The 72,089-nt window shown below is 47.5% G+C and overlaps 1 protein-coding gene across 3 annotated transcripts; it reads right to left on the reverse strand.

Annotated features, from left to right (window-relative positions):
- Nucleotides 1-23,396: 23,396 nt before the first annotated feature.
- LOC100192834 (uncharacterized) lies at nucleotides 23,397-47,500 on the reverse strand. 3 transcript variants are annotated; one of them, XM_008673867.4, is made up of 3 exons: nucleotides 46,642-47,500; nucleotides 24,681-24,821; nucleotides 23,397-24,584 (listed from the first exon to the last, which is right to left on the reverse strand). In XM_008673867.4, the coding sequence occupies exons 1-3, from the start codon at nucleotides 47,441-47,443 to the stop codon at nucleotides 23,671-23,673; spliced, it is 1,857 nt and encodes a 618-aa protein (XP_008672089.1). In that variant the 5' UTR covers nucleotides 47,444-47,500; the 3' UTR covers nucleotides 23,397-23,670. The 3 variants fall into 3 exon arrangements, with proteins under 3 accessions (XP_008672089.1, NP_001345514.1, NP_001131497.2); NM_001138025.2 differs by lacking the exon at nucleotides 46,642-47,500 and adding an exon at nucleotides 27,440-27,800 and having other exon boundaries at nucleotides 23,447-24,584; NM_001358585.1 differs by lacking the exon at nucleotides 46,642-47,500 and having other exon boundaries at nucleotides 23,444-24,584; nucleotides 24,681-27,809.
- Between the last annotated feature and the right edge of the window lie 24,589 nt (nucleotides 47,501-72,089).

The raw sequence follows: 72,089 nt of genomic DNA on the forward strand, positions 1-72,089 counted from the left end.
CAATGCAGCTTCGGTCAAGTTCTCCGGGTTTCCTCGTTGAAATTGCTGTAAAGGAATTTTATAAACATCATCTATTTATACTCAATAATAACACATTTGCATCTTTAATGACATAAATACATACTTAACTATTACTAATAATACCTTGTCAGGGTTCGTGATGTATCGTCCGTTCACTCTCATGAACTCGCACGCATAGAATCCACATAGGACCGATCCTTGTGGTTGCTTGTGGCACTACATAACGGGAGATTGGTTATTTAGTTGCAACATTGTGTATGATATGTATTCATAAAATCACATACTTACCGGCCAGTGATGATGGATGTCTAGTGGCACTTGTTTTTTCGACAGGTCGTACTTTCCACCTCTCATCTTATAGAATCTATAAGCACTGTGATCTCAAATAGAATCACCATGTTATTCTCAAATTTTAATCGATAAAAGTATGCATGCATAGAAAAGGCTTACAGCTCTAAGATGCTGAGGAATGTTGCATATGTCGAAGGGTCGAAGTTCAAGGAGTCGAGCACCAGCACCTTTCCAACCTTAGGATAAATGAGGAAGCATATCCAGTGGTCCCTGTACGAATCAAATTTGTGATGCATGTGTATTGAAATTATTAATTTTATTTATGCAAAATCACACTTACTTAAAGTTGTACGGGGCCATTATGGCTTCCCTGTCTTGAAATTGAAGCATTGCATGTCCTATGTATGTGGCGTATCGAGCTTCAAAATCCTTCTTCATTTCCTTTATACGCTTCTCAACTTCTTCGTCCGTCTTTCCCCGTATTTCATCGTTGTCTTTCCCGATTCTAAAAGTGTGGCTTTCCTCGGATATAAGTATTGGGTTGAGATACCCAACCCTTTTACTGGCACTAGCATTGGGCTTGGTACCGTAAAGAATCTCCTGCTGATCATGTTGCATTCTGCAAGTCACACGTGCATGTCAGATATTGAAATTTTATACAGCTCACTAATAATAACACACATATGTGGAAGTATGAGCGACACTTACAATGCAAACATCGTTACAAGTTGCACGTCGAGTCTCTGAAGGTTCATCATTAACCACATGTCCTCGAATGTAACAACGGCCTTTTGGTTCGAACCAATAAAAGCATGGTCTGGTATATGCACACTGATGGTGTCGATGCCAACCGATGATGCCCGCATGTACCAGTCATGCAACCTTTTAACACCAGCCGGGACCTTTCTTAGTTTGTCAAGAGGTAGCAGAGGTCTGCCCGGCACATATTTTTTAGGCACGTTTTTGTAATCTGCCTTAGTTGGCTTCTTTATCTTTGCGGCCGTTGCCTCAGCCTTTTTTGCAGACTCCTCGTGCTCGGCCAAATCAACAGTTTGTGACGTGAGGCTCCGTCCAATCCCTTTCAAAAACCTAACTGTGCCAGCAGTAGTAGCTTTACTCTTCTTTTTCTGATACGGGGACACCAATTTTGGTATAGGAAGTTTAGATTTCTTTGATGGCCGTGGATCGTTTGATGGCTGTGGAGAAGGTGGATCCCTTGATGGTGGCGTAGACAGTGGGTCACCAAGAGGATGGGGAGGAGAAGGTGGTGGAGCCCTGAATGGTGATGCTTGTGGCGGAGACGGTGGGTCAGAAAAAGGATGACGTAAAAGCGTATCCTCTATTGTTACCCGATGGAGCAGTAGAATGTAGTTCACCATTATTGTCGAAGTACTTATCCATCTTTCGCATGCGGTACCTGTGTCCTTCCAATAAAAAGCGTTTGTGCCTCATGTAAACTATCTTCCTAGATGCAGCAAGGGATACGTAAGCAGTTCCATCAATGCATACTGTGCAACCAACCTTTCCCTTAAACTGGCCTGATAATGTGAAGAGAGCAGGGTAATCATTGATCGTAACAAAAAGAATTGCTCTCAGCGTGAATGAACCTTTACGATACTCATCCAACATTTGAACACCTGTTTCCCACAATATTTTCATATCCTCCATTAAGGGCTCCAAAAATACATCCATGTCAACTCCAGGTTGTGTAGGTCCAGAAATAAGGATGGTTAGCAAAATGTACTTCCGTTTCTGCATCAACCATGGAGGAAGGTTGTATATGGTGAGGATCACCGGCCATGTGCTATGCTTGCTGCTCCTCTCAGCAAATGGGTTCATTCCATCAGTACTCAGTGCGAACCTAACATTTCTCGGTTCATCGGCAAAGTCTCGGTGGTTGTCATTGAAATCTTGCCACTGCTTCCCATCGGCTGGATGTCGAAGCTTCCCATCGTTTTTGTGCTCATCAGAAGCATGCCAGCTCATAAGTCTGGCATCCTCAGGATTAGCGAACAAACACCTCAATCGATCGACGACGGGGAGGTACCACATCACCAAAGCAGGAATCTTTTTGAGCGCATAATAGTCTACTTCTTTTTCTTTGCTCGTGGATTTTGAAGTCTTTTTTTGGGCTTTCTTTCGCTTCTTCCCTTTAGACACGGATGCAACACACTCTTCGTCCTCTCGATAGTCTTTATTCGTCTTGTACCTACTTGCACCGCACTTTGGGCAGCTCTCCAAGTCTTTATAATCATCACCTCGATAAAGGATACAGTGATTTCTACACGCGTGGATCTTCTCCACACCCATAGTGAGCGGACTGATTAGTTTCTTTGCATAGTACGTGTTAGCAGGCACATTGTTCTCCTTTGGAAGCATGTCTGCGATAATACTCAAGAACGCATCGAAGCCAGCATCAGACACACCATATTTAGCTTTTAACATCAACAGCTTTAGCACAGACCGGAGCGTCGTGAACTCTTTGGTACAACCCTTAGACTCGTCGTACAAAGGCTCTTCTGCTGCCTTCTTCAGGGACTCCATACCTTTCATTAAGAACATCGATTGATCTGTATGACGACGCAACATTGCCTCTAGCAACTCTGCATCTTCCTCATCCATAACACTTGGCAGAACATGAGGTCTATCATGTTCATTTCCTCGAGCGTAACCATGATCAGTAACATTTTGCACTACATGTTCGCTCTGTGGAAGAGGTTGGTGTGTCTCGTGAACGAACTGAAATCTGTCGTCGATGTTCTCAGGGTTTCCAGTCGTATAAGGCGAAGAGCTACCCTCTCCATGCTTTGTCCAAATTGTGTAATCCTTCATAAATCCTCGGCATACCAGATGAGATATGATTTGTTCTGTGTCATTAAATACAGCAGCATTTTTGCAGTCCATGCATGGACAATATATGTGTTTTGTCTTTGTTCTCCAAGCATGGTTCGTAGCGACATCAATAAACTTATGGACCTCGGATATGTATGATGGATCTAGCCTTGATAAGTTATACATCCAGGATGTCCTCTCCATCACCACCTGTTGGGAAGGATGAATGGGTGAAACCCTATATCCAAAATGTGGCTAAATTTAAGGAAAATGAACAAAAATTGGCAAGAGGAACATAAAACTAAACTTTCCTAGCCATACTCTTCTCTTTAACACATGGTGAAGGCCTAGTTCCAAAATTGAGCAAAGATAAACAATAATTGGCAATTAAAACATAATTAAACCAACTTTCATAGCAACTAATAAAAACAATCTTAATTATCAAACCTATCTTCTTCTCTCTCCACACAACACATGAACCATTCATTAAACAACTTAATATGTCATGGATAAACTGATTTGAGAACTAAACATGAAAAAGGAGAGAGGATAGACAAAATCTAACCATATTAAACAACTTTATTTGAGGGAATAGAGCAAAAATGTGGCTAAAATGTGGCTAAAATTGAGAGAGGACACACTCTCTCTCCAATGGTGAAACCCTAGATCCAAAATGTGGCTAAAATTGAGCAAAAATGAATAAAAATTGACATTAACAACATAAACCAACCTTTCTTAGCAATCTTCTTCCAAAAAATGAAGATCAAAACCTCTCCCCATGTATTTTGTGAATTCTGGACCTCCAAAATCGCCTCCAATGGAAGTTGGCTGCGAGCATACAGTTCACTGTCGGGGGAAGAGGGGCATTTATAACAGACACTTCACTGGCGGTTGTCTTTAAAAACCGCTAGTGAAAATTGATTTCCACTGGCGGTTGTCTTTAAAAACCGCCAGTGGAAATAGGATGTTTCCACTGGCGGTTATCTTAAGATAACCGCCAGTGGAAATCAATTTTCACTGGCGGTTTGTGTAACACAACCGCCAGTGGAAACATCCTATTTCCACTGGCGGTTGTGTTAAGATAACCGCCAGTGGAAATAGGTTTCCACTGGCGGTTTTCAAAGTCGGGCCCACCTGTTTCTTTCACTGACGTTTGATAACGGAAACCGCCAGTGAAAAGTTGAACGTGCCGCAGGCTTTGAGCTTATTTGTACTAGTGGTCTTCCCACAGTATGGCGGGTCGTTCGGCGGCATTCTCGGCAGTTATGGCGGCTACACTGCGCCATCGTCGTATGTCTACGGGGGAGCTGCACCCTCGGCATCGACGTTCCAGGGGCCTCCATCGCATTATCAAGTGCCTACACCGGCACCCTGGAACCCCACTCATGGCGGTGCATGGAACCAGGACTCGCTGGTGCAGTCCTTCAACACTATGTCGCTCACCCCGCCTTCACCATCCGAATGGTATGCCGACTCGGGTGCCGGCTCTCACATGACCGTAGATACTGGTACACTCTCTTCCTTTTCATCCCCTTCAATCACTTACACCTTCATCTATCATTGTGGGCAATGGTGCACTCCTTCCTGTCACTGCTACCGGATCACACACTTTTTCTTTTCCGCAACGTAATCTAGTTCTTAATGATGTTTTAGTTTCCCCACATATAATTAAGAACATAATTTTCATTCGACGTTTTACCACTGATAATAACTGTTCAATTTAATTTGATCTGTTTGGCCTTTCTGTGAAGGATCTGCACACCAGGAACGTGATCGCCAGGTGCAATAGCTCTGGCGAATTATACCCATTCTTCCCACCTACCACCAACACCACCGCTTTCATCGCTGCACCTACCTCGCTTTGGCATAGTCGTCTCAGACATCTTGGGCATGAAGCTATGTCCAAACTCATCAGCTCCACTGTTATCTCCTGCAATAAAGATGATCTCCACCATATATGTCATGCGTCCCGCTCGGTTGGCACACACGGCTTCCGTTTGGGTCTTCTAGCTCTAGAGCTCTTAATAATTTTGATTTGATATATTGTGATCTTTGGACATCTCCTATTGTTAGTGTGTCTGGGTACAAATACTATTTTGTTATTTTGGATGATTGTTCCCATTACATTTGGACTTTTCCCCTCCGCAAAAAATCTGAGATGTTTTGTACTCTTTCTAATTTTTTTGTGTACACACTCAATTTAGCACCACCATAAAGAGCGTCCATTGCGATAATGGCCGTGAATTTGATAATTCTCCGTCCCGCACGTTCTTTCTCTCCCACGGTATTGCACTTCGCATGTCATGTCCATACACTTCCCAGCAAAATGGAAAGGCCGAACGCTCTCTCCGCACACTTAACAATATTTTGTGTTCTATTCTTTTCCAGGTGAGTCTTCCTCTAGTTTACTGGGTCGAGACCCTTCATACCGCCACCTACCTAGTTAACTGGCTCCCCACAAAAACCCTTGCCTTCTCGACGCCCTACACCCACCTCTATTCCACCCAACCTTCCTACGACCATCTCAAAGTTTTTGGGTGTGCTTTCCACTAGTACAAAAAGGCTCAAAGCCTGCGGCACCCATATATTTTTACAGGCGGATCCGGTTATCCACCGACTGTGCTATTTTTAGTGGCGGTTCCTTAAGAAAACCGCCACTAGAAATCGTATTTCTACTGGCGGTTCCTTAAGAAAACCGCCAGTAGAAATCCATGATTTGTAGTGGCGGTTTTCTTAAGGAACCGCCAGTAAAAATACGATTTCTAGTGGCGGTTCCTTAAGAAAACCGCCACTAGAAATCATTTTTATCCTTAATTTTTCGAGTTTTTCAAACGACCTCGTATGATAAAACCACCAAAATAAAAGTTGTAGATCTCTAAAAGTTATGAAACTTTGTAGTTGACAACTTTTTTATTTGAACTCATTTCGGTTCTCAAAAATTGAATCTAAGTATGTCAAATTTAAAATTCAAATTTTGCAAACTACCTCGGATGAAAAAAGTGTCAAAATAAAAGTTGTAGAACTTCAAAAGTTATTTATCTTTGTAGTTGACAACTTTTTTATTTGAATTCGTTTAGGGTCTCAAATAAGCAATTTACACTCAAATGGTTGTAATATGTGGAGAAAACAATTACAAACTAGACACAAGTCATGTCATAGAGGGAGTGGTAGTGGAGGGTACGCGTGAGGTCTACGGTTCGATTCCTAACAACCGCGTAGCGCGTGAATTTTGCGCGAAAAATGCCGTGACTTGCGACTTCGACGGAGACGGGCGGGCGGGTGGGCCTAATAAAAATAAATTTTTTTACTATTTTTAAAATCTGTTTTATGTTTTCTGGAAACGATTTGCACTGGCGGTTTTATTATGTCGACCGCCAGTGAAAATCGATTTTCACTGGCGGTTTTATTACGTCGACCGCCAGTGAAAATCGATTTTCACTGGCGGTCTTCAGTTACCCGCCTGTAAAAATGATGATTTCTACTGACCTCTAGCACTGGCGGTTACGAAAAACGTCACTGTAAATATGTTTAGGACCGTCAGTATAGAGCTTATCTGTACTAGTGTTCTACCCAAACATGTCTGCCACAGCACCTCACAAACTTGCACCCCGCTCCTATCTGTGTGTTCCTTGGCTACTCCTCCAAACATAAAGGCTATCGTTGTCTGGAACTTCAGTCAAACCGCATTCTTATTTCTCGTCATGTCATATTTGACGAATCCTCCTTCCCCTTCGCCAATATGTCCACCACGCCCATGGCATCCTCCGCCTTGGACTTCCTTCTTGATGAAGATGATCTCACTACTCCGATTCCTGGAGCTCCGTTTGTGCATGCAGGTACACCCGTCAGCCCGGCGCCAAACCGTGAGCTATCCCCTGTGTCGGGGCCCTCCCCTCCTACGTGGACGGGCACTGGACTAGCGACACCTGGCACCTCGCCTGGCCCAAGCGACGTTGTTGCCCCTGTGTCACCCGCATAGGCTGCTGACAGCAGCGTCCCGCCTACCTTGCCAACTGGGAGCACCGGTGCTGCTGCCCCCGTGCATCTCGCGCTGGCAGCTGCCAGCAGCTCCACTGCCACCGGCCGCACGGTGGCCACTCCATCAGTCTCCATCGCCCCCGTCGACAACGTGCATCCCATGCGCACACGCAGCAAGGCCGGCATCGCGCAGCCTGTGGATCGCCTAAATCTCCACACTGTGGCCACGTCGTCTCTGCCTCGCTCCGTCCGTGCTGACCTATCCAATCTACATTGGCGCACTGCTATGCAAGCTGAATTTGATGCATTGATCGCAAATAACACCTGGACTCTCGTGCCACGGCCTCCTGGTGTCAATATAGTCACTCGCAAGTGGATCTTTCATCACAAGCTGCACACAGATGGCTCTCTGGACTGCTACAAGGCTCGTTGGGTTCTAGGGCTTTCACTCAGCAACCTAGTATTGATTATGATGAGACGTTCAGTCCGGTGGTCAAGCCCGCGACAATCCGAGTGGTTCTCTCTCTGGCTATTTCTCAGGACTGGCCTATTCACTAACTAGATATGAAGAATGCATTCTTGCATGGTACTCTCACAGAGACAGTGTACTGCATTTAGCCCACAGGTTTTGTGGATTCCTCTCGTCCTGATTTTGTTTGTCGGCTCAATAAATCTCTATATGGTCTAAAGCAAGCTCCGCGTGCTTGGCATCAACGGTTTGCTTCTCACCTCATTTCGATTGGTTTTATTAAAGCAAAGTCAGACACTTCACTCTTCATATATCGTCGAGGCGCCGATAAAGCCCTGTTGTTACTCTATGTGGATGACATTGTTATCACTGCTTCCTCTGCTGGTCTTCTGAAGTAGATTATTGGGGCCCTTCAGCGTGAGTTTGCTATGACAGATATGGGTCAGCTTCACCATTTTCTGGGTCTTTCAGTGGTCCGCTCTGCTAGTGGGTTATTTCTTTCTCAGCGCCAGTACACGCAGGATATTTTGGAGCGGGCCGGGTTGAGTGAGTGCAAGCCATGCAGCACCCCTGTTGATCTACACCCCCAAATTATCTGCAGATGGACCTCCTGTCGCCGATGCCACACAGTATCGTAGCTTAGCTGGCGCCCTACAGTACTTGACATTTACCCGTCTAGACATTCTTATGCTGTTTAGCAAGTGTGCCTCTATATGCATGATCCCAGGGAGCCTCACCTCACGGCTCTCAAGCGTATTCTACGATATCTGCAAGGTACTCTTTCACTTGGTCTAACCATGCGCCGCTCATCACCTACAGACTTTGTCGTGTACACAGATGCTGACTAGGCTGGATGACCAGATACCCGTCGCTTCACGTTTGGCTATGTAGTGTTCCTAGGTGATAACCTTGTGTCCTGTTCCTCCAAGCGTCAGCACACAGTCTCACGGTCCAGCGCCGAGGCCAAATATCGAGCTGTGGCAAATGGTATTGCTGAAGCTACCTGGTTGCGATAACTATTGTCGGGGACCATCCTCTGAGGCCTCGGGGGCTACACCCGGCGGGTGCGCTCGCGCGCACCCACCGGAACAAAATGCAACCAAAAAAGGCTGGTCTCCTTGCAAAAAAGTGCAGCAAAAGCCTCCAAGCGAGTATTAACACTCCCTTCAAGGCTCGGGGGCTACTGTCGGGGACCATAATTAGGGGTACCCTCAAGACTCCTAAATCTCAGCTATTAACCCCATCAGCACAAAGCTGCAAAGGCCTGATGGGTGCGATTAAGTCAAGGATCGGTCCATTCGAGGGACGCGATCGCGCCTCGCCCGAGCCCAGCCTCGGGCAAGGGCAGCCGACCCCGGAGGATCTACGTCTCGCCCGAGGACCCCCTCCAGCAACGGACACACCTTCGGCTCGCCCGAGGCCCAGACTTCACCAAGAAGCAACCTTGGCCAAATCGCCATGCCAACCGAACAAATCGCAGGGGCATTTAATGCAAAGGTGGCCTGACACTTTTATCCTGACGCACGCCCTCCAGTCGACAGAGCCGAAGTGACTGTAGTCACTTCGCCGCTCCACTGACCGGTCTGACAAGAGGACAGCGCCACCTGCGCCGCTCCGACTGCTGAGCCACTCGACAGAGTGAGGCTGACAGCAGCCAAGTCCGGCCTCAGGCGTCATAGGAAACTCCGCTTCGCCCGACCCCAGGGCTCGGACTCGGACTCAGCCCCGGAAGACGACGAACTCCGCTCCGCCCGACCCCAGGGCTCGGACTCGGGCTCAGCCCCGGAAGACGACGAACTCCACCTCGCCCGACCCTAGGGCTCGGACTCGGGCTCAGCCTCGAAGGACGACGAACTCCGCTTCACCCGACCCCAGGGCTCGGACTCAGCCCTGGCCTCAGCCGACGGTCTCCGCCTTGTCCGACCCGGGGGCTCGGACTCGACCCCGACCTTGGAAGACAGACTCGACCTCGACCTCGGAGGAGCCTCCACCTCGCCCAACCTAGGGCACGGACCGACCACGTCGACAGGAGGCGCCATCATTACCCTACCCCGAGCTGACTCAGGCTACGGGGAACAAGACCGGCGTCCCATCTGGCTCGCTCCACTATACGAGTAATGATGGCGCCCCGCAAGCCCTGTGACGACGGCGGCTCTCAGCCCCCTTACGGAAGCAAGAGGACGTCAGCAAGGACTCGATAGCCCCGACAGCTGTCCTTCCGCCAGGCTCCAGCGCTCCTCCGACGGCCACGACATCACGCGAACTGGGTGCCAGAACCTCTCCGGCTGCCATGATGGCATGTACTTAGGGCGCTAGCTCTCCACCGCTAGACACGTTAGCACACTGCTACACCCCCATTGTACACCTGGATCCTCTCCTTACGCCTATAAAAGGGAGGTCCAGGGCCCTCTTACAGAGGGTTGGCCGCGCGGGGAAGGACGGGACGACGCTCGTGCAAGGCCGCTCGCTCCCTCCCGCGTGGACGCTTGTAACCCCCTACTGCAAGCGCACCCGACCTGGGCGCGGGGCTAACACGAAGGCCGCGGGTTCCACCTCCCACGCCTGTCTCCCTCCGGCTGCTTTCTCCCCCCTTCGCGTTCCGCCTCGCGCCAACCCATCTGGGCTGGGGCACGCGGCGACAATTCACTTGTCGGTCCAGGGACCCCCCGGGTTTTGAAACACAGACAGTTGGCGCGCCAGGTAGGGGGCTGCTGCGTGTTGACGAACAGCTTCCCGTCAAGCTCCAGATGGGCAGTCTCCAGCAACCTCTCCAACCCGGGACGGTGCTCCATTTCGGGAGTCTTGAGTTCATGTCCCTCGACGGCAGCTACAACATGATACTCCTTCCCCCGCCGCGCGACAGCGACAATGGCGGTCGACAGCCCGCCCGCCGGCGGGGAAATCGACGACGCCTTCCCCACGTGGTGGAAGGACGACATTCTTGCTTGTCCCGTCTCCTCCCCCGCCGACGGAGGAGGAGGCGGGGCAACCAAGGCCAAGCGGGAGGCGGCACCTCGTTGGCTGTCGAGCGAGTCGACGGCGCCGGCGCCCCAACGGAGAGCGCGTCGGGCATCGGCCTCGCGTCTGAGACGAAGACGAGCGCCGTCTCCCCGCAACACCCCAACCTCAAGCAAACGGACGACGCCAGCACGCTCGCGAAGGACTTGCTGGGCGTCACCCTCGTACCTGAGACGACGGTGCAGTCAGTCCCTGACGTGACTTCGTCACCACCCATCGATCAAAAGGTACCGACCGATTCCCATCTCGCGTCTTTTGGATTCGGCCTCGACCCGCCAAGCAACTCCGCTTCGGTGGACACTCTCATAGAGGCGAGTCCAAACCCTCTGGGGTATCGTGTGCGGTCACCCTGGGACCGACTGACGACCGTCTCGACCTACGGGCCCTCGGGGTCCGAGGAAGATGGCGAGCCCGACCTCTGTTGGGATTTCTCCGGACTTGGTAACCCCAGTGCCGTGCGGGACTTCATGACCGCATGCGACTACTGCCTTTCCGACTGTTTCGACGGTAGTCGCAGCCTCGGCGACGAGGACTGCGGTCCAAGTCGCGAATGTTTCCACGTCGATCTAGGGGGTCCCGGCGAAGGCAACCATCTCGGTATACCGGAGAACGGTGATCCCCCTAGGCCCGTGCCTCGCGTTGACATCCTTCGGGAGCTAGCTGTGGTCCCCGTTCCGGCGGGGGTCATGGCCCACAGCTCGAGCAAATCCGCGAGATGCAGGCCAGGCTCGACGAGGGAGCAGGAACGCTTGAGCCGATCCGCCGGAACATCGGGCAGGAATGGGCGGGTCAACCTCCGGCCGGAGAAGCACGTCATCTCCCCCAGGGCATCCAGCACCGCATAGCCGATGACGCCAGGGTAAGGCCACCACCGGTTTCCAGTGGAGTCGGCCAAAACCTGGCTGCAGCGGCAATACTTCTACGCGCGATGCCGGAGCCATCAACCACCGAGGGCGGCGTATCCAGGGAGAGCTCAAGAATCTCCTGGAGGACGCCGCGGTCCGACGGGCTGAAAGCTCCGCCTCCCGAAGGCAGGGGTACCCCTCGGAACATCGCGCCGCGACTTCCCGATTCATGCGGGAAGGCTCGGTCCACACCGGGCGCACGCGCAACACAGCGCCTGCGGCCCCGGGTCGCCTCGGCAACGAGCACCATCATCACAGCCGTCGGGCCCACCTCGACGAGAGAGTGCGCCGAGGCTACCACCCCAGGCATGGGGGACGCTACGACAGCGGGGAGGATCGGAGTCCTTCGCCCGAACCACCCGGTCCGCAGGCTTTCAGCCGCGCCATACGACGGGCGCCGTTCCCGACCCGGTTCCGAACCCCGACTACTATCGCAAAGTACTCGGGGGAGACGAGACCGGAACTGTGGCTCTCGGACTATCGGCTGGCCTGCCAACTGGGTGGAACGGACGATGATAATCTCATCATCCGCAACCTCCCCCTGTTCCTCTCCGACACCGCTCGAGCCTGGCTAGAGCACCTGCCTCCGGGGCAGATCTCCAACTGGGACGACCTGGTCCAAGCTTTCGCCGGCAATTTCCAAGGCACGTACGTGCGCCCTGGAAACTCTTGGGATCTCCGAAGCTGCCGCCAGCAGCCGGGAGAGTCTCTCCGGGACTACATTCGGCGATTCTCAAAGCAGCGCATCGAGCTGCCCAACGTCACCGATTCGGATGTCATCGGCGTGTTCCTCGCCGGCACCACCTGTCGCGACCTGGTGAGCAAGCTGGGTCGCAAGACCCCCACCAGGGCGAGCGAGCTGATGGACATCGCCACCAAGTTCGCCTCTGGCCAGAAGGCGGTTGAGGCCATCTTCCGGAAGGACAAGCAGCCCCAGGGCCGCCCACCGGAAGATGTTTCCGCGGCACCAAGAAGAAGGGCAAGAAGAAGTCGCAAGCGAAACGCGACGCCGCCGACGCGGACCTTGTCGCCGCCGCCGAGTACAAGAACCCTCGGAAACCTCCCGGAGGTGCCAACCTCTTCGACAAGATGCTCAAGGAGCCGTGCCCCTATCATCAGGGGCCCGTCAAGCACACCCTTGAGGAGTGTGCCATACTTTGATGCCACTTTCACAAGGCTGGGCCACCCGTGGAGGGTGGCAAGGCCCTCGACGACGCTAAGAAGGAAGATCACAAGGCGGGAGAGTTCCCCGTGGTCCGCGACTGCTTCATGATCTACGGTGGGCAAGTGGCAAACGCCTCGGCTCGGCACCGCAAGCAAGAGCGTCGGGAGGTCTACTCGGTAAAGGTGGCGGCGCCAGTCTACCTAGACTGGTCCGACAAGCCCATCACCTTCGACCAGGCCGACCATCCCGACCATGTGCCGAGCCCGGGGAAATACCCGCTCGTTGTCGACCCCATCATCGGCAACGTCAGGCTCACCAAGGTCCTCATGGACAGAGGCAGCAGTCTCAACATCATCTACGCCGAGACCCTCGGGCTCCTGCGGATCGATCTGTCCTCGGTCCGGACAGGCGCTGCACCTTTCCACGGGATCATCCATGGGAAGCGCGTCCAACCCCTCGGACAACTCGATCTACCCGTCTGCTTCGGGACGCCCTCCAACTTTCGAAGGGAGACCCTCACGTTCGAAGTGATCGGGTTTCGAGGAACCTACCACGCGGTGTTGGGGAGGCCATGCTACGCCAAGTTCATGGTCGTCCCCAACTACACCTACCTCAAGCTCAAGATGCCGGGCCCCAACGGGGTCATCACCGTCGGGCCCACGTACCGACACGCGTACGAATGCGACGTGGAGTGCATGGAGTACGCTGAGGCCCTCGCCGAGTCCGAGGCCCTCATCGCCGACCTGGAGAACCTCTCTAGGGAGGCGCCAGACGTGAAGCGCCACACCGGCAACTTCGAGCTAGCGGAGACGGTTAAGTCTGTTCCTCTCGACCCCTGCAGCGACGCCTCTAAGCAGATCCGGATCGGCTCCGAGCTCGACCCCAAATAGGAAGCAGTGCTCGTCGACTTTCTCCGCGCAAACGCCGATGTTTTCGCGTGGAGTCCCTCGGACATGCCCGGCATACCGAGGGAAGTCGCCGAGCACTCGCTGGATATCCGAGCTGGAGCCCGACCCATGAAGCAGCATCTGCGCCGATTCGACGAAGAAAAGCGCAGAGCCATAGGCGAGGAGATCCACAAGCTAATGGCGGCATGATTCATCAAAGAGGTATCCCATCCCGAATGGCTTGCCAACCCTGTGCTTGTGAGAAAGAAAGGGGGGAAATGGCGGATGTGTGTAGACTACACTGGTCTAAACAAAGCATGTCCGAAAGTTCCCTACCCTCTGCCTCGCATCGATCAAATCGTGGATTCCACTGCTGGGTGTGAAACCCTGTCTTTCCTCGATGCCTACTCAGGGTATCACTAGATCAGGATGAAAGAGTCCGACCAGCTCGCGACTTCTTTCATCACACCCTTCGGCATGTACTGCTATGTTACCATGCCGTTTGGTTTGAGGAATGCGGGTGCAACATACCAGCGATGCATGAACCATGTGTTCGGCGAACACATCGGCCGAATGGTCGAGGCCTACGTCGATGACATCGTAGTCAAGACGAGGAAAGCCTCCGACCTCCTTTCCGACCTTGAAGTGACATTCCGATGTCTCAAGGCGAAAGGCGTGAAGCTCAATCGCGAAAAGTGTGTCTTCGGGGTCCCCCGAGGCATGCTCTTGGGGTTCATCGTCTCCGAGCGGGGCATCGAGGCCAACCTGGAGAAGATCGCAGCCATCACCAGCATGGGGCCCATCAAGGACTTGAAAGGCGTACAGAGGGTCATGGGATGCCTCACGGCTCTGAGCCGTTTCATCTCGCGCCTCGGCGAAAGAGGCCTGCCTCTGTACCGCCTCTTAAGGAAGGCCGAGTGCTTCGCTTGGACCCCTGAGGCCGAGGAAGCCCTCGGGAACCTGAAGGCGCTCCTCACGAACGCGCCCATCTTGGTGTCCCCCGCTGCCAGAGAAGCCCTCTTGATCTACGTCGCCGCGACCACTCAGGTGGTTAGCGCCGCGATCGTGGTTGAGAGACGAGAAGAGGGGCATGCATTGCCCGTCTAGAGGCCAGTCTACTTCATCAGTGAGGTACTGTCCGAGACCAAGATCCGCTACCCACAAATTCAGAAGCTGCTATACGCGGTGATCCTGACGCGGCGGAAGTTGCGACACTACTTCGAGTCTCATCCGGTAACTGTGGTGTCATCCTTCTCCCTGGGGGAGATCATCCAGTCCCGAGAGGCCTCGGGTAGAATTGCAAAGTGGGCGGTGGAGATCATGGGCGAGACGATCTCGTTTGCCCCTCGGAAGGCCATCAAGTCCCAGGTCTTGGCGGACTTCGTGGCTAAATGGGTCGACACCCAGCTCCCAACAGCTCCGATCCAACCGGAGCTCTGGACCATGTTTTTCGACGGGTCGCTGATGAAGATGGGGGCTGGCGCGGGCCTGCTCTTCGTCTCGCCCCTCGGGAAGCACCTACGCTACGTGCTACGCCTCCACTTCCCGGCGTCCAACAACGTGGCTGAGTACGAGGCTCTGGTAAACGGGTTGCGAATCGCCATCGAGCTAGGGGTCCGACGCCTCGACGCTCGCGGTGACTCGCAGCTCGTCATCGACCAAGTCATGAAGAACTCCCACTGCAGCGACCCGAAGATGGAAGCCTACTGCGATGAGGTTCGGCGCCTGGAAGACAAGTTCTACGGGCTCGAGCTCAACCACATCGCCCGACGCTACAACGAGACTGCGGACGAGCTGGCTAAAATAGCCTCGGGGCGAACAACGGTTCCCCGGACGTATTCTCCCGAGACCTGCATCAACCCTCCGTCAAGACCGACGACACACCCGAGCCTGAGAAGGCCTCGGGCCAGCCCGAGGCACCCTCGGCACAGTCCGAGGTACCCTCGGCCCCCGAGGGTGAGGCACTGCGCATCGAGGGGGAGCGGAGCGAGGTCACGCCTAACCAAAACTAGCAGACCTCGTACCTGCAATATCTCCACCGAGGAGAGATACCCCTCGACCAAGCCGAAGCTCGGCGAGTGGCGCGGCGCGCCAAGTCGTTCGTCTTGCTGGGAGACGGGAAGGAGCTCTACCACCGCAGCCCCTCAGGCATCCTCCAGCGATGCATTTCCATCGCCGAAGGTCAGGAGCTCTTACAAGAGATACACTCGAGGGCTTGCGGCCATCACGCAGCACCTCGAACCCTTGTTGGAAACGCCTTCCGACAAGGTTTCTACTGGCCGACGGCGGTGGCCGACGCCACTAGAATTGTCCGCACCTGCAAAGGGTGTCAGTTCTACGCAAGGCAGACCCACCTGCCCGCTCAGGCTCTGCAGACCATACCCATCACCTGGCCGTTTGTTGTGTGGGGTCTAGACCTAGTCGCCCCCTTGCAGAAGGCACCCGGGGGCTACACGCACCTGCTGGTCGCCATCGACAAATTCTCCAAGTGGATCGAGGTCCGACCCCTAAACAGCATCAGGTCCGAACAGGCGGTGGCGTTCTTCACCAACATCATCCATCGCTTTGGGGTCCCGAACTCCATCATCACCGACAACGACACCCAGTTCACCGACAGAAAGTTCCTGGACTTCTGCGAGGATCACCACATCCGGGTGGACTGGGCCGCTGTGGCTCACCCCATGACGAATGGGCAGGTGGAACGTGCCAACGGCATGATTCTGCAAGGACTCAAGCCTCAGATCTACAACGACCTCAACAAGTTCGGCAAGCGATGGATGAAGGAGCCCCCCTTGGTGGTCTGGAGTCTGAGGACAACGCCGAGCCGAGCCACGGGCTTCACACCGTTCTTTCTAGTCTATGGGGTCGAGGCCATCTGGCCCACAGACTTACAATACGGTTCCCCGAGGACGAGGGCCTACGCCGACCAAAGCAATCGAGCTAATCGAGAAGACTCACTGGACCAGCTGGAAGAGGCTCGGGACATGACCTTACTACACTCGGCGCGGTACCAGCAGTCCCTGCGACGCTACCACGCCCGAGGGGTTCGGTCCCGAGACCTCCAGGTGGGCGACCTGGTGCTTTGGCTGCGACAAGACGCTCGAGGGTGGCACAAACTCAAGCCTCCCTGGGAAGGGCCGTTCGTCGTCGCCAAGGTTCTGAAGCCCGGAACATACAAGCTGGCCAACAACCAAGGCGAGGTCTACAGCAACGCTTGGAACATCCAACAGCTACGTCGCTTCTACCCTTAAGATGCTTTCAAGTTGTTTGTATACCTCGTTCACACACAAAGTCTGGTCGTCAAGGAAGGGTCAGCCTTGCCTCGGCAAAGCCCGACCCTCCCTCGGGGGCTAGAAGGGGTGAACCCCCTCTGCGTCGAAATTTTCCTCGAAAAAAGAAAAAAAAATCTTTTCTGCCAGAATGCCTTTCGTGCTTTTCGACTACTTCGAAAGTGGATCCTGAAAACGATGGAGTACACGTAAGCAGCCAAGGCTGACCGAGCTGAGGGACTCCTACGCCTCCGGGATACGGATACCTCACTCATCACCTTCTGCGATAAGTAACTCGCGCTCAGATAAGTGATTTCGCGGACCGAACAAGTCTTCACGCTCGAAAGCTCCTCTGCCGAAACGGTTTTTCGGGCCTTCTCGACTGCGTCGGTGACAGAACCCCATGGACGAGTAAGAGTGCGCGTAAGCGGCAAGGCCGACCGAGCCGAGGGATTCCTACGCCTCCGGGATACGGATACCTCACTCATCACCTTCCGTGAAAGCAACTCTCGCCCACACAAACAATTCTGTTACCGACAAATAAGTCCGGATACTCAAACAAGAGGAAAAGAAACGCAGCTTTACAACACGACGATGGTATGTTTGGGCCTCGGCGGCCGCAGAAAACATACACACGCTACAAGACAACCCGATCCTGCAGGCTCGGATGTCGACAGTTGAAAGGGGCAGCAGCACCCTCGGCGTCAACTACACCTTCGGCGGGGTCTGACCTAGCCTCGGACGGCGACGCGGTTGGAGGATCCCCACTCCGAAGGACGACATCAGCACCACACCCGCGCCATCGCCGCCAGGGTCTTCTCCAGGAATCCGGCTCGAGCAGACGGCTCGACCGGCCACCCCGAGGCCTCGGCCAGCTGTCCCCCGAAGACATCAGCCCGGCTTGTGGCCTCGGCAGCTCAACTCCGGCGTCGGTCCCGCCAGTGGACGACCCGGCCAGGCTCCGGCCGACCAAATCTTCTTCCCGAGCCAACTCTGCCTCTGTCCGTGCTGACACCGCTACCTCCGGCTTCGGCTCATCAAAGAGCGGCCGAGGGGTTCCTTTAACTAGGCAAGAGAAGCCTCGGACAGCAAGGCCGACCGAGCCGAGGGACTCCTACGCCTCCGGGATACGGATACCTCACTCGTCACCTTCGCACGAGGCGACTCACGCTTGGTGAAGCGGTTCAGATAACCAATAGGCGAGTCTTAGTGCTCAAAATGAAGAAAAAACACGGCTCCGCGCCGAAAATACATACATGTTCAGGCCTCGACAGCCACAATGAACGAGACACCGGCACTCAAAGTGCCATTACAAACGGAACTCCGGTTCCACCTCCGCAGGTACGAACAACCCCACACGATTGGGGGGCCTGCAGAGCAACAGAAGACCGACGAACGGCTCGCCGTCGCCCGCCCCAGCAGCGGCGACGACGACGACTTCTGCTCCGGGGGGCCGAACAACACCAGCGATGACCTCAGGGCGGATGCTGCTGCCATGAGGCCCTCGCCCATGCCCTCACTCGAGAGGCAAGGACGGGCAGAAGGCCGTAGAGTTGGAGGTCAATCCGTGGGCGGCACCGGCTAGCTCGTCGACGGAGAAACCTCTTTCGGCTGCCGTGGCGGAAGGTAGCGCCGGGAGTGGCTCCGAAGCCACCCGGCTCAGAGAGCCAGGCACGCGGCAGTTGCCAACGCCACGAACGGCGAACGCCCTCCCCCCCGATCACTGAGGGAAGGAGCGGGCCGCCGCCCGCGCAGGGACCGACCCCAACTCGGCACTCTCCCCTCCCCAGCACTGATGATGAACATCCTTGAGGCTGAGGGAGGGGCAGAGGCCGCAGCCCGGTTTGCTTCTCCCCGCCATCAAGCTGGAGGTCACCATCTTGGGTGACCACCGGTGAGGGGATGCGGCCGGGCTGCGTGATGAAAATCCTTGAAGCCGAACGATGGCTGAAAGGTACCAACTTCCACGAAGTTGCGTTCCTCCGACGACAAGGCGGAAGGATTGCGGGCGTCCCCCATTCGGGGGCTCGGAAGGTGGAAAGACATGGTGCATAAGGGAGCGCGAAGACATGGCCGCCTTTCAAGGAGGTCACCCTCCTTTTAAAGGCGACTCTCCCTACTTGCGTCCCCAGCCGTCGTGGGCTGAGTCTTCTCCAACACACTCCAAGGTCCTCCACCTACGACGCGGGGGCTGGGCCCCACGCGTCATGCAAGCTGGCCCAGGGCAGAAGGAGCCAAACCGCCGCGCGCAGGGCAGGCAACTGCCCAGCGGTTACAAGCATTCCTCCACTTTTGCCTAGACCAGCGGGTGAAAGGGTGGACAGCCATGCAGTCGGCATGCAACCGCGCCAAGTGGGCACGCCCCTTCGACTCCAACGCGCCCAGCATGGAGGCCCAGGCCCACACGTCATGCAACCGGCGCGCCGGTTGCTACGTGCGAGCAACTGCACCGCCACTCGCACCACTACCGTGCCTCCTCGACTGCGGAACCAGTACCGCGACTCGAAGCAACCCTGCGTACGACCCAGCAGTGCTAGCCAGGCACGACGGTCAATACGGCCAAAAAATGGGCCGGCAGTAATGGCGGTGGCAGGCGGGTAGGAGCAGCGGTCACGTCGTCAGCCAAGCTTACGTCCCATCCAGGGGCAGCGAGAGAACCCTCTCTCACGGCGTGAAGACGGCGCGCCCGTGATCCGTTCCTCGAACGGCCCGCGCACGCGCAACGGTCGCCTTGTGAACCACTCGCCCCGTCGCATTAACTCCGCGGCAGGACAGGCGGCGCCTCAGGCAGGAGAAGCAAGCGACGCTTCGCCTTCGCCATAATGACCGCGTCAAAAAAGGTACGCCACGTCATTCGATTTCGTATCCTTTTCCTTTTCCTCTTTCTCTCTCTTACAACAGGGACCGGGAAAGGGGGATACCCCGAAAAGGATCCTTCTCCGTGAAGGAAACAGGCCCCGAGCCTCCCTACTGATCAGAGGTTCAAAGGCTGGCCCCTCGGAGGGGTTCAACGGCCGCCTCAGAGCGCTTGGGTTCTGCGCCCACTACTGGTCAGAGGTTCGATGGCCGGCCCCTTGGAAGGGTTCAACGGCCGCCTCAGGCCACTCGGGCTCCGCGCCCACTACTGATCAGGGGTTCGTAGGCTAGCCCTCGAAGGGTTCACAGTCGCCTCAGACACAGAGCGAGGGATGACCCTGGGTACGTTCGATACATAACCAAGGCTCGGGCTACGCTCCCGAGGTACCCTAGGACATTTCCGAGACCAGCGGGAGCGATCTTGTAACGGAATCCCATCAGAGGGAGGCATCGAGCCCTCGGACCCCGTCAAAGGGGACCGGGTCCGGCAGATCACCCGCAGGTACTTTTGGAGCGCGCCTCCGGGCCTCTAGCCGACCCCTAACAAATGGGGCACGGGCGTTCACTCGGATTACCCGCCAGCAGCTCATTGGAGACACCATGTTCGGCGCCCTCCGAGGGCAACATGGCCCTTTCCCCCCCTCCTCCTTGCAGAAAGGCGACGCAGGGGCATATGTAAAAAGGACGAGTCTGTCCTTGACCGTCCTCTCGCCCTGTGCAGAGGCTCGGGGGCTGCTCTCGCAAACCCGGCTCCGGCCACACCGTTGACAGCGTCAACATACCAGCCCGAGAACTTGGGACCCGACCGTGCACCCGGGTTATGGCCAGCTCGCATGAGGGAACAACCAGACCAGCCGAAGTGTTGCGAAACGCACTAAGACCTCGAAGGAGTCAAACTACTCCTCCGAGGCCTCGGGGGTTACACCCGGCGGGTGCGCTCGCGCGCACCCACCGGAACAAAATGCAACCAAAAAAGGCTGGTCCCCTTGCAAAAAAGTGCAGCAAAAGCCTCCAAGCGAGTATTAACACTCCCTTCGAGGCTCGGGGGCTATTGTGGGGGACCATAATTAGGGGTACCCTCAAGACTCCTAAATCTCAGCTGGTAACCCCCATCAGCACAAAGCTGCAAAGGCCTGATGGGTGCGATTAAGTCAAGGATCGGTCCATTCGAGGGACGCGATCGCACCTCACCCGAGCCTAGCCTCGGGCAAGGGCAGCCGACCCTAGAGGATCTACGTCTCGCCCGAGGACCCCCTCCAGCAACGGACACACCTTCGGCTCGCCCGAGGCCCAGACTTCACCAAGAAGCAACCTTGGCCAAATCGCCACGCTAACCGACCAAATCGCAGGGGCATTTAATGCAAAGGTGGCCTGACACCTTTATCCTGACACACGCCCTCCAGTCGACAGAGCCGAAGTGACCGTAGTCACTTCGCTGCTCCACTGACCGGTCTGATAAGAGGACAGTGCCGCCTGCGCCGCTCCGACTGCTGAGCCACTCGACAGAGTGAGGCTGACAGCAGCCAAGTCTGGCCTCAGGCGTCATAGGAAACTCCGCTTCGCCCGACCCTAGGGCTCGGACTCGGACTCAGCCCCGGAAGACGACGAACTCCGCTCCGTCCGACCCTAGGGCTCGGACTCGGGCTCAGCCCCGGAAGACGACGAACTCCGCCTCGCCCGACCCCAGGGCTCGGACTCGGGCTCAGCCCCGAAGGACGACGAACTCCGCTTCGCCCGACCCCAGGGCTCGGACTCAGCCCTGGCCTCAGCCGACGGTCTCCGCCTTGTCCGACCCGGGGGCTTGGACTCGACCCCGACCTTGGAAGACAGACTCGACCTCGACCTCGGAGGAGCCTCCACCTCGCCCAACTTAGGGCACGGACCGACCACGTCGACAGGAGGCGCCATCATTACCCTACCCCGAGCTGACTCAGGCTACGGGGAACAAGACCGGCGTCCCATCTGGCTCGCTCTACTATACGAGTAATGATGGCGCCCCGCAAGCCCTGTGACGACGGCGGCTCTCAGCCCCCTTACGGAAGCAAGAGGACGTCAGCAAGGACTCGACAGCCCCGACAGCTGTCCTTCCGCCAGGCTCCAGCGCTCCTCCGACGGCCACGACATCACGCGAACTGGGTGCCAAAACCTGTCCGGCTGCCACGATGGCATGTACTTAGGGCGCTAGCTCTCCACCGCTAGACACGTTAGCACACTGCTACACCCCCATTGTACACCTGGATCCTCTCCTTACGCCTATAAAAGGGAGGTCCAGGGCCCTCTTATAGAGGGTTGGCCGTGCAGGGAAGGACGGGACGGCACTCGCGCAAGGCCGCTCGCTCCCTCCCGCGTGGACGCTTGTAACCCCCTACTGCAAGCGCACCCGACCTGGGCGCGGGGCTAACACGAAGGCCGCGGGTTCCACCTCCCACGCCTGTCTCCCTCCGGCTGCTTTCTCCCCCTTCGCGTTCCGCCTCGCGCCGACCCATCTGGGCTAGGGCACGCGGCGACAATTCACTCGTCGATCTAGGGACCCCCCGGGTTTCGAAACACCGACAACTATTGATTGAGCTTCACCACCCTCCTCACTGAGCCACTGTGGTCTATTGTGATAACGTCAGTGCTGTATATCTCCAGCAACCTAGTGCAGCATCAGCGAACAAAGCATGTTGAGATTGATCTTCACTTCGTTCGAGAGAAAGTTGCCCTCGGTCATGCTCGGATTCTTCATTGTTGGAATATAATATAAGTAAATTGTCCACCCCTCCTATCAGCTTAAGCTTTTGGATTGAATTAGTTGGTGCATGCAACTTAATATGGTATCAGAGCCAGAGGTCACGAGTTCGAATCCTGGTTAGCACAATTAAATAAAATAATTGTTGCTCGCTCTTATTCCACGTCTGAGAGCCAAGAGAGGCTCGACGTGAGGGGGAGTATTGGAATATAATATAAGTGAATTGTCTATCCCCTCCTATTAGTTTAAACTTTTAGGTTGAATTAGTTGGTGCATGCAACTTAATATTCATGTTTCCACGACATCTCAGTACACAAACGTCTTCACCAAGGGTCTTCCTACCTCGCTCTTTCAGGAGTTCTGGCCTAGTCTGACCGTTAGCGATGCTCTCGATTAGACTGCAGGGGAGTGTTAGACTAATGTAATTAGGCATGTAATTGTGGTTGTGATTGCTCTTGTGATTGCGGCTGTGCGGCTGGCTTGCATGCTGCTGTGATTGCTTCCTGTGATTGCGGCTGTGTGGTTGGCTTGCATGCTGCCCTTAGCTGCTATATCTATGTACGTCTGTACACAATCAAAAGATATCAATCATTCCTACTCTCAGAGATGACTTAGGTTGTAGGATATTCGAGACCATAATGCGGTATGTTTCTAGAAACGCAAATATAGCAAAGATCTCAATAGAATAAGAGATAAGCTTATAAATATAGAGATTGACTTGTGCATAACTTGGTAATCAATTCAGCTCTTTTATGAACTTGGTAGCCGACTCAGTGCCTACCACGTAATCATCATCCTTCTTTACGATTTAAAATAAGGGCCGAGAGAACCCTCTAATGATCAGGACAAGATACAACCCACACACGACGACATAGGGTATTGACAGATCAAACAAATACAAAAGGTATTTAAAATATATCTAAGAAAACAAACTTGATGTTATAATGAAAAAAAACTTATAATAAGTTTGAATAGACCGATATTAATTTTTAGTATGGTATTCGATTACGATTGGACTTAGATAAACATGATTTAACGTTATCTGTTACCCGTTACATTACAAATATGTGAACCAAACATCACATTAGTTCTTGTGCGAGCCAGCTTGCTAGTTTATAGAGGAATACGTGATCAAAGCCAGACCAAATGCTAACTCACAAAGCACTATGTACATACAGGAACGAATCTGGGAGTCGGAAGCCTGAGATTCGAGAGGCAAGGCACCCTATTATTGGCGAGTGAATCTTTTCAGGAACGAATTCTAGGACTCGGAAGCTTGAGATTCGAGAGCATGTTGACAGCGATTCTGATTTCCGGCCGGTGACGGCGATCCTGCTGGACACACAAGAGACCGACGAGCAGCACCCGCTCCATCTCGCCCTCGTCGAAGTCGCCGTTCAGCCGCCTATCAGCCATCTCGAGGACCGATCCCCTGCCGTAGTATTCCCGGACAGTGCTGATGAGGGTGTTGGAGAGGAGGCCTCCTGGGCCCGCCACCTCGGTCGGCATCAGGCCGGTGGCGATCTCCAACAGCAGCACTCCGAAGCTGTATATGTCGGACGCTGTGCTCGCCGTGTTGGTGCTCATGCATACGGGATCCATGTACGCCCTAGTCCCGATCATGACGGTGCCCTCGAGGGAAGAGCCATGTCCTGGATGGATCTGCCTCACGAGCCCGAAGTCGCCGAGCTTGGCCTCGAAGTCATCGTCCAGCATCACGTTGCTGGGCTTGATGTCGCGGTGCAGGATGGGGTTCTGGTCGCCGGTGTGGAGGTACTCTATGGCGGAGCCTATGCCGAGCACTATCCTGTACCTCTCAGGCCACGCCAGCAGGCGCTCTGACCTGTGGAGGTGCTCGTCGAGGCTCCTGTTCGTTACCAGCTCGTACACGAGCAGCAGCTCATTGCCGCCTTGACACCAGCCGACGAGCTTCACTAGGTTCCGGTGGCTGAGCCGGCCCAAGGTCATGATCTCGGTCACGTAGTCCTTCCGGGTCCGCGCCTCCATCTGCCTCGTCAGCCTCTTCACCGCCACCGGCGGCATGAGAGGGTCCGGCAGCTCACCTCTGTACACCTCCCCGAACTGGCCCGCGCCGAGCTTCCTGTCCTTGAAGAAGTTGCTGGTCGCTGCAGACAGCTCCTGGTACGAGAATTCCCTTGCAACTGGGACGACGAATAGAAAGATTTTTCGCTCCAAATTAATATGACTAGATGTTTAGTTTATTAGGGGATTATGAAGTTAAATGATAGGGTTATTACCTTGCAACTCTATCTTCATCGATGAGGCACGGGAATAATGTCTGTGCATGATAATCCAAAGTAGAGCAGCCACTAAAGCAGCAAATGACACACTCGCAACAGCTAAAAGTATTATCACCCAAAGTTCGAACTTAGGTGGATCTGTTAACACGGAAGGCAATAATGGCTATTAATTAGACAGTGAGACTTGAGCGACACCGAGCATTTGGTAGATCATCAACCAACTTCTTTTTGTAAATAAACGATATATAGAAATATCTCTGGTCGTCATTTGGTAGACCATCATAATCATCACTGGTAATAATTAGCATTTGGATCTAATTTATTTTCCCAAATTACTCATCTCTACAATTATGAACATATCTAAAGTAACATCTAAAATCTTCATCTAATTAAGGTAGATATTGATTCCATCTATCATGAAATATATCAAATCAACCTTCTAAATCCGTTTTCTCAATTACCTACATATTTGATAAGTAATCATTAGTGGGGAACAGATCTTCGTCTCGGCATATTAGGTCCAACAAAAAAAATTTAAAAAAAAAACTCAACAAAGGGGGTAATACAACTTTGGGTAGATAGTACTTCCTCCGTTTCGTTTTAGTTGTCGATAGACAGTGCAAAATTGAACTATCCAGCGACAACTAAAAAGAAACGGAGGGAGTAAGAAGAAAGCCCTTCTCACGCATGTTAATCATTACCTAGACATATTATCTCTTGCATATTAATTGTGAAACTGTGCTGAATGAAACTCTTCACTATGAGAGGCTGTTTTAACCAAGGTTTCATTTCTTTCATGATTATGTGGCAACTTAGAAATACAAATATGAAATCTACCACCGTGAAAGATTTATTTTCTTTTCCTTTTCTCTAAAAAGGGAGAGTTATTTTGAATATGTATTTGTATCTTGGCAAATAATATAACCTAACAGAGTCATGGATTGTTGCATCACAGACTGGTACATCTATATACTTATTAGTTGAAGTGTCTTGGTGTGCATTCATTCAAATTTAAGAATCATGTTTAATTTTGAATTCAAAAAGGGGAAACTAAATTTAAATAAAAAGAAAATAAAAAAGGAAGACTTCACCCTTCTCGCCCTTGGCCTTTCGGCCCGATCCAGCCACGGCCTGCACGCGCCCGCGTGTGCCCACATCCACACCCAGTGCCGCTGCGCCGTGGGCCCCGCCTGCTAGTAGCTGACCGCGCCCTCATTAAGCCTCCTCCCTCTCACTATTGCATGGACCCCGCTTGCCAACGCGGCGCTCTCGCGCGCGGAGGGCCTCGCCGCTGCCCCACGGACCCCTTCCGTCAATCGTCATGCCAGCCGATACACTGAGTAGGACTGGGCGTTCGCGTTTACTCGAAATTTTGGGTCGGGCTTTTTGGGTTTTTTATATTTCGGGTTTTCAACCGTAGAACCCGTACTCGTACCCGAAATTTTGGGTACCCGCAATTTCAGGTACCCGCAAATTCAGGTTTAGGTTTGGGTATAAGTTCGGGTACCCGTACTTGTATTCAAGGACGATTCCAAAGTCTTCGTCTCTGTCGTTGTGCACTGCCGCCTTTCCTCCGCCTGGGAGTAATTAAAGAACAAGAGGGGGATTTCACGGGGATCCGCCCTGATCTGGGTGGCTCTTTGGTCCACCATGCAGGGAGGGGGCCGGCACGTTCGTACGGTCCAGCGATAGCGACGACGAGCTCGAGTTGGAATTTTGTGAAGAAACTGGAATGAAGTTTCGCATAGCCAGCACTCAGCAGCGAGCTAGTAGTATTAACAATGCTGATCAAGGACTGGTGATATGCTAACGAATGGACCGAGCCAGTGACTGACGGAGGAGGAAGAACTGAGTAGGCTATCAACTGGGTGTGGCCCGTGGGCTGTGCCGCTGTTGGGCTAGCGGCTAGCGCTCGACCTGGCACGTGTTGTCTAATTTCGGGTAGAATGGGTACTTCGGGTACCGCGGGTGAATACCCGATTAGACCCAAACTTAGTTCAGGTATTCCATTTTGTTACACGTTAGAACTGTTCGGGTAACAGGTCTCAGACTAAACGGGTACGGGTTCGAGTATTTTGCGTAACGGACTTCGGGCTCAGGTTTTATGCCCGGTCCTAACGCTGAGCCACGAAACCACATGTCATATTCTTGTTCCCTCCACTCGCGACACGCACCACGTCGCGCGTACCGGGCAACCGCCCACGCCCAGCCCCTATTCAAACCACCCAGCACGTCCAACCGGATTTTTTGAATTTTAGCCCTTTTTTGAACAAATTTCATATTTAGTCTTCTAGATAAAGTATTTCTATTTTTAGACTCTTTGTTCAGCGTCATAGGGCGTGTTCGGCTGGCTGCAAGCCGACACTGTTGCAGCTGTTTGGACTGCTGCAGCTGCAATCCATAGAGAGAAAAATACTGTAGAAGCCGCAGCCGCAGCCGGATTGCAGCCGCAGCAAGCCGCAGCGAACAAGCTGATAGCTTATAGGCCGTGACACCGAGATAACACGACTCGACACCATAGTCCATAAAACTGAGGTATGGCGATGATATGGCCGAGCTCGGCGCCACGATTCACGAGGTTGAGCTCCTGTCTTCTGATTCTAGCGAGATTTTCTTGCATCCTGTTTGCTGCTTCGCCTTTGCACACCGAGCGACCTTTTCTAGGTGAGCTAGATAGCTGTTCGCAAATCTCCTAGGATTTCCAAAATAAATCTTGGCAAATCTATTCGGATTTCCAAAAACAGCTAGGCACTTACTAGGAACCGGCTCTCCCGTCCCGTTGGCTGCTCGCTGCTGCCTCGCCACTAACGCGGTGCGGGCACCAGCCGCGTCCACCGGCGCTGAAGTAGCCACTAACGCGGACGCGGTGCTGGCACCGGCCGCGTACACCGGCGCTGAAGTGCCCTTCTGCTTCCGTAGTCCAGCATCAGCGCGCGAGATCTGGTGGCTGGACGAAGCAGCGATGCCGGCGGCATGGACTCAGACTATCGATCCGCTCCTCCTCGACGTTGAACGTGGCGCTCTCGTCGTCGCGCATCACGAATTCCATGTTGAAGGAGACGGCGGCGTATGCCGACAAGACAAAATGGGTGTGGTGGCTGCGGTCACGGGTATGCGATGGGCGCCAGCGACCATACCGCCGCACAGGTACTTGAGAAAGCTGAAGGACTTCATGACGCGACGCAAACCGGTTGAAATATCCATTAATGATCGACCGTGAACAGTTAAATATTTATTACTACACATTATCTTCTACGAGATAATAGAAATAAATATATATGTCTATGTATTTTTTATTTTAGAAAGTAGACAAAAAAATAGTAGACAACATATCTTCTCACATGTAAGCGGTTGGTGACTGACGCAAATAAGCTGATCCTAGAAAAGCATAGCGTTTTTCCGTAAAGTACAAATTCAGAAGTAAGGAAAACCTACCGGCGGGAGATGGGAGCTCGGCACCATGAATCATGGTGTCGAGCTCAGCCACATAAGCGCCAGGGCCGTTCCTGACCGTTTGGGGGCCTGAGGCGAAACCCAATAGGGAGGCCCTATCTACCCATGTATATATATATATAATTATAAACACATACTTTCTTCATTCTAATTTATAATTTATTTAACTTTTTACCATAAGTTTGATCAGCTCGTCTTATTCAAAAAAATATTTATCATTAATTTTTACTGTAATATCGTTTAGTATATAATATACTTTAAGTATGGCTTCGAATTTTTCATTTTTCGCAAAAACTCTGAATAAGACGAGTCAATCAAACTTGCCACAAAAAAGTCAAACGAATTATAAATGAGGACAATGGAGTATTATTTATCACTATCTTAATGGGCTGATAAAAAATAAAAGCAAATTAAACTAACTAAAAACAAATAAAGGTACCACGAATATCTTTTAGGTAAGCAGGAATTTTACCTTCTAGGCGGGCAGCGTCAGGCAACATGACACGCAAACGGCTGCGGCGCGTGGCCGGACACGTCGGCACAGTGGCAAGAGCAGGCCGATCAGGCGATCACCGATCGCCAAGGCGGGGCCGGGCAGGTGCTAGGCGGAGGCGGCATGACCGCGATCCAACTTCCAGTCCAAAAGAGCAACACGATATTTGTGTAATTGTGTTCGATAAGCAGACGCAGTCATCCAGTGGAAAACGGGCTGACGAGCAAAGCAGGTGTCTATGTTTTTTAGAGGGTGGGGCCCCATGTCTTTGGGGGCCCAGTGCCGTGGCACCCCCGGCAACCCCCCAGGTCCGGCCCTGATAAGCGCCAGTGCGGCACGGGAGTCCAGCGCATCAGTAACCTCGGTGCCTTAGGTCATGGCGTCGTCCCGTGTTATCTTGGCACCAAGGTATATGACGCCGAGCAAAGGGTCTAAAAACGACATTAAGTCGTCAAGGGGTCCAAGTGTGATTTTTTTTTGAAAAAAGTGCTAAATTGCAACAATTTCGGTGATCTCCCCTACATCCCAAGACCACGCCCCACTCTCCCCACGCACTGCCAGTCACCACGCCGCGCTCGAAGTCGCCCCTGCATGTCGGGGCTCCACATGTGCCGATGTGCCCGTTCTACATAGTATCCGGAGCATCGTCGCATCACGATCACATCGCCATGTCACGCTCAAAGAACTGTCGTCATCGTTCGCAGCACCACCTGGTCGAGCTCCACCCCGAGGTGAGAAACTATCGGCCAAACTCCCTCATTCACTCCCTTGTTCTCTTTTTTTCTTTGCACAGTCGCCGGTGCGGGACCACGACCGCAACTGCGTTGTTGTGTCGTGTCCCTCCGACCAACTGCTGGTGCCCGAAGTTCTCCCCATCCTTGTGCCACCACTGGCCATGGTCGTCGTGCCCAGCATTGCACATGAGCGGGAGGTGGACGAAAGCCCCGACATCCAGGGCCCACCTACAATCTCTCCACCCCCTCATGTACACGTGCATGGAGCCGCTGTCTGGTGGACCCCACCGGCAGAAAAGCCACCCCTTCACACACACTAGCGCCTGCGCAGACCCTACCATGTGGGACCCTTGTGTCATTCACTGTCCTCACGCCCCTGTTGGTGACATTGACTGGTGGGCCCGCCCAGTTGCGAGTGCCTTCCGCGCGAGCGCGTTGTCGCGGGATCATCCCCGACTAACCACATGTCTGCACACGATCGCTCCCCAAACCTTGACCCGCCCGATCCCTCGGATCCTCTGCGGCATCAGCCATGTAGCCCATCTTGTGGCAAGCCTCACCCAATGGGCTTTGGCCACGTCGCCCTAGTCACGCCTACACCTGCGAATTTTGCATAAAGGCCATACACCTCCCTAAAATTTTGTGCCTACACACTGAGTCTCAGGAAAATCCTCTACTAGCCCCTGAAAGCTAGGGTTAGTTACATTTTGGTCCTCGAAACTTTGAAACCTCATAACATTCACATAAAACTCCAAATGAAATGGGTCACATTGCATTGTCTTCATTGAAATTTTGTTTACATGTCAGCGACATGATTTTCTCCTATTTTAGTATTTCATTTAATAAAGATTTGCTAGTTTAATTGAACTAATTAGAGCCATGTTTATTGTCAGCGACAAACATTCTAACATGTGTCCTAACTTGGAAAAAATAGCAAGCCCTAGGTGCTAATAACAGGAGCAAATCATTCATTCTTTTCCTAATGCTTGTTGAACCATAAATGTGTGCTAAGTCATAAAATTAGTAGTTGACAAAATATTATTTTAAACTAGGGTTTTACCATGCTCTTCTAGAATTTATTCAAATGTAAGGTTTACTTTTATAATTTAGATTAGATCTAGAGTCTCATTTTTTGTTCATAACTAACACAATAAAAAGAAAGTGTGTGCATTAATTCATCCAAAGCTTATAAAATCCATGGTTATTGCAAAAACCTTTTACCAAACACGAGTGTTCTATTGCATATGCTTGGTGTATAGTTCTTTTACTTTTATCCAAGTGTACTAAATGCATGTTTGTGTCACGTAAACAACGAGTAGTCTGTTGTTTTCGCAAGAGGAGCAGGTGACGATCCTAAGCAGCAGTTTGGTGAAGGCAAGTGTTCTCTGACCTACTTATGTCCTACATCACATGAAAACTAAAAACTTACATTCCCGCACAACATGATCTAACCTAAGGATTAACTAGCTTTCTATTTACCCTATTCTTCTTTACATTTTGGGTTGGGATGTGATGATTAGCATTAATGCTAGTGCTTGAACTTAATCAATGAACATGATGAGATACATTTATTATACGATATTTCTAAGGTTTCATATATGGTTTTGGGAGATCAAGGAGACTCGGCTGCGTCCCGAGTACTTCTCCGTAAGTACCCGTTCGTTGAGTGACAACCCGGGAAAATAATGCGGCCATGGGATGGTATGAGACGTCCTTAGCTAATTAATTAGAGAAAACCAAGGTATAGTTTGCCTAGCCTGTGTGTCGCCAATGGGGGCTATGTAGTACTCTCTCCATCGAGGGTGGTTCGCCCCCTTGGGGAGGTTTACCATACTTACAACACTGGGGAAACCTAATAGGCAAATATATCTTCGGGGGAATCTTTGTAAAGACTACGTAGTGAGACCTTGCTAACTCACGTTAAAAGTGTTTAAGGGTTTGATCCGCCTGAGACAAAAGGGACCATGACTCATAGGTAAAGTGTGCGACCTCTGTAGAGTGTTAAGAAACTAGTATATTAGTTGTGTCATGGTTAAGAGCAGCCTTGGGATACTCTTTGATTTAAGATACAATGGTTACAATTATGATGATCATGTATATATGTACTGATATTTCCTCTATGAGGAGATATCCCATGGGTTGATAATCTTGAGATTAATGTTAAAGCCTAGCTTATATTGATGATAAATACTTGATGAAGTAATAGCAACATGCTAATAGCCTAACTACACATAAAGCTAGTCCACCTCAACCAAATGAGGCATTTGCTGAGTACATTGTTGTATACTCACCCTTGCTTTTCACATAAACACTAGGTTGCTCCCGTTGCAACCACTGCTCAGGCAAAGAAGGCATAGAGGTTGATCCCTAGAAGTTTCAAGACTTCGACGACTTTGAGGACTAGGCTAGAGTTATCCCCTAGTCAGATGTGTGTGGAAGCCTTTTTTAATTAGCTATGTTGCTGCTTAAGCACTTTGATCTCTATGAAGTCTATGACTATGTGGATGTCTTCGACATCAGTTTGTAATTCATTTAAATAATCTTTATGTTATTATGTTATTCGAGCACTCTGCAATGATGAATCGTTTATGTAATCGTTGTGTACGTGACTTTTGATCCTATCACGTACATGGTTCGTATTCAATTTGCCTTCTAAAACCAAGTATGACAAGGCTCCTTCTAAAAATAAAGAAGGAGCTATTTTTTCAAAATGAGCTTGAGATAGAGCTAAAGCTGATGATCCAAGAGTCATACCAAAGAGGGCCTTAGAGCAACTAACAACTAATGACTATTTTGGTGTCATGTCCAAAAGAAAATCTCTACTATATAAAACATCGGTTTTCATGATTCCTACATAAATGGGGATCCGAGTCATGGTTGTTGGCTCCAAACTCACATTCATATCCATGTAGCCAATGAAACACACGTGTTGTAGAGAAAAATGCAATAGGTTGGCAGATTGCACCCGCATAACCCTAAGAATAGGGGACCGTTCTCTGGTCTAATGGTAGCTCTAAACTAGTCCCCAGCAGTTCGATCCCTATTCAGCATTAAGGGGGTCCCTAAACTAAGTGACAAGCTAGTTACATAACTCAGATTTCATGATAACAATAGAAGCAAGAATCTCGAGTGGGGGTAGAAGGAATGTCATGTGTAACTTAAAGACATGGTAAAGAAATCGATACATAAGGATTGAACTGAGAGCAAACTCTTCCTTTGTTAATGGATACATGAGATCTATGCTGCAAACACTAGGAACCAGGTTTATCAGGGTGGCCCTCACCAAGCCTGACCAGGTTTATGAGGGCGGGCCTCACCGGACTGCACTATAGATAGATGATATCCTATTACAAAGAAAGAGTTCATTATCATGCTACCTTATGGGTATAAGGTACGAGGCCGACCTAACCATTCAAGCGACGTTGAGCATCAGACTCGAAGGTTAAATAGTGGCCCATACTGCCTCCGTGAGGGTCGAGGGCGGAGCTTGATAGTGACTGACGAAGGCGACCCCAAACGCCATGGAGCTGAGGTTGTCGTCGACGTGTTGGGTCTTGGTGCCGCTCTTGAAAGCCCACCAGTCCGTGTGGTAGGCCCCATGGGGCCCCTACAACCGGCAAGCCACCTCCGATGAGGTCAGGTTGATAAAAATGTTGCCCTTTCTAGCCTCATTCCTGAAATCTATTGGCAGGTAGAGGAAGTCATAATGCGACTTTCCCCTATCACTAAATGACAGAGGAGGGACAACTTTGGCCGGGAGGCGGAATGCATCCGCCCCATGTCCACTGGATGTTAGAGAAGCCACTCCATCAGCGGACTAGGGAAATCACACTCCAAATTCCCCCTACGTGGCACACCAAATGTCGGAGAGAAATTCTAGCCAGGTGGCGGAATGCATCCACCTAATCCTAAGAATAGGGGGCAACCTAGGGTTTGCCTGATGAGATGGACCAACACAAAAACACACAAGGGTTTATAGTGGTTCAGGCCGCCATAGCGTAATACTCTACTCCACTTGTGAGCTGTATAGCTGAGAGCTTGAGAAAGTCTAGAAGTGGTTGGAGATGTCTCCATGGGGATTCAAGTGAGTCTGTCCCCCAGGGGTTCTAGTCCCCAGTGCGCTTGAGTTTGTCTTCTTGCAACGCTTGTGCCCTCCCTTTTATAGCCCAAGGGGAGCACGTATAAGGGAGCTGGGCTCTGACAGGTGGGCCTAGGAATACTAAAAATATGAAGCATGGAGAGATGGATAGAGTTGGTGGAACAAGGTCTTCCCCTGCGGCGGGCAGGTATCCTCTCTTGGTCGCCATGAGGACTCCTCTGGCCGGACTCGTCTTCGCCCCGTCTTGTCAGCGTGTGGGTGAAGGCTCTAGCGTAGGATGTGGCGTAGACAGGCTCGTCGTCTTGCGTAGGGGAGTAGGTGGACTATGTGGTCCTTGTCCTCTCCATCCGTCTTTTCGCTTGGTGCTGTAATGGGAACAACAGGAGTCATGATGGAAGTTACCCACACGCCGCACGGTTAGAGATGGCAATGGGACCCGATCTCCGATTCCCCGCAGGAAATTCCCCTATTAGGGGACGGGTATGGGGCTAATTTAGTCCTCGTGGGGATCTAAATGGGGGAAATTTAATCCCCGTCGGGGGTTCGCGGGGACGGGGACGGGAAACCATCTCCCATCCCTGTTCCCCGTGTACCCGCCACACGAAACGTTTTTATCCAAGTTAGTCAATTTACTTGTTAAAATTATAATAAAAACTCAGTGCATGGCAACACTCTTTTCATCAAAGCAACTCTTCTTATCTTAAGAAGACCCCTATCGCTTCTTCTTTGATCAATAAGCACTGGACTTTCCGCCTTGATCGTAGTAGTATGCTGAAGCAGCTCAAGATAAAAGCCCTGTTTAGCCATGGTCAGATCTCAATGTTATAAAATAGCAAATTAAACTCTAAAGTAGATGTGTCTTGTAATTTACAATCATGTTTGTTAAATTTGTATTAATTTGATACAATCAATTTAAATTTATCTTTAAATATTGTCCTTCTAGCGGGACAGATTCCCCACGGGGTTCCCCAAGGGGATAAATTCCCTGACGGAAATGGGGATGGGAGAAAAAGCTCCCACGTGAGCGTTCGCGGGGACGGGGACGGAGAATTTCTCTCCCCGTGGGGACGGGGAGGGGGAGCCATTCCCCGACGGGAAAATCCCTGTTGCCATCCCTACGCACAGTGGGTCAATGGTCTTCGTCTCGGTAACACGCGGGTTACTGGCACGCCTCAGGCCTTGTGTTCTGCACACGCCGCCTATATTTAATGCAGGGCACACGACACCTGCCACTGGTGTGAATAAGCGGGCATCCAACCCGTCTTTAATGCGAGCGGCCCCCAAGCTAGAGGCCCAGCTTTCGCGACACGCCTCGGGCCACGTGGCAGCACCGCACCCCCGCTTGGGCGAAGAGCAGTGGTTGGGGGCGCATGTAGATGTGCCAACCCCGGACCTCCCTTGGTTGAGGGTCCAGGAGGTACTTGTGGAGGTTCGGGTCCCATTCGTGATGGCCTTGACACGTGGCGACACCAGACCTCCCCTGCCCGGAGGTTCGAATGGCACACGTAGGGGTTCGGGACCGTCCCATGCGGGTCCGACCCCATACTGTAAATGCCAAACAAACCCGGCCGACGTAGGGGTTCAGATGGCACACGTAGGGGTTCGGGACCGTTGAACGAACTCAAACTTTAAGTTGGAGTAGACTGCTCGTCATCCCATGGCTATAGATAGCTTCAGGGTCCGTCTAGACCCATCAAAAGTGAGTACCCCATATTAAAGTACTATATATTTGTGTTTTATACTCTGTAATTCAACATAATTGAAAACCGTAGCAACATATGATCATCTAGCTGGTTGCTACTCAACGACACACAAGAAAAGGACATACGGACTGCGGACCGTGTTCGGACTAAACGGGTGGGGTGAGTTGGGGTGTCTAAGGCCATGTTTGGTTTCATTAGCCCTAGGACTAAACTTTAGTCCCTACTCTGTTTGGTTGTAGGGACTAATTAGATTCTGAGCACTACATAAAGTCTGAAATGCCCTTGCTTGTAACCGTTTAGCTCATGTGTACTAGCTAGCTCATGTGTAAAAAAACTGGGCAGTACATTTGTATGTAGCCGTGTAAAAAAATTGGGCAGTTAAAAAACTAGGTGGATAAGGGGCAGTACATTAGTATGTAGCCGTGTAAAAAAACTGGTCTGCGCGGACACTTGGGCACAAGGTTAGAAATAAGGGCAGCCTAGGGAAAATCAGATTTAGTCCCCTTTAGCTACCCTTTAAGGGACTAGAGACTAAATTGGTTTAGTCCCTTCTTTAATCTTTATGTTTGGTAAATTAGAGACTAAAAGGAACTAAATTGCAGGGACTAAAAATTAGCCCATGTAACCAAACACCCCTTAATTCTACGACCGAAAAAAAATGAACGAACAAAAATGAGAAATGATCGTATTGTGTGTCTGTGTCCGGAAGAAAATCGATAATCGACCGCACAGAAGAAAACGACATACTGCGGACCTTGTTCGGGAAAAAACACGGAATAAGCGGGGTGAGTTGGGCTGAAAGGCAGTGAATGATTGGGCCAGACTGTGCGTTGCAATCGAACCCCGTACGGATCAGACTATGTATTATCATTAGATGTACATCGTTTTAATTCGTATGAATGCAACCTCAATATATCTCACATTCGAACTCCGCACCTATTATTATTGTTATATATGAGTTGTTCTAACATGTATAAGCATACACCGTGTAAGTTTGGGTGATATATAAAGTGTAAAAAGCACAAATTGGACCGGAAAAAACCGGGACCTCTAATGTCTATCAGTCTATGTAGTCAAGAGACAGTGGATGAGAAAAATATAAAAAAATTATATCTTTAATACTACCTTTGTCTTTAAATATTTATCATCCGCTAACTTATCTATATTATATAATTCTATACTATATTTAAAGCACCAGTTTCAACGATCGTCCCACGTCATATTTTTACAAATAACCCCTTACAACTATTTCAAATTAACCCGTTGCACGTCTATAGATGGCCAAACGGTGGCCTGGCATGGGCCAGACACCCGCGGGTCACAACTCTGGCCCAGGCACGTCATGCCCTGATAGAAGAAGGGCGGGAGACAATGTGTGAAGTTATCCAACCAGTAGAACATCATGCTCAGATGTTTTTAATATTTAATATAAATTGTATATATGTATATACGTTTTTTGTAAAATAAAAAAATATATAATTGTGTCAGGCCGGGCCAGCACTACGGGCCGAGGCTACAGCCTAAGCACGGCACGACGTTCCTGGCTCTTGCAAGCATTAGGTCGTTTCTGAGACCACATTGGCGCAATGGACTCCATGGTGTTTGAGGTTGCTGAATTGAATGTAGCAACAATGATTTGTCACACTAATAGTAAAATAAAAGGTTATTTGTTGGTTTTAAACGTTAGTAATTGATACGAAGTAGCATAATTTACATGGAGCGCATCCAGTTTTTATTGATGCCTTACTTTAGCAATCACTCCATATTTTGATCTATCTTTTTTATAAGTATGAGTTCATGTGACTTATTTTAGAAACTTGAGCTTACAAAGTTTCTCTTATTTGGTCTCTGTATGATGGAATTATGTCATTTTTTAATCTATGTTCGTTCAGTCGGTCGTTGTGAACTCTCTTCTAATCGCCCACTTCATTGGTCGTATTGTACCAATACATATTGGATGGAGTAAACAATAACATCAGTTAGCCAAATCAAAAAATATTATACGGAGAGCGAAGACAATCAATAAAAATTTTTGAAATTTTTTTTGTGGATAGTTTACATAGGTATTGTTGTAAGTCGTCGCAATGCACGGACAACCGACTAGTATACTTAAAGCACTAGTTTCAACGATCGTCTCGCGTCATCTTTTTACAAATAACCCCTCACAGCTAGTTCAAATTAACCCACACGCCTATAGATGGCCAAACGGCGGCCCGGCACGGGCCAGACGCCCGCGGGCCACAACTCTGGCCCAGGCACGTCATGTTGGCCTGCTGCCGGGCAAGCCCGTTAGCCCATTTGTTTAAATTAGCGTAAAATGTTAAAGAACAGTGCAACAGGTGGGGTTTGAACCCATGTCCGGATGGAAGAGAGGCGGTAGACACTGGGTAAAGCTTTCTAACCAGTAGAACATCATGCTCAAATATTTTTAATATTAAATATAAATTATATATGTATATACGTTTTTTGTAAAAAAATATAATCGTGTCGGGCCAGACCAGCACTACGAGCCGAGGCTACAGCCCAAACACAACACGACGTTCTTGGCTCTTGCAAGCATTAGGTCGTTTCTGAGACCACATTGGCGCAATAGACTCCATGGTGTTTGAGGTTGCTGAATTGGATGGAGCAATAATGATTTGTTGCACTAACAGTAAAATGAAAGGTTATTTGTTGATTTTAAACGTTAGTAATTGCTACGAAGTAGCATAATTTATATGGAGCACATCCAGTTTTTATTGATGCCTGACTTTAGCCATCACTCCATATTTTGATCTATCTTTTTTATAAGTTTAAGTTCATATCACTTATTTTAGAAACTTGAACTCACAAACTTTCTCTTATTTGGTCTCTGTATGGTGGAATTATGTCATTTTATAATCTTTGTCCGTTCAGTCAGTCGTTGTGAACTCTCTTCTAATCTCTCACTTCATTGGCTGCGTTGTACCAAGACATATTGGATGGAGTAAACAATAACATCAGTTAGCAAAATCAAAAAATATTATACGAAGAGCGGAGACAATCAATAAAAAATCTTGAATTTTTTATGGATAGTTTATATTGGTATTATTGTAAACCGTCACAACGCACGAACAACCGACTTGTTTTTAACTAAACACAACAAATAAAAAGAATGATGAGAGTATTAAATACAGATATAGTTTATGTACAGAAAAAAATTCTACTCCCTATAATTAGAAATATTAATTAACAATATTACTTCTCGCGAGTTATTTTATGAAAAACACTTGGATAAGGTTTAAGACCGACCAAGAGTCGTATATAAGGAGCGCTATTTGTCACCTAAGTAATAAATACATTCAATCGAGTTAGTCACCGTATTTAAATTTTGCAAAATCCACCCAACTAGATCACTCCCATATTTATAATATATACTATATTTACTAAACAAATTGTACTTAGACTTTTCACACCATCAAAATTAACAGTTCAGATCATAGGATCATTCATTCTCACTTAAGACTCAAATCCAATAAATAATTTGGATATCTCTCATCCTTCCCCTCTCACCCGCGATCCTACCGCTCCCCCTCCCACGCGTCCCCACCGCCGTCGACGGTGGCAACCGGCAACCCCTCAAATTGTGTCGCCGCCGTTCATTGCTCCCATCCTTTCCATTTTAAGTTTGAACCTACAAAATAAATTTTCTCTGGCACCAATCTAATGATGTAATGTTCTGAATGTCGTCGGATCACATTTGTACCGTGTGTAACTTATCCCATTTCATCTTTTTTACACTTATAATAGACGTACGCCTATTTAAATTGAGTCAATCTGATATCATATGTATCCATATAATTCATACTCCTTCCCTCCGTTCTAATTTATAGTTCTAATTTATAATCCGTTTAACTTTTTAACATCAAGTTTAAGTTTCTTCTTATTTTAAAAAATTATAATTATTATTAACTTTTACTGTAATAACATTTAACATGTAATATACTTTAGGTATATGGCTTTGAATTTTTTGTTTGTTCAAAAAAATGAATAAGACGAACCGATTAAGGTTGGCACAAAAAAGTTAAACAAATTATAAATTAATACCGAGGAAGTATTTGATTAACTTTTTATTATCCTAGCATTTATTATGAGTCTTATTTATTTGATTTAAATATGGCAAAGTTTAATTAAATCCAAAAAATATAGTTTATTATTTTATTTATCGGTCAAATCTAAGCGCCAACTATCCGTTTTCTCTGTTCCGTTCTGTGTCTCCCGTCTGTTTCAAATCCCAATTTTATTTTCTGATTTTGATACAAGATTTTTCATGGTGACTTCCGTTTCCGTCATTATTTTACTCGGGTTCTCATTTTTTCACCGGGCCATTATTCACGTTCTACTAACAAATAGTAAATATTAAAAACTAAACAATATTGTGGGTTTTAACCCTTAACCTTTTCTATGAGAAACAAAGATTTCTATCACTAAAATTAATTGTCGGTGTTTTGAAGCTCCGCTCTGATAAGTAAATTTCTATGCGCGCGTCCTAGACTCCAGATGATGTGCTCGGTGGGTGCAAGGTTTATACTGGTTCCGGTAAAAGTCCCAACATTCAATCTTCGGTGGCTCGCCCTACCAGCACCTTTGTTAGTTGATGCTTGTAGTAGGGGTTACAAGTAGGTTATAAGCGGGCGAGAGGGGGAAGAAGAGCTCCCAAGTCTCTTATGTGCGGGTGGACCTAAAAGTCGTCCTATACTAAGCCTTGGCTCTGACTTGCAGGTCTTCGGATCTCGTGTGTGTCATCGCCTTCTGTCGAGCGTCGTGGTTCTGAGAGTCGAATCCCTTGGGTCCCACCCCCTTGTCTTATGACTAACCTCCTCCTTATATAGGTCAAGGTGGGGGGTCAACCGTCAGTGGCTGCCTCGAGAAGGAGCCACTATATCATGGTAAAACCAAGTGTTTTATCCTGGTGAGGTCGTGTTGTCTGTATACGTCTTGGTCGCCTGGTCGTCTCTGCTCGTGCTCATTATGGCAGACGACATGGGGCCCTTCTGGGGATAGATATCCCCCGGGCCACCACAACCCGAAGACGTTTCGTGGGCCATCCGAAAGGCCCTTGGTGGGCCTCGGTCGAACGTGAGTCGTTGGAGTCCGAGGAAGGTGTAGGTGCACGTATGTGAGAAACCAGTCGCGTCTTGTAAGTGCAGCGCGCGGAAATCGGTGGACGGCTCATTTGACTGTAGCCCAATGCGACGAGAGGCAAAACAAGCACAACGTGTAGATCGTGGACTCGTAGTAGTTTCTCTTTAACCCCAATTCAGTCAGCAATAAGGCTGAAGGGGGGAGCCTACGAAATCGAGATAGACACCCATAAACCTCATCTTCTTCCTCTAGACTTCCCCTATACTTCAGAGAGAACTCAACCGCACACAGACAGAAACCACAAGACGCAGGGTACTACGCCACCGAGTGGCCAACCTGAGCAATCGCTTGTGTCTCCGACGTGCTCTTCACGTACCATCGAGTTGCGATCGTCATCGCCTTTCACAGAAAAGCGCTACGCGGCCAACTCCGTAGCGTGTTGTCAGTATTAAAACCGACAACCATGGCACCATCATTACTACCTCTACGCCACGTCGACCCCTGGCCTCTATAGCCTAGGTATCGGTGTGGCTCGTCATGTTGCGGACCCCGTAGATGGCCTGTGCGCTCAAGCCTAGTCTCGATTGGCCATGAGTGCGTCGCTGCCCGAGGGGCTCGTAGGTCATGAGTGCACTGCAGGCCGAGGGCCTTTCACATGTCATGAGTGGGAGGCAGACTAACCCGCTACTGTGGTTCGGTGACATGCGTAGTTAATGCGATCGGTCTCTTATGGCGGGTCAGTTTTGTACTAGGTAAGGAATCCACTCGAGTGGCTTCCCTTCGGTTCGCTCACCCCCCCCTCCGTCTAGCTCTGCCACGCTCGATTCGAGGCTCAGTGCCTCAGGGTTTATCCGGGGGTGTGCGCTTCTAGGGGAGATAGTTCCCTTATTGCCCCACTGATCGGTGGTCCCCAGTAGTCTAGAGGTCCTTATCCTGTGCACTATTTCTGGTTCAGATGTTATTTGCTCTCATGCGCTTTGACTTTTGTGCTTTAGGGTGCGTTTGATCCAAGTTCAGTTGGTAGGATTCGTGAGACTTTCCATTAGCCTTCGGGTGGCCAGTCAGTCGCTATAGGTAAAGTGTCCTTCCACTCTCTTTCGTTATTGGCATCGTGTGTCATCTTTTTGTCTTCCTAGAAACGGCAACCTATCGGAAGGCTGCACCGCTTGAACCCTTTGGGGATCCCTTGTTTGACCATGGACCATGGCGAGCGTCCTGCCTCGGAGTGTCCCCATTAGGGACGACCCAAGAGTCGCCCAACGCAGAAGGGTAGGCGCGTTCCTAGGAGCTTTTTTAATCTTTTTCATTGTTTTTTGGGAAACAGATGGTGTCTTCCTTGTGTCCTTTTTCGATCAGCGCACTTCTTGGCGCATCAGATCCATTGCCCATTGTATTAACGCAAACTTCCATAGTTCACGCATTAGGTGTTGAACCGTCGCTTCATCCTATATGTGGCATCGACAATCATGTCGCTTTATTGTGCCCTAAGTCTTTTTATAAACAGTTCCTCCAGGTGGCCTTGCCATACCTAGATCTGCCCTCTTTGTCGAAACAGGAGCAGTCACTTCCTGTCTATCCATGGATCCAGGCGAATATTCAAAAGAGGACCGTCCCCTGGTGCTAAGACCCCTTGTGCACGGATGATTGATTTGGGGTATGGGTTTTCCTTTTTTGCTACAGAATCCTCAGGATCCTGATTCTACTTTTACACTTTTCACGCCTCGCGCAACTAGGTGATTTTGATGGGCTAGAGGAAGGATTTCAGGACGCCTTTTTACCTAGGCGGGGTTCCCATTCTCTCGATGCAGACCCCATCGGATCTGTGGGGGAGTCTGGCCGCCGCCCATATTGCCCTTGAGGCTGTCGATGGTGAGGTGTTCAGTCTTCGCGCCCACTTAGAAGAGGCAGACTGTCGTGTTGCGGGTTAGTGGCGTATTTTCCCCTTATGGAGATTTCTCTTGAGTATTCTGACCACCCTTGTTTCCTTAGTTTCTCCCAAAGCTAGAGCTAGAGGTGTCGGGTCTTCGTGAGGGCGAGGATAGGGTTATTGCCCTTGTTCATGCCTAAAGCGCCATCTTGACGTCTCGAACCAAGTTCGCCAAGCTGTTCGATGTGGCGCTTGTCGCAATGCTGTCGGTGCACTGGCTTTCGTTCAATTCCGGTCGAGCTTCGAGCTTGGCATCGGTGACCTATCAAAGGATGTGGCTAGCGACGCTCTAGAGGACATGGAGGATGATTTTGGTGTGGCTACCAAGGTCGTGGTCAACCTCCTTCCACAGGAGGATGTTATCAATGGTTCCCCTTAGTCATAGCATGACCATAGGTCACTGCTATCGCAAGATCACTTGGACATGTCCTCAGCCTTGAGCCTTGTAATGCATGAATTCCTTTTGTCACTTATATTGGCCGCGGAGTGGGGACACCTTTTCTTTTCTTGTTCCTTTTCTAGCGCGCTTGAGGCTAACACAAAAATGGGCTTTGATGTATGTGCTTTGGAGCCCTGTTTGTAATTTCAACGATCTTCTGATCACACTCCATTTGGTGGCATCGAGGGCGACTGTACTGGGCTACGTTTGTATGTGTGCCTTTAGAAGCAGTGAGAACGTTGCATTGGGAGGAAGTGGGGAACTTGGTCGTGGTGTTGCGGGGTTGTGTTTCTGCCTAGGGTTCGTCGTGTCGTTGTTCGCGTGGAGGTGACCTCCTGGGTTGTTTGGTCCCCTTTTTTGGTATGCGAAGCATGCACCCGAGCCCCCTGTTCGTTATAGTGGATATATCCTAGGGGCGTGCCCATATTATCTACTACCCCTTCCCATGCATTCCGTTCATCGGAAGGGGAAGGATGAGTTGTACCATGCTTCCCTTCGACGATCGAGATCATAGCACTTCAGCGAGCTTCAAACGGCGATCCAAGTGAGGCCCTTTTTACGGAGCGAGCCCCTGAGTCCCCTGTTCGTTATAGCAGATCCGTTTAGGGGGACATGCCTCGTATTTTTTACTACACATTCCCACGCATCTCGTTCACCGGAAGGGGAAGGGCGAGTTGTACCATGCTTCCCTCAATCGTCGAGATCATGGCGCTCGACGAGCTTCAAACGGGTGATCCAAGTGAGGCCCCGACTCCTTTCACATGATTTAGGCGCAGGGTCTGCTATGAATCGTCCTCATACTCTTAGGTGCCAACTCATATAGTTGTCATCCCTGTTCGATTGGATTTGATAGCTCGCTGCATCTCTTCGCGACAGACCATGAGTCAAACGTTCCCTAGGACTCAAACACAATTTAGAATTGCCCTTGGAGCTTGTGAGCTAGGGTCTTGGTCGTTGGGTGCTCACTTATTAATCACCCCTCGCTCTTTGGTTTTGGGAGCGGCCACGAACACTTGGTGGGATGGCCTTCAAACTCTAAGTTTTCAACCCAAGTCAGGCCTCCTCGCAGCGGGTGGTCAGCATGGGCTCACCGATTACTTCCCTGCAGGAGGAGATAGTATTATGAATTGAAAAGATAGGACAAGCCATCTTACCCAAGAATGGTCGCGTGGTGGTCAGGCCTTAGCGTCGTACGGTCGTTGCCTAGCACATGGGCCAGATCTAGGTGTCATCTAATTTTGGGGGAGGCGTTCTGTTCGACTCGAGCCTGTTCACCAAGGTCAGCAACATGTTAGTTTTGACACTTATTGCTTATCGGGGGTGTGCCTTTGATCCGACGATCGCATCTTGGTGGGTCGTCCACTCTCAATTTTGGGATGAGGTGCTGCTTGGCTTTGACTCCCTGTTTGTTTTCTAGGGTTCCACGTGCACCCCTCGTTCCATTGTAGGGCTGGGCAAAAAAACCTATAACCTGTAACCCGAACCCAGAATACCCGAACCCAAACCCAAAATACCCGAAACCCAAATTTTGTTCGGAAATTTCGGGTAGCAACTTGCAAAACCCGAATTTATTTCGGGTAATTCGGGTATCACAATCGGGTACCCGAAATACCCGAATTACCCAAACTTTCATGTGTCATGTACTCATGTCATGCTTAATTATTAATTTGTACATCTATAATTATATGTAAGTGTGCATAACTTGTGATTGTAGATTGCTTGTGTTTTATATGTCCATGTATATCATTATTCAAACTATATTTTTATACAAATTTAATAGGGTGTATGTGTTTTTATTAAGCCAACACAATAGTTTGGGTAGTTCGGGAATACCCGAACCCGAACCCGAAATTCCGGGTACCCAAATTTTCGGTATTGTAAAACCCATTGTAATTTCGAGTATCGATTCTCAAAACCCGAAATTTAAAATACCCGAATTACTCGACCTGAAATTTTTGGGTAACCCGAACGCCCACCCTTATTCCATTGCCCCCCTCACCTTGAGTTCCTGTCGCCGCCATCCATCCTCGGGTGATCATAGAATTCTGGAGACGCTCCTTCGTCGATCAAGGCCGCCTGGACGCACTTATTTCTAGTGGGCTCCTTCATGAGGGAGACTACCTGCTCCACGGCTCCGAAGAGGTTCCAGAACCGCCGACAGGCTTCGTGGTTTCATTCGTGCATTTCCATGAGCGGGGCTTCGCGATGCCCCCTCACCCTTTCTTAGTGGGGCTCCTTCACTACTACAAGATCCAGGTGCACCACCTCAACCCTAATGGGATTCAACATATGACTGCCTTCGTGGCTTTGTGTGATGGGTACCTCGAGACATCTCCCCATTTTTGCCTCTGGTGCCACTTTTTCTCAACTGAACTGCTTCACATGCGGTCGACGTCGGATGCCCCGGTGGAGGCAACGCAAATCGGCTACACATCTATCCATCTCCGAGGGGCTCAATCTAGAGGGTTTATTCTGTTGTGACTGTGTTCCTCCAACAAGGGCTAGCACGACTAGTGGTTCTATCTATGCAACCACGGGTCCTCGCTTGTTGCCGGTTGTGGTCTTCCTCCATTCTCGCGTGGAGCACCCCCTAAGGCTCCTCATAGCTGGATGTGGGGTGTCCTGACAACCATGGCACCATCATTACAACCTCTGCGCTAAGCCGAACTCTAGCCTTCGTAGTCTAGGTCTCGGCGTGGCTCGTCACGTTGCGGGACCTGTACATGGCCTGCACGCTCAGGCCATGTCTCGATAGGCCATGAGTACGTCGTAGCCCGAGGGGCTCGTAGGTCATGAGTGCGCTATAGGCCCGGGGGCTTCGCAAGTCATGAGTGGGAGGCAGACAGACCCTCTACTATGGCTCGGCCAGGCATAGTTAATGCGGTCGACCACTTATGGCGGGTCAGTTTTGGGCCAGGCGAGGAATCCAATCAAGTGGCTTCCCTTTGGTTTGTCCGACCCCCCTTTCTAGCTCTGCCACGTTCGACCTTAGGCTCGGTGCCTTGGGGTTTGTCCGGGGGCAGATGCTTCTAGCGGAGACAGTTACCTTATTCCCCCGTTGACCGGTGGTCCTCAGTAGTCTAGAGGTCCTTATCCCGTGCGCTCTCTCTTACCAGTGGGCCCTAGGGGCCTGGGGATCTTTTCCCAACATTGATGCATTTACAGTTTTAATTACGATCAAAAGTTGTCATATATTAGATTTCAATTAAACCTATGGTCAAACTAATGAAATGGTGAACTAAGATCTTGACTTCTAGCTAATGAAATGGTCAAACTAATGAAATGGAATTTAAAAATAAAGGCTAAGAGCATCTCCATGTGACTAGCCAAATAACTTGACAAACTAAATTTTGGCTACTCAACAGCAAAATAACTCTCCAACAGATTAGATATCTAACTCGCCAAGCTATCCGGTGCTCTAAATTAATTCTCTCACTAGCTAAATTTGGTTAGCCAAACTAGATAAATAGTCGGTCTGAGTGAGATGTTACATATATAGTGTAATCTTTATAAAAAGGTAAATAGAGAGTCAAATAAAGATTAAAAAATAAGGAGTCTTTTGGAGATGCTCTAAGCTTTGTTTGACACCTTACCTCATAACTCTTATTAGGTAAAGAGAGTACAACAGTAAGACTTTATATTAATTCACGTCCGAATTTTTAGATGATTTTAGACAACAGCGGTGTCTAACCAAATCATACAAGTAAATTACTATATTTTATAATTTATCTTTGTATAATAATAAATCAAAATCTTGTGTTTGTCTAATTATAAAAAATTATAAATTATAAACTATTTTTGTGCCAACTAAGATTATATTTTGTCGAATTTGTAATTTTGTCTAAAGAGTTCTTTTATTCTCGTAACTAAAAAAATATATTTTATACCTATATAAGTTGTAACGTGTTGAATCTATAAATATAGTATAAAATATATGCAATAAGTGTCGTTTGAATAAAAAACTAAAATTCAGATATCTGAGTTTTAGGAAATCTCGTACTAATTACCTCTTGAGTTGAAGGACCAAGACAAGAGCTGGTGCGACTCGACGTGATTGCCGGTGGCCGCCGAAAACCCGATGGTGGCATACTGTGGCACTCCGGCGGCTTTAAGGTCGACCGACGTTTCGAGGTCATGAACATCTCCGTTGGCCAGCCGGAGGCTAACGGATAAAACCTTGGAGCTGCCATCGTAGTTGACGCCTGCCGACATGGTACCAGAGAGCGGGTTTGGGAAATCTTGTCCCAGCGACTTGTAAACGACGATGGAGGTGATGTTGTTGACGTCGATGCCAAAATGGTCAATGGCGTCCTGGGGATCCCATATGTTCCTGTTTGTGTCGAACTCTACGCCGACAGTCGACAGCGGCGGTGGAGTGATGTTGCTGATGAGCCCGAGAAAACCACCGCCTGAGTCTAGCGGCACGGCTGAGCGGAAGGACCCGATGAAGAAGGCCATGCCATCCGCACGGTTGTAGGTACGCTCGCCGCTGATGGCGAACGAGAAGTTGGTGGTGAAGCTTGCTCTCCTGCCGGTGCGGTGATCCCACAGGCGCACCGGCTGCGGGTAGGCCACACCGCCGGTGCTCCAGGTGTCATTCATATTTGTAAGGTTAATGATTCCGTCGCCGGCGATAGAGTTGCCGAGGTACGTGAGATTTGCTCGGTCGAGGTCGCCCGGGTTGGAGAAGTCGTAGCTGAAAGACAGCGCGATGGTGTGGGGAGCCATGAGCAACAGGTAGTAGACGACGGGCTGGTAGATGAGGAACAGGAGATAGCAGGCTCTTGCTGGATAGTAGCAGTAGGCCATGCCTGCACCTCACTCCTAGCTGCAGGTATGTGTAGTAATGTTGCAAGAGATGTGGTAGAGCTGGCCATGTATTTATGGAGGACGTACAGGAGGAAGAACTGGTCTTGGAGGAGGAATTGTTCTTGATGGAATCATGGAACAGAAAGAGATTTCCAACCTCTAGCATTTAATACCGGTACTATTTTTCTATACTATACTTAAAGCACTAATTTCAACGGTCATCCCGTGTCATCTTTTTACAAATAATCTCTCACAGTTATTTCAAATTAATCCGTTGCACGCCTATAGATAGCCAAACGGCGGCCCGGCACGTCATGCCGACCTGCTGACTGTGCCGGGCCAACCCGTCGAAACGGTGCAAGAGGTGGGGTTTGAACCCATGCTCTGGTGGAAGAAGGGCAGAAGACACTAGGTAAAACTGTCTAACCAATAGAATATCATGCTCGGATGTTTTTAATATTGAATATAAATTATATATATATATGTTTTTTGTAAAATAAAAAAATATATAATCGTGTCGGGCCGGACCAGCAATACAGGCCGAGGCTACAGCCCAAGCACGACACGACGTTCTTGGCTCTTGCAACCATTAGGTCGTTTCTGAGACCACATTGGCGCAATGGACTCCATGGTGTTTGACGTTGCTGAATTGGATGAAGCAACAATGATTTGTCACACTAACAGTAAAAATGAAAGGTTATTTGTTGGTTTTAAATGTTAGTAATTGCTACGAAGCAGCATAATTTATACGAAGTGCATCCAGTTTTTATTGATGACTGACTTTAGCAATCACTCCATATTTTGATCTATCTTTTCTATAAGTTTAAATTCATGTGACTTATTTTAGAAACTTAAGCTCACAAACTTTTCTTATTTGGTCTCTGTATGGTGGAATTATGTCATTTTATAATCTCTGTTCGTTCAGTCAGTCGTTGTGAACTCTCTTCTAATCGCTCACTTTATTGGTCGTGTTGTACCAAGACATATTGAATGGAGTAAATAATAATATCAGTTAGTCAAACCAAAAAAAATTATACGGAGAGCGGAGACAATCAATAAAAAATCTTGAATTTTTTTATGGATAGTTTACATAGGTATTATTCTAAGTCGTCGCAACGCACGAGTAACCGATTAGTTTTTAATAATGTAAAACCTTCCCGCTTCTGCATTTTCACAAGCATTGTACATTTAAAGGAGGACAAAGACTATAATTATATTACCATCTATTATTCGCAAAAAGCTTCATGGCTGCTACGAATATGTTTCTACGAGGATAACTTATAAAAAGAGTTATGTTTTGCATCGTTAAAGCAAATATCATTTCGTCGTCACCAAATCGACCAGCATAAAGTTGTTGCACCTACTAAAATATTGTGTCTTTCTTTTAAAGAGGTCAGGTCCTAGACAACCACCCGAAAAACATATGTTCGATCGAGGTAGGTGCTACCCTACAAATGTTTTTAGTATGGTGGCAATTAAAAAGGATATAGTTAATGATTTCATTGCTATTACAAAAGCAACAAATCCAACTACCTTTCTAATTTCTTTTAGATAAATTGTCCTTTGTTAGTATGACACCTTGTTGCATATACCAAAGGAAAATATTGATTTCAATTTCGAAATTAGCTTGTGCCTAAAAGGGACATCTTGGTTCTTAAGAAATTGGTACATCAAGTGAACCGTAAAATTTCCACTCGCATGTAACCTCCAAGAGAAAATGTCACTTTCCTCATTTAAATTAACATGAGCCACATTTGTCACCAATGCTTGCCACTCATTGAGTTTATCACCCACTAAAGCCCTCCTAAACGACAAATTAAAAGGCAATGTTGACAAAACCGATTGCACTGTTGCATGTGGTTTGCGAACAATTGTAAAAAGTTGTGGGTATGACTCGCAAAAAGGTCTTTGACCTAACCAGATGTCTTCCGAGAATCTAGCTTGTGATCCATTGTTCATAATAAAATATCCACATTTTAATTATTGATCTTTCACTTTTAGAAGACCTTTATAGAATTGTGAACCATGAGGTTTGATCTCAACTTGCGACAACGGTTTTGAAGCTAGGTACTTGTTTCTGATTAACGTTTGCCACATTCCATCCCCATTAAGCAAATTGAATAACCATTTACTTAACATGCACTTATTCTTAATAGCTAGATCGGCAATACCAAGACCTCCTTGGTCTTTAGGGCGACACAGTATGTCCCATTTAGCCTAGCAATATTTTTTCTTATCATTCCCTCCTTGCGAAAAAATAGGATCTATATTGATCTAATTTCTTTATGACACCCTTTAGTATTTCAAAAATAGATACCATGAACATAGAGAGGCTACTTAAGACTGAATTAAGTAATATAAGCCATCCACTATAAGACAAGTATTTTGCCTTCCAATAGTTGAGCTTTTTTCCAAATCTATCTTCTATTACCCTCCAATCATTGTTCTGAATTTTTCTATGATGCATAGGTATCCCCAAGTACCTAAAAGGATACAATCCTAGATTACATCTGAAAAGTTCAGTATAGTGAAACTCAAAATCTTTTGTCGCCCCATAGCAGAAAATCTCATTCTTATGAAAGTTTATTTTCAGTCCGGACATCTGTTAAAAACAATCAACAAGAGCTTCATGTTTTTTGTCTTGTTCTAAATCATGGTCCATGAAAAAGTATGGTATCATCTACATATTGCAAAATCGACAAACCATCTTCCACCAAGTGTGGATTAGTTCTGTTAATTTGGCCATCGGCTTTAGCTCGCTTGATTAAAATTGCGAGCATATCAGCCACAATATTGAACAAAATCGGGGGCATTAAGTCTCCTTGGCGCAAACCCTTATTAGTCTGAAAGTAGTGGCCAATATCATCATTGACCTTTATTCTGACACTACCTTCTTTAACATAGTTATCAATCCATCGACACCACTTGGAAGAGAAACAATTTGTACGAAGTGTCTATTGGAGAAAGGACCATTTAACTTTATCATAGTTCTTCAAAGTCAATCTTAAAAATGACTCCATTATGTTTTTTATATGTAATTCATGTATGTCTCGTGCAGAATTATGGCACCCTCCGTGATATTCCTACCTGGCATAAAGGCTACTTGCTGAAGGGCTTACTACTATACTTTCCACTTTGATAATTCTATTAGTGCCAACTTTAGTGAAAATTTTAAACCTAACATTGCGTAGGAAAATCAGACGGTACTATTGATTTGATTAGCTTCTGTAGTCTTCGGTAAAAGGGTTATAATCCCAAAGTTAAGACTAAAAAGTGGTAGATGCTCGTCATGGAAATCTTTGAAGAGTCTTAATAGGTCATCCTTTGTAATTTCCCAAACACTTGATAAAATTCTGCTAGGAACCCATCTGGTCCTAGAGCTTTATTATACTCCATCTAAAAGACAACAAATTTAACTTCCTCTTCTAAGAATGGAGAAACAAGAATCTAATTTTCTGCAATTATCACTTGCGGGATATCATCAATTTGATGTTCACACAAAGCAAAATTAGTCTCCTCAAGTGTACCTTTATAGTACGTTGTGATATATGATTTTAACTGTTCATCACCTACTATAGCACCTTCCTCTTCTTCTAGTTTAAAAATGTGTTGTTTACAGTGATTACTGTTAGCCACTAGATAGGAATAATTTTGTGTTACTATCCCCTTCAAGCAAAGTCTTAACCTTTGCTCTCTCATACCATTTTTTGAAGGAACAAGAGAGGAGAAAGCCCCTACTAGAATATATTAAACAAGATTGAAAGGTACTATATTTACAACAGGTTACAAACTGAAAAAGGAAACAAAGAAAGGAAAGGAGAGGTTAAGAAAGAAGAGCTCTTCAAAGAGTAGCAGCAGGGAAAGATCTTTTCTGCTTCATTCTGTGCAAGGTTAGGTCGAAAAGATCTTTGAACTCCTTAAAGCATCCTAGAACATAATGGTCCTTATTTTGGAAAAGCCAGGAGTTTCTCTGCTTCCAAATTTCCCATGACATAAAGATGATAATATCCATCATGAAGGGCACATCCAACTTGGACTTTATTGAAAGGATGGCTTGAGAAACATCGATGTGTCTTAAGTAGGAAATGTTGAGCTAGCTCCATCATCTTCTAGCAAAATTACACCAAAAGAAGAGGTGACCCACAAATTCAATTTTTTGCCAAATACACGTTTCACAATCATTAGATTCCGAGGCAAAATTCTTTCTCTAGTGCATTTTCGTTGTGTTCAGCTGGTTATTAATGCCAGAAGAAAAATTAGGGTTTTAGATAAGTTGAAGTATTCCAATTCCATTTGGTTATTGGGTTTGGGGAAGAGTCCCCAATAAGGTTAATGTATGCTTTTTTACTGCAAAATGTCTAGAATTCAAAATATATGTCCAAGTGTCTCTTTCAGAAGAGGGAACCGAGGGTGAGAAGCAAATGGACAAGAGTTGATTCAATTGAGAGAAAGCTTGATTTGGTAATGGAATGTGAAAATGTTCATCCCAAGAGGATAAGGTTCAAAATTTTTGCAATGTGATGTCTTGAGTCCTGGTTAAGGAAAGCAATTCTAGAAAAGTAAGTGAAACAGTTGGGAATACCACTGATCTTTCCAAAACATAATGGTAGAACCATCCCCTGGAACAGGCCTTGCATAGCCTTTAATTTTTATTCCAGAGACATAATATTCCTCCACCAGTACGAGACATTAGAATTTTTTAGAACTAGGGAGCCATTTGTATAATACTTTAGCCAAACAAGATTTATCCTAGGGATATTTTCTTTATGTAGAACCTTATGCATGTGCTTCATGAGAAGAGCTTTATTTTGACATCATAAATTAATGACTCCCAAACCTTCTTTGTGTTTAGGACGCTGAACTATCTTCGAAGATGCTAAGGCTGGTTTATTATTGTTTAAATCTAAACCCTTTCATAAATAATTTCTTCTGAATTTATTAATTTGCTTAATAACACCAATTAGGAGCTTGACAGAGCACATGTAATAAGGTGGAAGAGAGGATAACACCGAATTTACCAATTGTAATTTTCCTCCCAAACACAGAAGCCTTGCAATGCCTAATAACCTTTTTTGAACCATGTCTATTAGGGGGAGACAATTATGCAGCTTTGGTTGAGATAATCCTAGAGGCAAACATAAATTAGTGAATGGTAGGGATCCAATTTTACAGTTTAAAATGCCTACCAAAATTCTCATTTTCTCTTCCTTCACATTGATAGGGATGATGTTGGACTTTGAGTAGTTAGCCTTTAAACCTGAGGCAATTTAATCTCTTCTTCCCACAACAAAAGAACTAAATGTTCTTTGAGATAATGCTTGAAATTTATCTCATTGTCATTAAGGCTAGAGATCTCTGCCTTTTATCAATTGTATCAATCATATCGATCAACCTTTTCTTCTCTTTTGTATAATATCCTGCAGTGTGTTTAGCCCAACCTTGAAGATGTTGGGGTAGAGATCTAATTTTATTTTGCCAAATCTCCATGGATGTAGATCCTTTTTTGTCGATTGCCAGACATTGGCTACCATATCATAGAATCCATCTCTACGAAGCCACCCCCTCTCAAATTTAAAGAGACAAGGTCTATTGTATGAGTAGATGACCCAATGCTTAAGAGAATAAGGGTATGATCTGATTGGCTCCTGTCCCTTGCTTCCATTATTGATAGGGGAAACTTCTCTTCCCAATTTGTACTAACTAGAGCTCCATCTAGTTTTTCATAAATCGGGTCATCCCTAGGCCCATCCCACGTAAATTAGTGGACTGACATTCCAATCTCTTTAAGATCAAGCACTTCAATAATTGCATTAAATAAATTCGGTCATCTAGTATTGAAAATTTGTCCTTGTTATTTTCTTCTGGATATCTCGTAATATTGAAATCACCCCCTACAATGTATGGTAGTGTTTCATGAGAACAAGAATAAGCCAATTATTTTAGAAAAAGCTTCCTTGTTGTCCTGTTGTGCAGGTCCATACACTGTGTATAGAACCCACTTGAATCCATCATTTTTAAAACCTAAGGTGAACTTGATATAAAAGTCCCCTTTGGAAATGGACCTAAAATGATACCTCCTAAGATTAAGTTTTGGAGACTTGGCAAATTTGGGATGTATATTATGGGATGCATCACATTGGATCAAGACTATTGCCAAGTGGGTCAGTGAATACTTTGGACCCAAATTCCCCACCCATGACTAAGGTAACTAGATTTATTTTATTGCCTCTTCATAGATATGTGTATCTACTTATTCAATATCTAGTTTTTACCTTTCATACCTAGTGCTACAATTGTTATTTACTTTTGATGCATGCATACTAGGTTAATAATATGGTAGGATTGCTCACTTTCAATTCATATTTTTTTGAGCAAATCTATATGGTTTAAAATGATTAGTTAAAGCACGACACATAGCTTATTTAATATTCCTAAGAAAATGATACATCAATTGATATTTTCATATGACATATACTACAAGTGGTATAATACTTCAATTGTGTTTCAATTGGTATCATTTAACTTATATGTGCCAAAGCTTGAATTGTAGATAATTTCCCCCTCTTGATATCAAATCAAAGTGCATGTCTCCTTCAAGTATTCAAAACTTGTCTGCACACTTTTAGGGGAATGTTACTCTATAATCTAAGTCTTTGAGACTAATACCTATTTTCAAGTCTATTATATGTAGTAGTCTCATTGAAAGGAAAATGGAGTCCCCAGAGATAGACAATAAGCTTCCTCTGCAAATCTACAAGAATTCTTATGTCTCACAAGCCTACCATTGGTCTTAAATTGCCCTTCAATTGGTATCTTTAGACTACATTTTGGTATCATCTACGTGTCTTCTCCAATATTTGATTAGACTATATTTCACATCCTATACTTCCCATGTTGCTAAAAATGCATATGTTGTCAATTCATATTATGTTACCTATGCATAAGGGAAGTTAGTCTATTCAAATCATGTCCTGCACCTCTGTTTCTCACATGCTTTTTCCTAAGTAGAAGATCTCTATCAGAGGGAGTATTTCTTCGCCTCTAAAGGGGAGAAGTTTCTTCCAAAAGGAGAACACTCATTTAGGGGGAGTAATAATTTTTGCTGTTTCAATCGGTATCATCGTAAATCTTTTATGAGGGCATGTCTTATTTGCTTCCTACATGCTTTTAAATGTCTTCCTTTTTGGTGGTTGATGCCAAAGGGGGAGAAGTTTTAGGGACTGAAGCAATAAAAAAGATATCAAACACTAAACACCACCAAATTAAAATTTTAAATCTTGCAAGTGATTTTGGTCTTTTGGTCTATAATAGGAAGCAAGTGAATTATGGAGTTAGGGGGAGGCTTAAGTCCATAATCTCACTTTAAGGGGACACTCATGCATCCTAGCAAGTAGATTGCATATCTTCATTTAAATGTTTGTTATATTTGCTTGCTTTGGTTGTGTTGTCTTCAATCACCAAAAACGGGGAGATTGTAAGGAAAATGGACCCCGGGCCATTTGGCTCAATAGGTTTTGGTGTTTGATGATCAACAGAACCTGTGGACTAATGTGTTTGCTAGTGTTTATGATTGTAGTTCATGGGATGTTAAAGTTACTTGGACTAACGCATTGAGGAAAGCAACACCTTAAAAGAAGACATTACGAAGATCACAAGTGAAGATCAACAAGTATCAAGCAAAGTCCAAGAAACGAAGAATAGTGTTGCCATGGGGGACTGTCCGACTGAGTGCACCGGACTGTCCGGTGCACTAAGGAACTGTAGCCCAATGGCTAGTTCCTGGTGGCACTGGTGGAGAGAAGCCACTGGACTATCTGGACCGTCCGGTGTAAAAGCCTGCAGCGCCGACGATCACCTGCATGTTAGATCCAACGGCTTGGCGCACCGGACAGGTGCACCAGACTGTCCGGTGTGTCGCAGAGCAACAACTTTTCTCCAATGGCTAGAATTGTGTTGGGGCCTATAAATACCACCCCAACCGGCCATTTCAAGGTATGGGAGCCCAAGCAACATACCAAGGCATTGTATAGACATTCCCAAGTGCTCATACACCCAAGTGCTTAATAGAATCACTCGGTGATTAGCGTAGGTGCTTTGTGAAGTGCTTAGGTTAGTTAGACTGCTTTAGCGCTTGCTCTAGGTGAACCCTAGTTAGTTGAGTTAGTTTAGAAAACCACACAACCCCTCAGCTCTTGCATGAGCCGTTGTAATTGTATCGAGTGAGGCGAGAGTCTTGCGAGACCGTGACAACCGAGTTTGTGTCACGACCGCCACCGTGTACCAGAGGAATGAGGCCCGCGGTGTTTCGGCCTTGCTCTTTAGCTTTCGTGTTTATATTAAGCATTTAAGTTTTAATCTTGTCTTTATACTTATATTGTTTAGGATTGAAACTTAGACATTGAGGTAGAGATAGCAACACTTAGACAAAACCTAGTTTGCACATTCTAGATTGTTTGTTTGTATAGATTTTGCTCTAGGGATTTATTTGTGGCCTAGTTTAGAGAAAGTTTTAGAAGTCCTAATTCACCCCCTCCTCTTAAGTGTCACCTGTTTCCTTCATCCTCAGCCTCCTTCTTAGCCACATCATCATTTGAGTGATCCTCATCAAGATTGTCAACCTTATCGAAATTCTCATGATTTGAGTCCTCCCACCTCACAACTTCATCAATTAGGAACGATGACTCATACATACAATCATCTACCACCAGATCTTGCGATTCTAAAATGCCACAAGCATCAAGACAGGGCACTAGAATCCTTAGCACTCTAGTCTTCTTGAGGTAAATCATGTCCACTTTCTGTGTGGCCCTAAGAATAGATCCTAAAGCCCATAAAGAAAGAAAGTCTCTACTCTCATAAGGGACACCATGTACAAAAACTCAAACCTGATCAAGTCGTTTCTTTGGTTTGATTTTGGAGTTCCATTCCTCGAACGACATGATGCCTTCATTGTGATCTATGGGATGCGATGAATTGCAACCATTCTTTGTAGCTCCACCTTTGAGGGAAAAGGAAATATAAATGAATTTTCATTGTGTTGCCTTACCACCCAATCCCACTTCATAGGTATCATACGCTCAAGATTTGTCTTCACTAAGTCTGCATTCATAGATCCTTCCACTATTTTAATTAGAGCAGTGGCAAATTCCCTTCTTGCTCCTAGGGCTTTGATTGTTGGTCTAGGGATGTAAAAGAAGCCAAGCCCATCACCACCTAAGCCACAGAATGTGGCCATTGGTTTTGGGTCGTGAAGAAAAGGGCACTACCTAGCAAATGGTCATCTTGATAGATGTCACAAACAAGCACCCATTTTCTTCATTGTTGCAGGCTCAATTGGCTTTTGGTTTTTTTGCTCCATCACCCAGCTCTATGACCCTTTTCTTCACCTCAGAAATGATCTTACCATCAACATCTACAGTTTGCCTACCTCTTTGATCTTGATACCTGACTATGTTTCCTCCATGGCCCTGTTTTTATCTTTGCCTTGGTAATGGCGACCATCAATACAGTCTGCCTGTCTATCCATGCCGTATCATGAGCTTCACTTCACCCTCTTCCTCGGTCGTGAAAATGCCCGAAGTCAGGTCAGTTGTGCTTGCCACCATCATCTCTGCCCCTGTCCTCCTTTCTTGCAGGTATAATCCTGAAGCGCCCCAGATCCTCTGGGACTCAAATGTGATACAATTACTAGTCCCAGGAGGCTAGTAAACACATTTATACATCAGATGATTCCAGATATGTCTAAACAAGAAAACCTATAAAGGTGGCAAACAACTTTAAGAGTTGGTCCACAACTTGGGACATGTCATCAGAGTGGGGCTGAAGCAGCCCGATATACGCAGCGAAGCAAATCAGCGGTCCAACAACCACATGCAAGGTTGGGAACAGTCGTAACTCTTACCCGATCTCTTTTTTCTGAAAAAACAACAAATAAGCAAGGGTGAGTACAAACGTACTCAGCAGCCCACCTTCACCCGCGGAATGGGGAAATTAGATATAATGCATGGAATATGTGGAGCTCAGGATATTTTGCAGAAACAGCAATATTTTATGCAGGGTTGTTTTGTAAAACATTTTGTATTTTTCAAAGCGCATCCTCTCCCAAAGGAGCAGGAAGTTTTTCAATATAGAATAAAATCCCCTGGACTAAACCATCCAGGTATATCAACAGTTTCCCACTGGTTTTCATTTTTAAAAACAGCTACTGGACTTCCCGTCCACCATAGCTCACGGCTCAACCGCCGGACCTTTTAAAAACCACTTTTCTCAAACGCACCCTTTTTTTAAAACAAACACTAATTGCCATACCACACCAGACTCGTCCATTCCTGTGGACACAGACTATTCGAATAGGTTTTCAAACTCTGCGCAGAGGGGTACACTTTACCCACTAGTCCGGCTCTATGATCCCATGGCCAATGAGATCCGAATCAGAATCTCTTTCTTTCCTCGCACGTCCTAACCTTAACGGTTATACCGGAAGGAGTCAGGCCACCGCCATGTCCAAACCGAACAAAACATTCCCCCTCCTTATCCTCCCGGTGCTCCCCAGCCTTCATAACCCTAGGATTGGACTGTACGAGTTCAGATTGAGTGACTGCCCACACAGTCTCGAGTGGTTGTACTTATCATGAGTACATGTAGTGAAAGATGAGAAACAGGTCCTTATATGAGGGGACAATCCTTCTGCTCACGCCTAAACCAGCAGAGCCATCACCTTAGGCCCTCCCCTAAACCAGGGAGTCCCTGATCATCCCTACTCAAAATGTGATAAGGGCGACAACCCTTCATCATACCCATTTTGAAAAGCATTTTCCTTTGAAAACTCACACCTTTTCTCAAATCATTTGTGACAAAGATATCAAAGAGTATAAAGATTAATTGCGGCAAGCGGCTAGGTGGCCATAATAACTTGTCTCAAAATCATATCATGCATAAAATAATAGGCTGAGGGTTGTGCTTGAAAAATCATAGGTAATTTATGCATCAAAGGGATCCAGTGAGCTTGCCGTGCTTATCCGGCGAAAGGGAGGGGGAAGCTCGCGGAACTGGCTTCTAGCTCCACTGCCTAGCGTAGACTTGTAGATCTGGCCTCCACGAGACGACACGAACGCTCTGATAACTATGCCACATGAACAAGCAAGCATACGAACCAGCAAGTATACCAACAAATATTGAGTATAGTGGTCAGAATAGCGATATATGGATGGGTAGAGTCTTGAGAAGAATCTGTGTCATGTGGTGTTGAGATACTACTGGTGGTGGAGCGAAGGTGCTTACCAAGAGGGTGGACTAGAGGCGAAGCGACACTATGCATGTAGCCGGCAGAGCGGAGTAACTGAGTGGGTGGGGTGTTTTCCTTGGTTGAGGGTGTTGAGTGTGTGTGGAGAGAGAGAGAGGGTAGCTGGGTGTATTTATAGCTGGGTGTATGTGGCGTAGCACAGTGAAGTTCACTGTTGGTGAGAATAGTGACGAAAGAATCATCTGACTTAGTATGGACAGGAGAGTTATAGGCAGAATATGGGACAAGAGTATTTTGGGAGTTTTCTGGAATATGAACTATGCTTAAGGGATGACATGGTTGGATAGGGAATAATTTGATAAGAATTTAGAAACAAGAATTATTGGAATCGGGGTTTGGAAGCCTGGTTCGAAGGAATCTCAAAGTTAAGCGTGCTCAACTTGGAGAAACCTAGGATGGGTGACCAGATGGGAAGTTCCCACTAGAAGGAAAATCATAGTCACCGGAGTTCATATGACTGGAATATTGGTCTGGCAGGTCTTAGGTGGACTGGACAGCATGATGGATGAGTAGTTGAAATTTGGGGGTGATCGGATGAACGGCGAATAGTAACGGTGAATAGTAATGATGAATAGTAATGGTGAATAGTAATGGTGAATAGTTCGTATGAATGAACGATGAATAGGAACTATGAACGAACGGACGAACGATCGGAATTTCAGCAGCATAACAGCAGGAAAAAGATTATTTGGATAAACGAACGATCGAATGATCGGACGAACGAACGATCGGAATTTTGGCAGCATAATGGCAGGACAAAGATTATCTAGAAGAACGATGAATAGAGACTATGAACGAACGATGAACGATGAATAGGAACTATGAACGATCGAATGATCGAACGAACGAATGATCGGAATTTCGGCAGCATAACGACAGGACAAAGATTATCTGGAAGAACGATGAATAGGGACTATGAACGAACGATGAACGATGAATAGGGACTATGAACGAACGATGAACGATCGAATGATCGAACGAACGAACGATCGGAATTTCGGCAGCATAACGACAGGAAAAAGATTATTTGGACGAACGAACGATCGAACGATCGGACGAACGAACCATGAACGATCGGACGAACGATCGAACGATCAGACGAACGAACGAACAAACTAAGAACATGGGGACGAACGATCGAAGAACGACCGAACGATCCTTGTGCTAGTGTGTGCTTGTGTGGAACATGGAGTGGGTGTGTGTGTGTGGGGGGGGGGGAAGAGTTGCCATGAAATGGCTTGGGCTGGGATGAGAGGAGGCCCTTACCCCTCAATTTATAGGCTCGATGGGGGATTAGGGGGAGGGATGAGAGGATTAGGGGGAGGATGAGAGGATTAGTGGGAGATTAGCATGTATTTGTCTTGTATAAGTGAGATTAGCTTGTAGAGCTCACCGTATGACACCGGAGGCGTACATATACGTATGAGCATGAAGAAAGTTATGAAGAAAATATTTGTAGGGATTTGAAAAATGATTCTGAAGGTATTTCTAAGGAGGAAAATATCTGGAGAATTATCGATGGAATATTTGGACAGTATTTCTGGAAAGAACTTGAGGGGATTATTGGGGAAATATCTGGGTGGTATTTCTGGAAAGAATTTGAGGGGGATCACTGGAGAAATATTTGTAGGATATTTTGAGGAGGATTTTGGAGAGAATATAGACCACTATATTTTATTTTGATGATATCAACTTGCACACAAACATTTTGAAATAAAATTTGAAATTCATTTTGAATTTAGAGCGAGTTTGAGAAAATTCCAAGATTTGAATTTTTGGGATGCTACAAATCTACCCCACTTAAAATGAATCTCGTCCTCGAGATTCGGCTTAGAAGGGTTATGGGTATAGCTTTACTTCAGCTACATATCTTCACTTTGCAGACACTTCGAGGAGATGGAACTTGAACAAAATCTGGCCTTTGAGGAGCATCTGGTTGCCGATTGCAAACGCTGATTCTGGCTACTCAAAGATCATCTTCAGACTTCTAGGTTTCGCTTGGCAACTAGCTTATTGAGGAAACATCGATGCCAACACACAAACCTTCCTCATACAAACTTACCCATGGATCACTTCCTTGATTGGTCTTCTGGTGCTTCATCAACGGAACTTGGGTGACCACTTCTCATCCAGAAACTTATATGCTTCAATGATCTGGTCCTCCACAAGCTTGCTACATTCACAGGCCTTCTTCTTTTTCTCCATAGCAGGAACTTTACTGGAACACTACCCCACTTAAAAAGAATGAGGGTAGAACTCTTGAATCTTGGGGATTTGAACTCCTTGAAGTACCTCATAACAAGGGTGTTAGGGGGCCTTCTTCTGTTGTTGCTGCTTGAACAGGCTGCAAAGAGATGACTGTCACAGGTTTGATTCCGGGAGAACCTTCTTCTTATCTTATCTTCACTATCTTCTTTTCACTAACCCTTTCTTTCTCTTTGCTCTTCCCACTGGAGGATTCTATCAAAGAGTATTACCATCATACAGAGGAGGAAACCAAAGATGTTGAACCATATACAACAGTCTTCAACCCAAGAATCACCAAGCATTGTGATCTTAGGGGCGAGGGAGTGGAAAAATGGAGTTGCTTGCGATTCGGCAAAGGGGATTTTATCGGGTGTGTGGTTTGCTTTGAGTGACGTGGGGATTGAGGGAGCTGGTGGGGGAGTTTTATAGGCGAGCGGCACTAACGGTGGTGCTCGGGGGGGGGGGGGGGGGTGTGGAGTGGTAGTGATGGAGCAGGTGACACGAGGCAGCAGGTGCGACAAGGGGAAGGGGGGGCCTGTTGCTGGCGACGTTGGCGGTGGGTGCGCTGCAAAAGGGGGCATGGGTGGTGGTAGTGCGCTGCAAAGGGGGCGTGGGGCGGTGGTAGTGCGCATGGAGGCGGGCACGCGTGCGAGGGGCATGGGTGAGTGGTGGGGTCAATGACCCTAATGTTTGTGGTCTCTGGTTACAAGAATCTTTGCCTCTCTGTATGGTAATAACTCCTTCTGTCCTCTTTTCCTGTTTACTTTGACTCAGGGGCAGTGCTTTGATTCTCACGGTCGGTCCTTTTGACTGAGCGGTTGGACTGGTTTCTTCTGTACCTTATTCCCGGCTTCAAGGGTAAGCTTCCAGTATCTTCTTGGGTAAGGTGCTTTTCTCTTGAGATGGGTTAAGATGAGAATGGAAGCATAAGGTGAGGATTAGCTCTAATTTGTGATCTTTGTTCTTAGAGAAACCATTTCTTTAAAAAGAAAGAAAACACGCAAGCTCAGCAATGATAAGCACAAACGAATCAAATGTTTTGAATAAGGGAAGAATAGAGTTTTTCCAAAGCACGGACTACTCAGATTCAGGGCTAAGCATAACTACTATTGCTTGGCTCCTGAATTGAGAACTATGCTAAATGCGACTTATGAGCACTAATGTTAAAGCATCACATATGCACTCAAAAGGGGAGAAAGCATCAAGCAAAATCCATTTTGAAATGCCCTAGGGGGCCACACAATCAGAGTTTTGCAAAACACGAGTCTACACGATTACTTCTCATACATGCAGGGCTCTGGCCAAAGTGAAGAAAAACTTCACTACCCAATGCATGCAGAGGACTGGGCATAACTAACTCAGATCTGGCAGCTTCTCTTCTAGCGAGCCTGACACACAACTTCAATCTGAGGCATCTCCTAGATGGGTCAAGAGGGAGCTGATGCTGAAGACTTCTTCTGGCGATGATTAAGATTGCAGGACGAGGTCAAACTCTTCTTCAAGCTAGACTAGCTCTTGTAGCTCCTCAGAGGGCGGTAGTGCTGGCGGGGTGCTTGCAGCTTCTTCCTTGACCTCAAGGGAGGGTGCTAGAATCTTCTTCATGGTGAGGGGCTCAAACAACTCTGGCGGGGGATCTTGGGAGGATTTAGGGTGCTCTTGCTTATCCATAGCCTGAGGGAAGACTGGAATTTCTTCCAAGACTATGGCTCCTTCTGGGAGTTCCCAAGACTTCTATCCTTTGATAAAGACCAGGTGACCTTCAAGAATCTAGGGATCTTCAGCTCTCCTGGGTTGAACTAAGTTGGATGAAGAGGGCTCTTGGATCCGCAGGGCTCTACGTTGGTTATGGGTGACCAAGTAGGCCTCCATCAACTTCTGGACGTGCTCATCCTTAGCTTGCTTCAGGGCTTCAACAACAATGGCTTCATGACTTTCTAAGGCAGCTACACGGGCTTGAGCTGAGGTGAGATTCACATGGAGCTAACGGTTGAGATTCTCTACATCTTCTACTCGGGCAATCATCCGACGGTGGTGCCGAGCCAAGAAATCATACCGTGCATCTAGGGTGAGCAGGTATGCGGTGAGGTACACGACTAAGGGGTCGTCCTCAAGCAACTGTTGACCTTCCAATGCACGCATCCTGGCCATCCAAACTGGACGGTTTCTCTGAAAGGGCGGAAAGAATCTGAGCGGTGTGTCGGCCACTTCTTCTTCATAGATCTGACACAGGGCCCTCAATGCCTTGTGGGCGACGACTTGGTAGGTGTCTTTGAATCTGTGCCCAGCAGCAGTGACACTCCATTCCACATGGTGCGGACTGGATCCCATGTATACTGTCACGACATACTTCTCTGTGCCATGCTCGATGAATTCACGACCATCATACTCTGGCTGGCTCCTGATTCTGAGGCGGACTGTGCATGCTCTCAACAACTTGGGGAAACCATCTTCATTCTCGCAAAAGCTGGTTTGGCAACGAACCTCCATCTGACTTCTGAGAGAAGGAAAGGGGGAAAGCATTTTTGAAATGAAGGGATGAGAGCAAGAATTTTTTTTAAGAAAATAGTTTTGACTCAAAAACTTTTGGACCAGGCTAAGGGTTACGTCCTGCGGCCAACCTAACAGCTCTAATACCACCTGAAGCGCCCCAGATCCTCTGGGATTCAAATGTGATACAATTACTAGTCCCAGGAGGCTAGTAAACACATTTATACATCAGATGATTCCAGATCTGTCTAAACGAGACAAACCTATAAAGGTGGCGAACAACTTTAAGAGTTGGTCCACAACTCGGGACATATCATCAGAGTGGGGCTGAAGCAGCCCGATATACGCAGCGAAGCAAATCAGCGGTCCAACAGCCACAGGCAAGGTTGGGAACAGTCGTAACCCTTACTCGATCTCCTTTTTCTGAAAAACAACAAATAAGCAAGGGTGAGTACAAACGTACTCAACAGCCCACCTTCACCCGCGGAATGGGGAAATCAGATATAATGCATGGAATATGTGGAGCTCAGGATATTTTGCAGAAACAACAATATTTTATGCAGGGTTGTTTTGTAAAACATTTTGTATTTTTCAAAGCGCATCCTCTCCCAAAGGAGCAGGAAGTTTTTCAATATAGAATAAAATCCCCTAGACTAAATCATCCAGGTATCTCAACAGTTTCCCACTGGTTTTCATTTTTAAAAACAGCTACTGGACTTCTCGTCCACCATAGCTCATGGCTCAACCGCCGGACCTTTTAAAAACCACTTTTCTCAAACGCACCCTTTTTTTTTGAAAACAAACACTAATTGCCATACCACACCAGACTCGTCCATTCCTATGGACAAAGACTATTCGAATAGGTTTTCAAACTCTACGCAGAGGGGTACACTTTTACCACTAGTCCGGCTCTGCGATCCCATGGCCAATGAGATCCGAATCCGAATCTCTTTCTTTCCTCGCACGTCCTAACCTTAACGGTTATACCGGAAGGAGTCAGGCCACTGCCATGTCCAAACCAGACAAAACATTCCCCCTCCTTATCCTCCCGGTGCTCCCCATCCTTCATAACCCTGGGGTTGGACCGTACGAGTTCAGATTGAGTGACTGCCCACACAGTCTCAAGTGGTTGTACTTATCATGAGTACATGTAGTGAAAGATGACAAACCGGTCCTTATATGATGGGACAATCCTTCTGCTCACGCATAAACCAGCTGAGCCATCACCTTAGGCCCTCCCATAAACCAGGGAGTCCCTGATCATCCCTACTCAAAAGGTGATAAGTGAAAGGGAAATAGTCTTACACCTTTTCCTAATTGATTTTGGTGGTTGAATTGCCCAACACAAATAATTGGACTAACTAGTTTGCTCTAGTCTATAAGTTTTACAGGTGCCAAAGGTTCGCAATAAACCAATAAAATACCAAAGATGGGTTCAAATAAAGAGAGCTAAAGACATCTCCAAAGGCACCCTAGTCTGGCGCACCAGACTGTCCGGTGTGCCACCTGACAGTGTCCGGTGCACCACCAGACAGTGTCCGGTGCACCAGGGAACTCGAAGCTGAACTTGCTGCCTTCGGGAAAATTGGAGGCCGCTCCGCTATAATTCACCGAACTGTCCGGTGTGTCAGCGGAGCAACGACTACTTCGCACGCAATGGTCGACTGCAACGCATTAAATGCACGCCTGCGCGCGCAGAGGACAGAGCACACGCGGGTGGCACACCGGACAGTCTACAGGACTTGTCCGGTGCGCCACCGGATAGCCAGGCAGGGCCACAAGTCAGAGCTCCAACGGTCAGAACCCAACGGCCGGCTGACGTGGCTGGCGCACCGGACAGTGTCTGGTGGCGCACCGGACTGTCCGGTGCGCCATTCGACAGCAGCCTCCACCAACGGTCAAGTTTGGTGGTTGGGCTATAAATACCCCAACCACCCCACCATTCATGGCATCCAAGTTTCTACACTTCTACACCTTACAAGAGCTATAGCATTCAATACAAGACACACCAAAGAGATCAAATCCTCTCCCAACTCCACACAAAGCTTTAGTGATTAGAGAGAGAGATTTGTTGTGTTCATTTGAGCTCTTGCGCTTGGATTGCTTCTTTTCTTTCTCATTCTTCTTGTGATCAATCTCAATTGTAATCGAGGCAAGAGACACCAATTGTGTGGTGGTCCTTGCGGGGACTTTGTGTCCCGTGTGATTGAGAAGAGAAGCTCACTCGGTCCGAGGGACCGTTTGAGAGAGGGAAAGGGTTGAAAGAGACCCGGTCTTTGTGATCACCTCAACGGGGAGTAGGTTTGCAAGAACCGAACCTCGGTAAAACAAATCCTTGTGTCTCACTCTTTATTTTGCTTGCGATTTGTTTTTGCCCTCTCTCTCAGACTCGTTCATATTTCTAACGCTAACCCGGCTTGTAGTTGTGCTTAAGTTTATAAATTTCAGATTCGCCCTATTCACCCCCCCTCTAGGCGACTTTCAATTGGTATCAGAGCCCAGTGCTTCATTAGAGCCTAACCGCTCGAAGTGATGTCGGGAGATCACGCCAAGAAGGAGATGGTGACCGGCGACAAGCCCGCTACAAGCCACGGGAAGGCTCCATCGGGAGAGTCCCGCAACAAGGGGAAGGGGAAGGAGAAGGAATCCTCTTCACGCAAGTCGCATCGGAGTGGCGAAAAGATAAAGAAGATGAGGAAAGTGGTCTACTACGAGACCGACTCTTCATCGCCATCTACCTCCGGCTCCGACGCGCCATATGTAACTTCTAAGCGCCATGAGCGCAAGAAGTTTAGTAAGATTCCCCTACACTACCCTCGCATTTCCAAATGTACTCCATTACTTTCCGTTCCATTAGGCAAACCACCGGTTTTTTACGGTGAAGATTATAACATGTGGAGTGATAAAATGAGGCATCACCTAACCTCACTCCACACTAGCATTTGGAACGTTGTTGAGTTTGGTGTACAGGTACCATCCGTGGGGGATGAGGACTATGATTCGGATGAGGTTGCCCAAGTCCGGCACTTCAACTCACAAGCCACCACAATACTCCTCGCCTCTCTAAGTCGAGAGGAGTATAACAAGGTGCAAGGGTTGAAGAGCGCCAAGGAGATTTGGGACGTACTCAAGACCGCGCACGAAGGAGACAAGATGACCAAGATCACCAAGAGGGAGACGATCGAGGGGGAGCTCGGTCGATTCCGGCTTAACCAAGGGGAGGATCCACAAGCTATGTACAACCGCTTGAAGACCTTGGTAAATCAAGTGCGCAACCTCAGGAGCACCAAATGGGATGACCACAAGATGGTCAAGGTTATTCTAAGATCCCTTGTTTTTCTAAACCCTACGCAAGTTCAATTAATTTGAGGTGATCCTAGATACACGCTAATGTCTCCTGAGGAGGTTATAGGGAAGTTTGTGAGCTTTGAGCTAATGATCAAAGGCTCAAAGAAAATCATCGAGCAAGGCGACCCCTCCATGCCCGTGGCACAACCCGTCGCATTCAAGGCGACGGAGGAGAAGAAGGAAGAGTCTACATCAAGTAGGCTCCCTATTGACACCTCCAAGCTCGACAATGAGGAGATGACTTTAATCATCAAAAGCTTTCGACAAATCCTCAAGCAAAGGAGGGGGAAGGACTACAAACCCCGCTCCAAGAAGGTTTGCTACAAGTGTGGTAAGCCCGGTCATTTTATAGCCAAATGTCCATTATCTAGTGATAGTGACAGGGGCGACGACAAGAAGGGAAAGAGAAGGGAAAATAAGAGGTACCACAAGAAGAAGGGCGGCGATGCCCATGTTTGCCGGGAGTGGGACTCCGACGAGAGCTCCACCGACTCCTCCTCCGACGAGGACGCCGCCAACATCGCCGTCACCAAGGGACTTCTCTTCCCCAACGTCGGCCACAAGTGCCTCATGGCAAAGGACGACAAAAGGAAGAAGGTTAAATCTAAATCCTCCACTAAATATGAAACCTCTAGTGATGAGCATAATTCTAGTGATGATGAGGATGATTTGTTTACCCTTTTTGCCAATCTTAACATGCCACAAAAGGAAAAATTAAATGAATTAATTAGTACCATTCATGAAAAGGATGAACTCTTGGATAGCCAAGAGGACTTTTTAATTAAGGAAAACAAGAAGCATGTTAAGATTAAAAATGCTTACGCTCTAGAGATGGAAAAATGTGAAAAATTATCTAGTGAGCTAAGCACTTGCCATGAATTGATTTCCAACCTTAGAAATGAAAATGCTAGATTAATTGCTAAGGTTGATTCAAATTTTTGTGAGGATTCAATAGACAATCTTAGAAATGATCATGCTAATTCTCTTGCTAAGATTGAAAAATTGAATGCTTCTCTTGCTAGCCTTAGAATTGAAAATGAAAAATTAATGGCTAAGGCTAAAGACTTAGATGTTTGCAATACTTCCATTTCCGATCTTAGAAGTGAAAATGACATTTTGCATGCTAAGATTGTTGAACTAAAATCTTGCAAACCCTCTACATCTACTGTTGAGCATGTCACTATTTGCACTAGATGTAGAGACATTAATGTTGATGCTATCCATGATCACCTAGCCTTAATTAAGAAACAAAATGATCACATAGCTCAACTTAATGCTAAGATTCATGAGCATGACTTAGAAAAATGAAAAATTTAAATTTGCTAGAAGCATGCTCTATAGTGGGAGACGCCCTAGCATCAAGGATGGCATTGGCTTCCAAAAGGGGGACAATGTCAAACTTAATGCCCCTCCTAAAAAATTATCTAACTTTGTTAAGGGCAAGGCTCCCATGCCTCAGGATAATGAGGGTTACATTTTATACCCTGCCGGTTATCCTGAGAGCAAAATTAGGAGAATTCACTCTAGGAAGTCTCACTCTAGCCCTAATCATGCTTTTTATGTATAAGGGTGAGACATCTAGTTCTAGGCAATCAACCCATGCTAAATTGCCTAAGAATAAAACTCCTAAAGCATCAAATGATCATAATGTTTCATTTAGAACCTTTGATGCTTCTTATGTGCTAACTAACAAATCCGGCAAGGTAGTTGCCAAGTATGTTGGGGGCAAACACAAGGGCTCCAAGTCTTGTGTTTGGGTACCCAAAGTTCTCGTATCTAATGTCAAAGGACCCAAAACCGTTTGGGTACCTAAAATCAAGAACTAAATTTGTTTTGTAGGTTTATGCATCCAGGGGCTCAAGTTGGATCATCGACAGCGGATGCACAAACCACATGACAGGAGAGAAGAAGATGTTCTCCTCATATGAGAAAAACCAAGATCCCCAAAGGACTATCACATTCAGGGATGGAAATCAAGGTTTGGTCAAAGGATTGGGTAAAATTGCTATATCACTTGACCATTCCATTTCCAATGTTTTTCTTGTTGATTCATTAGATTACAATTTGCTTTCCGTTTCTCAATTATACAAAATGGGCTACAACTGTCTAATTACTGATGTAGGTGTCACTGTCTTTAGAAGAAGTGATGATTCAGTAGCATTTAAGGGAGTGTTAGAGGGTTAGCTATACTTAGTTGATTTCAATAGAGCTGAACTCGACACTTGCTTAATTGCTAAGACTAATATGGGTTGGCTCTGGCACCGCCAACTAGCCCATGTTGGGATGAAGAATCTTCATAAGCTTCTAAAGGGAGAGCACATTTTAGGACTAACAAATGTACATTTTGAGAAAGACAGGATTTGTAGCGCATGCCAAGCCGGGAAGCAAGTTGGTGTTCATCATCCACACAAGAACATCATGACGACTGACAGGCCACTGGAGCTACTCCACATGGATTTATTCGGCCCGATTGCTTACATAAGCATCGGCGGGAGTAAGTACTGTCTAGTTATTGTGGATGATTATTCTCGCTTCACTTGGGTATTCTTTTTGCAGGAAAAATCTCAAACCCAAGAGACCTTAAAGGGATTCTTGAGACGAGCTCAAAATGAGTTCGGCTTGAGGATCAAGAAAATAAGAAGCGACAATGGGACATAGTTCAAGAACTCTCAAATCGAAGGCTTCCTTGAGGAGGAGGGCATCAAGCATAGTTCTCTTCTCCCTACACACCTCAACAAAATGGTGTAGTGGAGAGGAAGAATAGAACTCTATTGGACATGGCAAGGACCATGCTTGATGAGTACAAGACTTCGGATCGGTTTTGGGCCGAGGCAGTCAACACCGCTTGCTACGCCATCAACCGGTTATATCTACACCGAATCCTCAAGAAGACATCATATGAACTCCTAACCGGTAAAAAGCCCAATGTTTCATATTTTAGAGTCTTTGGTAGCAAATGTTTTATTCTTGTTAAAAGAAGTAGAAAATCTAAATTTGCTCCTAAGGCTGTAAAAGGCTTTTTACTAGGATATGATTCAAACACAAGGGCATATAGAGTCTTTAACAAGTCCTCTGGACTAGTTGAAGTTTCTTGTGACATTGTGTTTGATGAGACTAATGGCTCTCAAGTAGAGCAAGTTGATCTTGATGAGCTAGATGATGAAGAGGCTCCGTGCGTCGCGCTAAGGAACATGTCCATAGGGGATGTGTGTCCTAAGGAATCTGAAGAGCCTCCACAAGCACAAGATCAACCATCCTCCTCCATGCAAGCATCTCCACCAACTCAAAATGAGGATGAGGCTCAAGATGATGAAGGAGAAGATCAAGAAGATGAGCCACCTCAAGATGACGGCAATGATCAAGGGGGAGATACAAATGATCAAGACAAGAAGGATGAAGACCTAAGACCGCCACACCCAAGAGTCCACCAAGCAATCCAACAAGATCACCCCATCAACACCATCCTCGGCGACATTCATAAGGGGGTAACCACTAGATCTCGTGTTGCACATTTTTGTGAGCATTACTCGTTTGTTTCCTCTATTGAACCACACAAGGTAGAGGAAGCACTTCAAGATTCGGATTGGGTGATGGCGATGCAAGAGGAGCTCAACAACTTCATGAGGAATGAGGTATGGCATTTAGTTCCACGTCCTAACCAAAATGTTGTAGGAACCAAATGGGTCTTCCGCAACAAGCAAGATGAGCATGGTGTGGTGACATGGAACAAAGCCCGACTTGTGGCCAAGGGATATTCACAAGTCAAAGGTTTGGATTTCGGTGAAACCTATGCACCCGTAGCTAGGCTTGAGTCCATTCGTATATTATTAGCCTATGCTACTTACCATGGCTTCAAGCTTTACCAAATGGACGTGAAGAGTGCCTTCCTCAATGGACCCATCAAGGAGGAGGTCTATGTTGAGCAACCTCCCGACTTTGAAGATAGTGAGTATCCTAACCATGTCTATAGGCTCTCTAAGGCGCTTTATGGGCTCAAGCAAGCCCCAAGAGCATGGTATGAATGCCTAAGAGATTTCCTTATTGCTAATGGCTTCAAAGTCAGAAAGGCTAATCCTACACTCTTTACTAAAACACTTGCAAATGATTTGTTTGTATGCCAAATCTATGTTGATGATATTATATTTGGGTCTACTAACGAATCTACATGTGAGGAATTTAGTAGGATCATGACACAAAAATTCGATATGTCAATGATGGGGGAGTTGAAGTATTTCTTAGGATTTCAAGTGAAGCAACTCCAAGAAGGCACCTTCATTAGCCAAACGAAGTATATTCAAGACATTCTAACCAAGTTTGGGATGAAGGATGCCAAGCCCATCAAGACACCCATGGGAACCAATGGGCATCTTGACCTCGACACAGGAGGTAAATCCGTAGATCAAAAGGTATACCGGTCGATGATAGGTTCTTTACTCTATTTATGTGCTTCACGACCGGACATTATGCTTTCCGTATGCATGTGTGCAAGATTCCAAGCCGATCCTAAGGAAGTTCACCTTAGGGCCATGAAACGAATCTTAAGATATTTGGTTTATACTCCTAAGTTTGGCCTTTGGTACCCTAGGGGATCCACATTTGATTTAATTGGTTATTACGATGCTGATTGGGCGGGTTGTAAGATTAATAGAAAGAGCACATCGGGGACTTGCCAGTTCTTGGGAAGATCCTTGGTGTCTTGGGCTTCAAAGAAGCAAAATTCGGTCGCTCTTTCTACCGCTGAAGCCGAGTATATTGCCGCAGGCCATTGTTGCGCGCAATTGCTTTGGATGAGGCAAACCCTTAGGGACTATGGTTACAAATTAACCAAAGTTCCTCTTCTATGTGATAATGAGAGTGCAATTCGCATGGCGGATAATCCCGTTGAGCATAGCCGCACTAAACACATAGCCATTCGGTATCATTTCTTAAGGGATCACCAAAAAAGGGGGATATCGAGATTGCATATGTTAACACCAAAGAACAATTAGCCGATATCTTTACCAAGCCATTAAGTGAAGAAACTTTTACCAAACTTAGGCATGAGCTAAATATTCTTGATTCTAGGAATTTTGATTGATATTCTTGCACATAGCACATTTATATACCTTTGATCATATCTCTTTCTTTGCTATGACTAATGGTTTTCAAGTGCATTTCATACTAAGTCATAGATTGAAAGGAAATTGAGTCTTCGGCGAAGACAAAGGCTTCCACTCCACTCCATCAGTTATTCATCCTTCACCGTCGCTCCGCAACCTCTCC

Source organism: Zea mays, chromosome 3 (assembly GCF_902167145.1).
Source record: "Zea mays cultivar B73 chromosome 3, Zm-B73-REFERENCE-NAM-5.0, whole genome shotgun sequence".
Classification (NCBI taxonomy): Eukaryota; Viridiplantae; Streptophyta; class Magnoliopsida; order Poales; family Poaceae; genus Zea; species Zea mays.

Bases quoted from the DNA above. Each gene is read 5' to 3' on its own strand.
- LOC100192834 (XM_008673867.4), bottom strand. From the start codon at position 47,443: ATGGCCTACTGCTACTATCCAGCAAGAGCCTGCTATCTCCTGTTCCTC. The intron at 24,822-46,641 runs GTAATTAGTACG...CCGTGTTAACAG, and splicing joins TTGGTCCTTCAACTCAAGAG to ATCCACCTAAGTTCGAACTT. The intron at 24,585-24,680 runs GTAATAACCCTA...TCGTCGTCCCAG, and splicing joins GATGAAGATAGAGTTGCAAG to TTGCAAGGGAATTCTCGTAC.